Source organism: Podarcis cretensis (genome assembly GCF_951804945.1).
Source record: "Podarcis cretensis genome assembly, chromosome: 2".
In the NCBI taxonomy this organism is placed as follows: Eukaryota; Metazoa; Chordata; class Lepidosauria; order Squamata; family Lacertidae; genus Podarcis; species Podarcis cretensis.
The window spans coordinates 70,062,010-70,131,873 of record NC_137171.1 but is presented as its reverse complement, the minus strand read 5'-3'; the positions used below and the strand labels follow the sequence as shown (position 1 = coordinate 70,131,873).

The window sequence follows — 69,864 nt, the reverse complement described above, 5'->3', positions numbered from 1 at the left end:
TGTGCTGGTGGGACCCATGGAATTGCTGTGTCTCCTCTGCCTGCCCCCTTTGTTCAGCAATCACATGTTTTAGTTTTGGGATGTCTGCCTCTGCCTCCGTTAGTCTGTTTTGCTGATCCGAGGGGAGCTGGGCAAAGCCAAGAGGGAGGCCGGATGCTGAATCAGCCATCTGGCTCTGGGAAACAGATATTTACCCCTGATCCCACTGCTGGTCAGATGCCAGCCACTGAAAAGTGGGTTTCCGCTGGCCAGCCACAGGGAGCAAAGCTCTGGGGATATTTGGCTTTGAGGGGGTGAAATCCCTTGTTTCCTGCATGAAATGACAGTTATTGGGTGTTTGTGTTGCTCCCCCAGCTGTGTTTCCTCCACTATTTAGAGTTGTAGACAGGAGAGGATCCAGTATTTCAGGTTGGGGAAAACGTTGTTGGTGGGGGTTTTTGTGATTCCCCTTAACTGGGTGCCTGGTGTGTATTTGAAAGTTTTACATGTGTAAATTGCTTTCCTATCAATCTGCCTCTTCCATGTTTTCAAGTGATCTTATGATTGGCTAACGTAAGAACCAAGCCTCAAATTCCCAGCAGATATGAATTAACAATGATGAACACCATACTGTTACCACACATACATACAATCAATGCGGGAATGGGACTGCATTGTTAGTCCCCCTAACTTTACCTATTATCTAACTATACAGACAAACAAATTAATAGCTCACACAAAAACATCTTCCCAGAAAACAGCAACTCAAGGGTGGTGGCAAGGCAGGAAGGTTTCCATGGAGACAGGCCCTATTAATCCTGTTAGTAATCTACCCCAGTTCCAGCAGCTTAGAAGGGGGCAGCTGGTGCCTGGCTGTATCAGCTTGGCACTTTTCCCCCTGACAGAGCCTTGGTGGGTTCTGTTCTCATGTACTGACTGCCCACTTGGGTACCACGGTGCAGAAAGGCCTAATAATAAAATGTTTGTCTCTAAAACTGCAATGTACCTGGCACCATGGGTCATCAGTTTATCTGTCGCAAGCATCTTCCATGTGCACAGATCAAAATTTCCTGATGTTTCTAGTCAGGACACAGGAGTTGATTGGAAATATCTCCCAGTTTTCATCTTTCACTTCCACCTTCCAAGCGGTGCTGAAAGGTGCCAGTGGCTCATCTTCTGTGTATATGTTGGACATGCAACGTCCCCCAAGTGTCAAAGATCTGCCCTAGATATGGGCCAAACCCATGTAGCCATACCTGAAGGATCTTCTTTCCCAATTAACCCCCCGCCCTGATTCCACAGGGTTGGAAAATGGGGATTGTTCCTTGTACTGAACATCATGGGTGATCCTTTCGAGGCATCTTGGGCATCTTCACAAGCATGTCCTATGAAGCAGGTCACACCGCAACAGAAGGCAAATAAGGTAGAGTATGATGCTGGCATTCAAAAAATTGCTTTGACTTTTTACACTGATTTTAGATTACCACCAATAAAGCAGGCAATGCAGCAGCTAAAGCTTCCCTTGACTGTTCGTACTCTAAGCAACCATCCACCACAACCACCTGCGTAGTAAGCAAAGATTCCAGGTGTGCTGCACAGCAGGTTAGTTGATGTGGGGAGACTCCCCTCTCAGACTCACTGATGTGGTCCAAAGGAAAGCACAGCAATACATTTGGCACCTGCTTGGCTGCAGGAGTTTCTGGAAGGAGGCATACAAGGCTCCATCCAACCGCCTTAGGGACTCCACTCTGAATTTGTGTAGGGTTTACTCCTCAGCCTTTCCTTCTCTTGAAGATATTCCACAAGGCAGTGGAGGTTTAGGAATTTTCCGTTTCCTAGATGGGCTGTCTTCCCAGATTGATGAGCCCCATCTGCCTCTACAGCATGTGCAGAAACCGCCTTCTTGATTGTTGTTCCCACTATTGGTCTCGTTCACTCAATTTGCTAGAGGCTGTCTTCGTATGTAGCAACTTAACTCACCAAGGTTTTGAGACCCATCGGCTACCCTCACCTGTTTTAGCTAACCAGTCAAAGCTATTTCCCAGGGTGTGATCGCTGTCACATGCTGACTGCTTCTAGGAGCCACAGTGCAGGGTGGGGACCAAAGATGGACAAACTACCCCAGAAAGAGCACAACGTGCCTCCCACCAGCAATGGCTGCCTATTCTATTTTTCCCTCTCCGAGGATATTTATGTATCTTTCTGTTGCAGGAAGTTCTGTCACTGAAGAAAAAATAGATCCAGACCAACTGCTCTGAGGGTTTTGAGTGCCCCTCAAAAGCAGTGTTTGGCCAAGATCTGCTTCCTCTTTGAAGCCTGGTGTGTTGGGAATAAATGACCCTACATCCCAGGCAATAGGGGAGGGCCTCAATGGGGTTGCATTCAAATTCTTGTGTCAGTAAGCCCCTCCCACTCTGCATCTCTGAGCGGCAGCCAGCTGCCCTAGGGGACAATAGGACTGGAAATGGCTTTGATGTCTGAATGGAGGGATGGGCCCCCAGGGAGCTGTATAGTTAATGATTGTGCAAGGAGGTAGGGAGAGCAATATGTTCTCAGGATGTTTCTTGGATGCCCCTTGACCCTCTTGTTATTCTCACACCCCCTCCTTACTCTCTGCAATCTCCCTGTAGAGGTGTCAGTTTGGAGAAAAGGATGTCCTGAGCTGAGCCTTCCTGCTGTCTCAAAGCTGGAGACAGGAAAATTTCACTGCACTAACTGAGCTCTTCTTTGGACTTCATTCCCAGGCAGAGGTGGATTTAGGGGATCGCGACTGGTTGCACTGCACTGGGCACTGAGCCTAGGGGATGCTACAGGGTACCATAAATGTGACATAGTGAATTGAGCAGAACGGAAGGCGAGAGGCAAAGGGCGCTGAATTCTGGCCTGACACAGGGTGCCACTGAAATTCGAAAGACCCAAGTCTAGCCCAGTCCTATGTTTCCGAAAGTTCTGAAAGTTTAATGCCCCCATTTGGGATGGGGGAGAAACTGGATTCAGTTTGCACTTAAAGGTGAACCTATCAGATGTGCACTTTCTGAAGCAGTTCACACACCGGAAGAAAATTCACACCTCTCCAAATTTTGCAGTGCTCTTCTTTAGCCAAGTAGTGTGTAAAGAAATGCATGTACTAGGGTGATATGTGAACAAAAAATGCTTGCATTAATGAAAATAACTTATAAAAATGCACTGTAGTAGGCAGTGTTATTTTTCTAGAAAAAGAGGTGCCAGAACTCACCACAAACTCCTTCCTCATTCCCTTAGAATGGCAATGGCGCCCACCTGAGAGGAGCAGGTCAAGTCCAGAGCAAAACTCCTTTTCAGAAGGGAAATTGCAACATCAAAGGTGGATATAGGGGAGCGCAACCTGTTTGGTCGCACTGGGTGCAGGGCTTCATGGGCGCCACAACTATGAAGTCCAACGGAAGGCGGGGGGGAGGATTTTGGTGTTGCATTTTGCTGCTGGACGTGTAAAGGGACAGGGTGTAGTACAGAGGGGAAACTTTGCTCCCCCAGATGTTACTAATCATCCTTGGCCATTCACCATGCTTGCTGGGGCTGATGGGAATTGTTGTGCAGCAACATCCGGAAGGCCAAATGTTCCGTACACCTACTGTAGCAGCTTTGCCATGGATGCGGTATGTCCCTATTTGTACAGGGGTGACAAAAGGTAACCCAAAACTGAGGGCTCATCCACATTTCCACTTTCCCTGGGGAAACCTGGTGCTTGCTGCCAAGTCAGAGCAAACATCAATCAAGTTTTCTCTGCCCTGATTTAGAGCTAAAGAGCAGTTTATGGGGGGAAAGTGGCAGGGCAAATGCAAAACCGCTCACACTTATGCCTAGAAAGCACAGGAGAAGCTGAAAACTACTTGGACCCGTGCTTTCTAGGCACAGGACCAGCGGAAGTGTGGACTCTGAGGAAGCAGGAGCTGAGCTGATACGGAACCTGTTTGTGCAAAATTTCCATCCTGGCTCAGCAGATGAATGTAACCAAGCTGCAACTAAGGCCTTGGAGATGGGGGAAGGTGGGGGGAGCTGAGAGGATTAGGGGACAGAAGAGGTTGAGTCTGCCCATGAGCTAGGATGGGAATCTCAAGCCAGGCTGGCCGGGCTGCTTGACTCAGACACGCAGAGGCCAGAGGCTGACTAATTTCCCCAGCTTTGTGGCTCAAAATAGAAAAACTTGAAACATTGACCCTTCACCCATCTAAAAACAGCTGTTGGCGCCATGGGAGCTGGATTCCACAAGGCCCAGGGCCCAGCTCCAATCTTCTGCACTCCCTTTAGCTTCCAAGCCCAGTGATGCTGTGCGATAAGGAGCCAGGCCCAGAACCATCAGGCACCAGTTCTCAAGGAGACGTTGGGCCAAACATCCATCATAGCTGTGGTCTGGCACAGGCTCGTAGGGGGTGGGGGAGCGGGTTTGATGGTCTCCACTCTCTTCCTGTGGCTCTGAATAGAATCTGCAGCCAGCATTCCTCGGTAACATTTCCAGCGCTCAGGAACAGTGATCGAGGCTGGAGGCAGGCCGCGGTTTCCCGCCCCCACCCTGACCCAAGAGTTGGAAAAGTGGCTTGAAAAATGGGTTGCTGCTGCTGATTTGTTGCCCCTGAAAATAGGTTCTGAAGGGTCCCCCCCCCCCGCCCGTTTTTAAAGCCCGTTGTATTGGAGCAGCACAGGAGTGGGGCGGATCTATCCATGGAAAACGATGCGTCTTTCATGCTGCTTCCAAATCTTTGCAGGAGGACTACAGCTCAGTATGTAGTAAAGTATGTGCAAAATTGTAAGCCCTGGCTACTCATGGTCTCCTAGCTAGTCCACCTAGGGTACCTTGAGCCACACAGGATAATGCTGGCAGTACCAGGGATTCATGGGGCAAAACAGCCACAAAGTCATAGGTGGAGAGGTATTGTCAAAGCAGCTGAGTTGATTTTAATGCTAGACAGATCCCTGGAAGGTGTTGCAAACAGACTGTCCTATCATTGTGTCTGTAAAGAGACTTTAGACCTCCTCCACATGTTTAGACAAAAGACAGCAGACTTATGCCTTGATGGGATGGCTCTGTGTGAACTTTGCTTTCACAATATTGATCTGATTTGTTGGCAAGCCCAGCATAGCCTGTCTTGGCATAGAGTAGCACTGCCACATCTTTATAGAGTTTTCATAGAATCAGAATTGTAGAGTTTGTCTAGTCGAACTCCTTGTAATGCAGGGATTTAGGATGCCTTAGGCAGAACCTGAAGACTAGGCACCCCAAATTCTATGGCACATAGTCTGGCTTTCTGTTAAAAACGTTCAGGGATTGACAGACAGATATATTCAGAGCTGGTTACCAGAGGTCTGTCTTATCACAGGCTTGAACATGCAAGATTGTGCAGGCATATCTTGTACATATAGGTTAGCATTATTTGCTAGTCAGAAATGTAAGTTTTCAGTTACTGTTGTGTCAAAGAAATACACGAGCCTCAATTAATGGTGATTTGTACACAGAGTTATGTGTAAAACATGGGTCCCTTGGCAGCCTGGTTCCTTGTAACACACACATTTCTCAAGGAGACATGAAGTCAGGGATGAGGAACCTATGGCTGTCCAGATATTGATGGACTCCAACTCCCATCAGGCCCAGCTTGCATTGCCCATGATCAAGGATGAAGAGACTTGTAGTGCAGCAACATCTGAAGTGCTACATGTCTTAACATCCCTACGTTAAGGAGAATGAGCCAGCTCATCCTGGCTGTGAGTCCTGGAAGACCTGCCCCCTGCCTTGCAGGTCTTTTTCCACCTGGCCTGGGAGGGGAGGGCCCTGACTGACCCCAGCTACAAAAGCTGAGGCTGCCAAACAGACTGTTGCACTGGGGTTTTGTTTAGAGGGTTTTGTGAGGGGGAGGGAGGTTGTTGCTGTTATTGATCTTCATTTCTTACAGTTTTATTTTAGATACAGGAATGCCAACAACAATGAAATTTTTTAGATCTTATGATTTTTGTGGAAACTTTAATTTCATTAATGCACTTTTTATTGTTTACAACTACTTTTATTATGTTTGTAATTAGGTGGGTTTTTTCCATGTTGTGAGCTGTCTTGAGCATGGTTTTAACTATGGAAAGGCAGCATACAAATAAAATGATGAGATGAGATGAGCCCTGAGACACGTGCTTTGCCATGCCCTGTATAATGCTGTGGTTCTCTGCCAGGGTATGAACATGTAGTTGAAAAGGGCACAGTGCAGTGTACTATGTACTTTCTTCTGAGAATATACCGTAAGTTCTGTAACAAACTCTTTGGTCCTTCCGCATCGTGCACATAGCACTTGCAGGTTTCTTTTTCCAGCTGGTCTCTGTCACTGTGTCCCAATTTCTGTGCTGCTTGAATCCTGGTAGGCTGGGCATACCCTTGCTTGTCATCCCACCAATCTCTGGGCTTTCCTACCTAAAGGTAAAGGTAAAGGTACCTCTGCCCGTACGGGCCAGTCTTGACAGACTCTGGGGTTGTGCGCCCATCTCACTTAAGAGGCCAGGGGCCAGCGCTGTCCGGAGACACTTCCGGGTCACGTGGCCAGCGTGACAAAGCTGCATCTGGCGAGCCAGAGCCACACACGGAAACGCCGTTTACCTTCCCGCTGGTAAGCGGTCCCTATTTATCTACTTGCACCCGGAGGTGCTTTCGAACTGCTAGCTAGTATATGTCATAAAGTGGTGATAAAAATTATGTTCAATGAGTTTCCTAGTCTCAGTCAATGCAAATTTGCCCTCCATGCTCTGGAGTCTCTTACTGGAGATAGTGTGGACATGGGCTGCCCTCTGGTGTTCAGAAATTAATAAATCTTCTCTTCCGCGCCCCCTCCCCCCCCCCCCCCCGCTTCAACACGTTTTTGTATATTTTTTCCTCTTGGGGGAGCATGCACAAGATACTAACATGCTCAAATTAGGCCTGTGATCTTGGCACTCCTTTCCTACAAGCTCTTTTTCTGAGAGCCGGTTTTGAGCGGCCATGGGCTTGGCCACAGGACAACAGCTTCCATAGCTCTGTGAGCATTCAAGAATAATGCAGAGGGTGTTGCCTGGAGCTGAAGAAGATGGGCTGTAGGGCGGGGGTGGGAGAAACATGCCAGTGTTCTGTGAGGAAGATGGAAGTGAGGAGGAGAAATGTGAGGTGTTCAGGGGAGAAGGCAAGACAAAGAACATGAAAACAGTCTTAGGGGTAATCAGCTGGACCAATCAATGTCAGGTAGCACTAAAATCCCAGGTAGCATTTCCTCAGAAATGATAGTGCCCATATTGGACAATTGACAATTTCCCTTTGTTGGAAATTTGATTTATTTTATGGTGGGTAAATGACACAGACATATCTGACTTAAAAAAAAAAAATCTCTGAAATACTCACTGTCTAGTCTAGCAGAATTGCACACACACACACACACACACACACACACACACACACATGCTTACACACATACACAGAGCAGATCAATAGCTGCAGAGAAAGACACTGTACCCCCATCCATCCCCCCACCCCCGCAAAAGGCAGCTGCAAAGGTTTTGGCTTTGTGAAACTACCATCTCAGGCTTGCTAACACATGTGGTTTTGGATCCAGTCAAGATAGTGAGTGACTCTGGTATAGACCCCAGGCTTGTTCTCCAGCGCACAGCCTGTGCCCCAGCTGATGATGCCATATAGCGTGGCCTTGCCTTGCTCATCACACACCAGGGGTCCACCAGAATCTCCCTGCAACACAGAAAGCAGGGGTGTGAATACACAGGCAGAGTCCAGAATCAAACCCATCCCCTTCCCACTTCACGTTTTGTTATTGAGATCAACACTTAGAATAATAGAATCATAGAATTGTAGAGTTAGAAGGGACCACAAGGCTCATCCGCCCAACTGTTGCGATGCAGGAATCTCAGCTGAAACATCCGTGACAGATGACCATTCATTCTCTGCTTAAAAAACTCCAAGGAAGGAGAGTCCACTACCTTCCAAGGGAAACCGTTCTTGTTACAAATGCCTCTGGCACTTCATACAGGGAAGGTACAGAGATTAATAGCAGAGAATAGGAAGAGCATGGGGGTAGGAGGAACAGAACATAAATTCAAGGTTTTAGCCTTCACACTTGCTCCTAGCCTAATGGGCCAGTATCTGCCTTCTGATGTTTGCCACCTTGAACTCCTTGGAGAAAAAGGTGGGATCAGTGGTACATGCCCCACCCTGCATAATCAATCACAGGATGCTGCACACGCACACCTTTTGAATGGCAATGCCTCCTCAAATAAAGGGACCTTGGCCCCTAGGAGTTGGCTTCTATGGGTGGGATATAAATGCAATAAATGAATGAATTTGCAAACATGAATGCTTGTCTCCACCACAAAGCCTGCTCTGTTCTGTGTGCCAGAGATCTCCCTGTGCTGCCGGTAATTCAAAATAGTCTCACCTGACAAGCATCAGCTCTTCCATCCATGTACCCAGCACACAACATGTCTTCTGCAATGTGGGTCCCATGGACCTCTTCAGAACGACACTGCTCATGAGGAATGATAGGCATATCTGCCTCCTGCAGGTACACAGAGAGTTTGTTGGCTCCTGCAGGGAAAGAAGAGGAACCCAGTGAACCAATCCATCCAAACGCACAATCCAAGTTTGGCCTTGTGGCCATTGAAAAAACTGGGCATCCTGAGACCTCACGAGTCCGCTGACAATCCCAAACAATCCGCTGACAATCCCAAACAATCCCTCTTGTAAGGAAGAGTTTAGCTGTGGGCTGTCTTTGCTGATCAGTGAAAAAAACCCTGCTCAATATGGTAGATCAAGATGCAAAAGATGCTAAGGAATTGTAGGCACCATCTGGCACCTTGTTTATCCTCCTCCAGCATGAGTGGGGATTTCAAAAATGGCTGATAAGGGAGGGGCAGGGAAGAATATGAGACAGCATCATGCCCTCCCTCTCTGTGGGAACAGGTGGCCAGCCAGCAGGCGTGGATGTTTAAGGGAAGGATAATAAGGCCTGCTTAAACTTCATGTCTTCATCTGACCACTCCCTTCTCACCTTCGTACATATGTCCCCATCCTGCGATCTGGCATGGCTTGCTGGTGTCAAATGTCTCTGTTGAATTTGGTAGGCACACTGGCAAGATGGAGTGTGACAACTCAGCACAGTGTCCTGGCGTCTTCTCCTTCAATCGCACCAGTGCTGGGGAGAGTACAAGAGAGCAGGTTAGAATTGGGGCTCAGGGATGAGGTTTGCATGGGTGGGCGGGCAGACAGGTAGGAGTGGATGAAAGCCTTGTCTTCCTTGATCGACTTTGGACTGGGGCTGGGAAAAGAAACTTAGAATGAAGACTCCCACCAGCAGGGCAGGTGAGCAGACTTCTGGCCCACCATAATCCAATACAGTATCACATTTTCCACTCCCTCCTGGGGCAGCATGGCATGGATCATGGCAGAAATGGTCAACCTGTGGCCTTTCAAATATTGCTGGGCTCCCAACTCCCACCAGCTTCAGCCAATGGTCAGGGATGATGGGAGATGGAGTCTAACAACATTTGGAGGGCCTCAGATCCCCCAGCACCAGATTAGGGCCTTGCAGTTCATGTCCTTGAGAGATACACACAAGTCTGGAAAGACTAACTAGGGGCTCTTCTGGGTTGGTCTTGGTGAGGTTGAATGCCGTATAGAGCCCCCAAAATGTTTCATGAGCCACTTGGGCTAAGGAGATTGGACTGGTTGTTGTAGCCAATGAGGGCTCAGGCAAATCCGGCTACCTTGTGGTGGTGAGGGGGTGCAGGACATAAAAAAGAGGCTCTCACCAATGTCATGGCGTTTGGTGATCTCAGAATAATGCTCATGCAGTAGATAATTCTGTACTTGGAACTTCACGGAGCCATCTGTGCTTCTGTTGTATTGGGTCTGGCCCAGCACCACTGAAATCTTGGAAACATCTGGCCTATGGTAAAAGATCTGTGGTCAGCATAGTCTTTCATGGCTCAGAACAGGATTCTCCAGATTTTGGTGTAGCCAACATGGTTTTCTCCAGATGTTGTTGGACTCCCAATTCCTATCAGCTCCAGCCAGCATGTCCAACGGCCAGGGAGGATGAAAGTGGTGGTCAAACAACATGTGGAGGGACGCAGGTTTCCCAACAATCCTATGCACATTAACTTGGTAGTATATCTCACTGAACTTAGTGAGGCATGTCTCATTGAACAGGCATAGGATTGGGCCACATAACATGGGATGCAGTGGGGGGAGAGAGCTTTAACGAGTGACCATCAATAAATTAACACGTCTGTCATCTCCATCAAGCTGATAAGGATTTCTACCATCATTCCAAACTCTGGCCTAATGTACCTCAGTGGGGCAAGCTAGCCACAACCTAACTTTCACTGATTTCATTGCGCACTATGTTCAAGTAGCCTGGATGCAGCCCAGTGTCAGTGGACTTTGGGATGGATGGTAAGACTTACCTGAACTCTAGGCAGTGTGCAGCTGTCAGCACCCAGCAGGAAGCAATGAGGCTTCCTCCACAGAATTGATCCCCTATGTAGATGGCAGCCATGTAGGGGTGGGAGCCACGAAGTGCCACCATGCCTCTCACTACACGACTGCGTGAGGAGGTGGTGGTCTTGGGAAAGCGCAGCCCACACACTGGAGCTGGGATGGGGACACTTTGGCTTGGTCCAGCTGTTGGCCTGACGCTCTCGGGCTTCTTCGGAGCCATTGACTCTCTTTCCAAAGATGCCAGAGGTACTGCTGCCGTTGGTGCCATGGTTTCTGGGGAGAAAACAGTTTAGCTCTCATTCATGTCAGGTTCAGCCACACACGCCATTTCTTCCAGAGCAAATGGTATGCCTCACCTGTATATTGGGGATGGCAGCTGGTGATATTGCAGAATTCCCAGCTGAGCTGCATATTGCGCAGCACATAACACCATGGGCGGCTGTCACCATCTGGGTTTCTGCACAAAGAAAAGGCCCAGTCCTCTCTTAAGCAAGGGCAATGCTCAGCAATCTTGCTTTAATAATAATAATAATAATAATAATAATAATAATAATAATTTTATTGCATGTATCTCCCATCTGTCCCCTGTCCATGTGCCAGCTGCATTCCTTTACCTCACCTCACCCCATAGCATTTCAATTTCCTTTCATCTGCTCTACTCCTTGGATGTTAGTTGTGGCCCTTTCCATACCTGGACACTTTCCCCCAGATGCCCTCTGAACCAGTGCCAGACCAAGGCATTTTGCTGCCTGAGGCAAAAGCCAATATGGTGCTCCTCTCCCACTTCCAAAAGCCATCTGGAATCACAGCTGCTGAATTATACTTCAGCGCTTACAACAGGACAGTATCTGCTGCTGCACCTAAGGGGTTCAGCATAGTGTAGGAGGCACAGGGCAGACTGTATGTGGCACAGACTACTCTGTCCTTCAATCCCATGCCACCACTCCCTGACTCCCACCCCCAACATCTGCTGCCTGAGGCAGCTGCCTTACTTTGTCAATTGATAGAGCCGGTGCTGCCTCTCACTAACATTTCCTGTGTTCTGTCACAAGCATCCCCATTTCCCATGCTAAAATATATCTCACCTGCAAAAGGCGTGTGGCCCCAGGCCAAAGATGGATGAGTTGTTCATACTGCTGGAGAACTCATTTAACAGGAGTGGGGAGTCCCAGGGGAGGCACGGTGCCCCTGAGACAGTGTAGTGGGCCATGCCTCGGTATAGCCGCCCATTCTCTCTGTAGCAGGTCTGAGTGTGCTCTAGGGAATAAAAAGACCAGGGACCCTCAGGTGCTTTGGAAAAAGGGTTAGGCCTTGAATAAGGTAATATTTTTATGCCCCTGTCTACCCTCTCCAAAGAGAACAGCCCCTTCTCACTATTGCATCAGGGGTGAGGAATCTATGCTTCAGTTCAGGGGCCACATACAATGTTCAGAATTGAAGAATAGGACATTAACTATGTGACTGAAGTAACTTTAACTGGTGTACATCTTTTTATTATTTTTTTGCCAACAGCAGCAGTTCCCATTTTCCATTTCATTAGTCAACACTGGTTTTCAAAGCTGGGCAGTTTTAAACATGCATACATGCAAACTGATATATTTTCCTACTTTACTATTTTTAATATGGTATTCATGGTGCATTTTATTCTGTTGTAAACCACTTACAACTGTAAGATTTGTAAGTGTAATTCTTAAATATTTTAAAAATAGAAACATACCTATATCGCACAGTGGGCCAGAAAACCCTTCAGGGCAGCTACACACCGAGCCGTGCTTCACTTCTAGACAGCGGCCTCCATTCATACAAGTGTTTGTTTTGCATGCTGTGGGTCAGAGAAAGTGATATAGATCACAGGAAGTTGCCTTGTATGAGGTCAGACTGTTTTGCCCCATGTAGCCCAATATTGCCTTACTCTGCTCTGACTGGCAGCAGCACCAGTCTAGGCTCTTTAAGCAGGGATCTTTTATATCAGACAGGAGTGCCTGGTGTGCTCTGGTCCATGGGGTCACAAAGAGTCGGACCAAACTAAACGACTGAACAACAACAACGCCAGGGACTGAACCTGGAACCCTCTGCATACAATGCATCTGCTCTGCCAATGAGCTATTGACCCTCAGAGACAACTGAGAGCAAGGTCTGGCTCAAAAATTTACAGTGCAGTTGAGACTCCATCAATCTAGTATCTGCTTAACAGCCTACTCCTTCCCTTCCCTGCTATGATGTTTTTGACCTGCTGACCCATCAACTAAGGAATAATCCTATCTCTCCTCGTTCCATATACAGTGTGACAGCTGCATTCCTTGTGCTCTGTCATGACAAGATTACCTCTCTATGCCCATCTTTCATCTTTGCCTTGTGCATTATGAGACAAGTCCACCACCTATAATGCAGGCACCAGCATTGCTGGGTCCCCAGAAGACATTCTTCCTAATTCCAGGTGCATGGGAGTTGGCTTTGGTTTGGGCCACTCATACGGCACATTTGTTTTAGTTTTAACGTTCCAGGTCTAATGACTGGCCTCTGCTTCTGTCAATGCCTTTAAAAGTTGTTTCATCTGCAGATGTTAGCATGAGACACTGCTTATTTCCAAGCTGTGAAAGGATTCAGTGGTAGAGATATGAATATCAAGCAGCTTTTATAGTCACAGAGGCAGGAGGGAACATGTTTTTCTAAAGAGTGGAATTTTGGGGGGAGGGAAGTAGCAGGACAAGAGGAAGCATGGATGAGCCCTCAGACTCAAGTCTCGCATTGAAAACAGTCTCTGGTGTAAATTCCCTGTGAGCCATGGCTCTAATGTGTTATGATTTCTTTAAAATTGTGTTTTGATTAAAATAATACATATTGTGTTGGGCTTAAAATGCAGGACTATGATCTTTATGGGCTGGAGCCAGAACATGTTAGTTGAACTTAGTTCCCATTGAAATCCATTGGCAAATAGTCAACCGTCATTCATTCTATTGATTTCAATGGAACCTAAGTTCAACCAAGGTTGCAGTCCTGTACCAACTTTCCTGGGAAGTAAGCCTCACTGGAAATCAATGAAAATTACAACTGTGTAGGCATATATAGGAATGCACTCTTAACATAGACTGGATCCATCTCATGTACCATTACTATATTACAGGCTCTAGGGATGATGAGGATATTGGAGTAAGAACCTTCATTACAACAGTACAAAGATACCTGCTTGGAGGAGTTTATATTTTGTTTTGATGAGGTTCAAAAGATTATAGGAGTTCTAATCATTTTAGAATTACAGTGGCTGCAGCCAAGGATGGGCATGAAAAGACTTCTTCTCAAGCCTTTTAGATGCAGCATCACTGGAATACAAAGGACCTAACTAAACATTACATACAGATGCATGTAACAAAATGCTAGCAGCCTTTTTTTTTATTTTTCTAAAGAAAAAGGTGCTCCCGGAGCCCCTGGGACAGAAAAATAACAGGCAGGCAAAGAAAGGTTTATGCATCTCCCTGCAACACCCCCCCCCCACTCCAAATCAAAGTTTCCACAAGCAGCTTTTCTGGTTTCATTTGGTTTTTAATTATTGAAGATTTGTTACATGCACTTGTGTGCAATGCTTAATTTTATCCAGTGAAAAATCAGAAATCTAGATATGATATAATGAGCGATACTCAGTGATTACACTTTGTGTTGTCTTTGTCAGGGAAGTGAATTAGAAACTATTACCTTTGTTAATAGTTATTTCAAATGAAGCCCAGGCAATGTAGTGACCACACAGGGTAGTCTTATCCCACCTGTCTGCCTTGTTTTGCCCCACCCACCCATCCCCACTTTATGTCAACTTCTGCTCAGCTCTGACCCTTTGCATGCATGGGCTTGCAGACAAGCTTCTTCCTTGCGCAATGGCACTCCTCTGGTCCAGTAGGCCGGTGCCGCACCCAGGTGTCCTTCCTGCCAATGTGCAGCAGTCCTTTAGTTCCAAAGCAGTTTTCTGAAAAATAAAGTGATGGGATGTTATGGACCAGAGCACAGTTGACTGGGACTGATAGGAGCTGTGGTTCAAAACATCTGAAGGGCATCAAGTTGGCAAAGGTTGATTCATGGGGTGTGAAAACAGCCAGGTCACCATATGTGCCAATATGATGTCATGGTCCTTAATAATCTCCATACTGAGTTTTTATGTACCAGGAATAAAAAGAGCTACCCAACCTAACACTGTGAGGTTCTGGAGGTCCACCAGCCCCTTTCGTAATGGAGGCATGGCTATCAGCCATGTTGATTGATGTGCTGCCGGTTCTCAGTCTCAGGCAGGAGACATAAGATCAGGTTTGCCCCATAGTAAAGACCTTTTTAAGTTGACCAGGGTGCCTGGCAGATATCCAAGGCCAGGTCTCCATGTGCTATAGTTCCAGGAACCAGCCTCAGATACCTTTCTCACAGTGTTTCCCATGGAAGCCAGCTGCACAGATACAATGGAATCCCGTTCGCCTAGCTTCACAGTCCCCACCGTTCTGGCATGGGTTAGGGTCACAGTGTCCTGCCAAAAAATAAATAAATCCAATAGTCAGTAATGGCTGGAAGTCTCAGGCTTTGGGCTATGTCGGGGATAGATAATTTTTTTCAGTCCAAGAGTTATGTTCTCTTCAGAGGGTTGAACTAGATGATCCTCAGGGTCCCTGCCAATTCTATAATTCTGTGAAGGTCACATGCCAATGGTGAGTGGGAAAAGTGGCTGGAACAAATGAATTTTGCCCTTAGTATAGTAGGTTGGTTTCTACACACATTCACACACCGCTCGCTATCCTCCATCCAGACAAGCAAGAGGCGTTCTTGGAGTTCAAGGGCACATTTAAGCCAGGCAAAAACACAAGAGTGTGAAGGCGGGATCGTGAGGGGTTTGACTTCGGGAGAGCAGGTGTGGCTTAGCCCAGGAAGAGCCCTGAGGCCTGAGGATAATTCTGTGTTTGGCCAGTGGGCCTGAGCTTTTCAACCTGTGAGCTACATGGATACCGGAGTAAGGCCTGGGTGCTGCATGCTGCTGGTCGTAAAGACTGGCAGCGCTGGAGGCTGTACAAATTTATTTCTTGCTTTCTTGATGACCAGCATCACTTTAGGCTAAACAACCGGGGGTGGGGGCGCTTGCACACCCTGGTGAAGCTTCTCCCCTCACTGCCTGCTGTGGTTCAAACGGATTCTTTCATTCCCACTTCCCCCTACCGACTCACCTCTTGGCCTCTCCCCTTTCCCACAGTACCTCCATTTCCCATCTCGGTCGTAGTTCTCTGTGGTGGCACACCTGATGGAGAAGCGTTTTGAGTCATGGAAGGAAAACCTAGAAGCTGGGCCTAATCCAAAGCGGGAAGCTGCAGGCCATCATGCCTTTCCCCACATACCACCTCAAAGTCCGCCGTCCCCATTTCCCTAGCGTGTTCTACTGTTTGTACTCCCCATATGACTCTTTCTCGTGAAGAAGAGAAGCTTACCAGTGCTTATGAAATATGGAATGACTCGTGATGCAAGAATGGTGCATTTCACGTTGGAAGCGGAAAGGGAAATGGCAGGGCTCGTGCTCACTGAGTTCTGTCTCTGCAAGGCAAAAAATAAATGGGCTGCTTCCACTGAGGATACAGGCTCAGAAATATTGTTATGAAATCTTTGTCTTGATCAAGGCCCCAGAATTCTTCAAATTCCTGTGTCATAACAGGAACCAGCAATTGTTAAATTATAAGTCAGGCTGACTTCCTGTGTTGAGGTGATTACCTGGGTGGACCATTAAGAGAACAAAGGAAAAGCGTGTCTGTGTAAGATGGCAAGGTGGCCAAAGGCTGAGTTTTGCAGCGATGTGACTGAGAGGTAAAGCATAAGTTGGAGAGAAAGTCAGAGGAATGCTTCAGAGCCATGTTTACTTTCTGTTTGAATCCAAGGCTGCGGCTATGGGAGAAACAAGACCCTTTTGGGCGTTGATGTTATGAACCCCTCCATTGTAGGCTCAGGTTGTATATATGTGTAAATAAACCATGTATCATAAAGGCGGCACTGTCCCTGCTGTGCCTCACTCCCCAAAGGAAACACAAACCCTGGGATCCCTGAGCTCTTGCACCGCTTGGAGAATGAGGTGGTGTGCAATAATATAAATGCTGGCAAATCACACTTCTGTCCTGCCTGGCCACCTGGCGGGAGTTGCCCCTGCTTCTGGTCACATCCATGTGCCTTCTAAGCTGATAGAAGACACCTACGCTTTTCATGCAATTGTGCCATGGACATAGGCTTCTTTCCTCAAATGAGCACTTCTGTTGCAGGGAAATAACCAATTCTCTTCCATCCTAGGCATGGTTATTAATCCTGAAACCAGCCTCCCATTCCTTCACTTCTATTGCGAGGTGAAAGACTATTGAACTACTTTGCACTTAAGTAGTGCAATAGTCTTTCACCTCGCAATAGAAGGCAGGGAGAGAGGGGGTGATGCCTCCTTTCTTTGGTGATCTGGGTAGGACCGTAGGATCCCAATCTTGGAATCCTAGGCTGTGTACACAGCATACTTTTACAGCACATTCAAAACACATAAAAACAGTGCTTTTTCTGGGGGGATGCAGGGGGGACACATATCCCTAAACATTTTGTGAATCTTTGTACTTTTGTCCATTTACTGTATTTATTTCCCCCAATTTGAACTATAAAATGGTGATTTTCTTGAGTCAAAATGAGAGTACCCCTAAACATTTTTAAAGAAAAAAAACCACATAAAATTAATCCTGGGATCTCACAGAGCTACAACCAAGTGTCCTTAACATACTAAAGTTCCCACTATTCTTGGGGGCAGGGAATGCTTTGAATGTGCTTGGAAGGTATAGCTCATGTTGTGGCTACTGTTCCTTTCACTGGCACAAGCACAAAGTTGAAACTCACCTTCATGCATCTTCCTAAATGGCCGGCCATGCAGATCCTACCCGGAAAAGAAAACAGATGTGTTGCAGCATAGTTTAAACATACCATTTTCTGTTCTGGGACATAAACACCTCAAAGGCCCTTTTGGGGCTTGCATTCAACTGGCCCCAGAAGGCTCAAGTGAGCCTCTCTATTCTACATATACATATATTCTGTATAGCATATGCATCCTTGAAAGCTTTTAGACCATTTTTGAAAGTAATATAAATAATTTATAAATTATCTGTCCTTTTCCATTCTACAACACCTCTAAAATGTAAAGGGATAGTGTGAGAGGCAGGCTACCCTTTTAATGAATTTTATTTGTGATTTGTAATTTTTGTAATTTTCGGTCCCAGCTCCTGCCCACCTAGCAGTTCGAAAGCACTCTTAAGTGCAAGTAGATAAATAGGTACCGCTTTATAGTGGGAAGGTAAACGGCGTTTCCGTGTGCTGCGCTGGTGCTGGCTCGCCAGCTGCAGCTTCGTCACGGTGGCCACGTGACCCGGAAGTGTCTTCGGACGGCGCTGGCTCACGGCCTCTAGAGTGAGATGAGCACGCAACCCTAGAGTCGGACACGACTGGCCCGTACGGGCAGGGGTACCTTTACCTTTAATTTTTGTTTGTTTAATCAGAGCAGTCATCTGATTAAAGAAATCTCTGTTTATTCATCATAATTTTGGGTTAGTTGATTAATCAATTAACAGTGAGGTGCTTGATAGGTCTATTCAGAAGTAAGCCCCAGAGGTCAGTGCAACTTAATCCCAGCTAAGGGTTTATAGCCTAAATTTATATATGAATCATGGCTCTGAAGCCAAAAGCTTCCGCTTTTTTGTTTTTAGATTATATTCATGTGTTTTGTACGAAGCATCGTCTTAGGAAAGGTACCGTATTTTTCACTCCATTGGATGCACCCGATCATAGGGCGCATCTAGTTTTTAGAGGAGGAAAACAAGGAAAAAATATTCTGAATCAAATGTTGTATAAACTACTGTATTTAATAAACAACCGGTATATCAGTATCACATTACAGCCATGTAAAGTGAACAGCAGTCAACAATGGCATTAAGAACCATCATCACTGTCATTAACAAATGAAGAGAGACTTTAAGATTTGAGTACTCATCTAGTCTTCTGGAACCCCAAGAACTCATCACTGCTAAAGTCAGAATTTATGAAGCTCAGTTGCTCACAGTCACTGATATCACTTTCTTCGCTATCTTCATGTAAAATACCATCTTCGTATCCATCCAAAGCATTGCTAATGCCACATTTTTCCTCTCAATCCTCTTCCTCCCCTCTCTCAGCGAACAGCCTGCCAGCTGCTCGCAAACATTCCCTTTACTTGAATTACAGTCAAGAAACAGCCAAGCAGAGCTTCTCAGCGGCAGGCTTGGGAGGCTTTCATTTTCCCCACTTTTTTCTCCCCCCCCCCAAGCAGAACAGTCCCCTTTTCCAGCCTCCTCCTCTCCATCCCTTTCACCCAAACTCCTCAAGTGACGTCTACAATTTCTCCCCTTCACTGCTCCCTCTCCTTTGCCCTCTACCATGACTCTCCACTCACGGCAACATATGGTACCTCATCTCCCTTCATCCAGCTTCTTGGTCCCCCTCCTCTCCGTCCTCTTCCTCCCCTCTCTCAGTGAACAGCCTGCCTGCTGCTCCAAACCTTGAGGGGAAGGGCAGGCTGCTGGCAGAGCAGCACCCCCCAACCCCATTCAGCAGCCCTGGAGCGTGGGGCATGGGTGCACAGCCTTACCGTTGCTCCAAAGCTTCCCGCCACCTCCCCCATTCAACAGCCCAGAAGCGTGGGGGATGGGCGCACAGCCCTCCCATTGCTCCAAAGCTTCCCGGGGCTGCAGGGGGAAGCCAAGGCTGCCGGTAGATGAGCGCGGCTCCACCACCACTACCAAAGACCAGTCCATGAGTGTGCCGCACTCCGGCAATTTGGCTCCAGGGACCACACATTCGCTTCATAGGACGCATAGACATTTCCCCTTACTTTTTAAGAGTAAAAAAGTGTGTCCAACGGTGCGAAAAATACGGGTATCTTCTCCTGTGTATGAAAGGTGGGGTGCTTGCCATATGCAGCTTTTATAAGTACTTGTGCTTAGAAAATAATTTGTTTTATTTTTAAAAAGTTATTTAATCAGTTAATCAATTCAAATGAAGCCCTAGTTTTCATACTTATTCTGCATTTTTTTATTTTCAGTGTGTTTTTTGACTGATTGTGTCATTGTTTTGGAAGCCGTCATGCCTTAGCAAATAAGTAAAATCTGTCTTAAAATCCTTAGGGATGCCTGTAAACTGTAGGTATAAAAGTTGAGTGTGAGAGAGAGGGTCGGGGAGGGAATTTAAAACTCGTGCACAACCAATTGTAATATTACAAGGTGGTAGGAAATTTCCTCTTCCTTCCAGCTGAGGGCCGAGACCCATGATGAAATGGTAACTTGAAGGTGGAATAGGAATGAAGGCAAAAGGAATAGCTTCTATTCTTACATAATGTATGCATCTGGGTTGCCAGCATGTTGCTTGCAGGTACAATTCCCAGCATCCCTAACCATTTGCCTCGCTTGCTAGGAATGCTGGGAGGTGGAATCAGCATTGGTTACCCTGATGTATTGATACACACACAGCCCACAGGAGGGATGACAGGAGTGAGTGGGAGCCCTCTCACTCTTATGAGTATGCACCATAAAGCATGTGTGAGATGGGGGGTTGTAGCAACCCTGAAGGACGGCTTGTCAGCTGCTTTCTGTTTTAAATGGCACAATAGACATGTTTCCTGTGTAGAAGGAAACACATACCCTATGTATACATTTTTGGGGGAGGAGGTAGTGCAAAAATGGCTGAGGCAGTTCCAGTGGAGTAGCGTGGGTTGTCAGCACCCGGGGCAAGGCAAGTAATTTGCACCCCCTAACCCGTGGATTTGCGCCCCCTAACCCTAACCCCCAGATGTTGCGCCCGGTGCGGCCGGCCCCCCCTGCACCCCCCACGCTATGCCACTGGGCAGTTCTTTGAGGGAGGAAGCAGCCTTGCACAAGTTTCCCAGATTTTAGGGGTTGGGGTTGGGGGGGCGCATAGGGGAGATTTCCCTCTCCCCCTGAAGGAGCATATTACAATATAATTGTTCTATTATTGAAGGGCATGCTTAAATGTTACATTGCAAATGGGCCCCTCGTTAGAATGTCTAGCCTGGGCAGATAGAGATAAAGAACAAGGATTTATTGTCACACCAGGATGAGGGAGGTTGCAGGAAGCAGGGAGAGAAGACCAAGACCTTATATGGTAATATAGGAACTTATTATAAGTTTCGATTTCCCAGAAATCAGGTGACTTACAAGAAATCAGGTGACTTACAAGAGATCAGGTGGTATTCTATTTTGCAAATCTATATAAAGGGGCGCACCCTGACTACTGTGTACAGGTTGCGTACTGATCACCCTGTGCCTTTGTTCTGCATATGCACTTCAAATAAAGATCCTGTTAATAACCTGCAAGAGCGTTTTGCCGCTTTGTGTGACTCTGTGCTTCAGGGACCCAAATAGCAGATATGTGTGGTCCTTCACCCCCATGGCTACACTGGGACTCCCTTGGGAGCAGTAAAGGGGGACTGCTCGTCCTCTAAAGCCAGAAAAATAAACATGAAGCTCTTAAAATCTTTCACATCATTTTGCGCAGGCATTGGGAAGGGAATGGAATATGTTGCTTGCCGCTAACCCACAGAGCTCCCATGGTTTCGCAAATTGACTTCAAGCGGTGGGTGGGTGAACCACATATCCCACTCAACAAAATACAATGGTCTGAGTGCTGAGGAAGCAGAGTTCCTACCCGGTGGGCATTTGGGGTTCCCTGGAACAATTGAGAAGCAGCTATGCACTCGTTGTGTAATAAAGCAATACACCAGAAAAGCCACTGAAATGAATCAGGCATCACAGTTCCTTCCCCACACCGTGCTTGAGTTGCCTAGGCCTTTGCATCTTAGTCCAGACAGTGGCAACTCACAAGCCCCACAAATGCAGAGGGTTAGGCCCAAACTATTAGGATGGGTCTGAGGTGGTGGTGGGGTGCTAGCACTGCACATTGGCCTCCATGACTCTGGGACCTTCCTGAAGCCTATCTCACCCTGAATAGTTTACCAACCAAGCCTACCTCCTGCTTCGCTTCCTTGCTGGAGGCCCTCACATACCCTCCAACATTTCTCTGATGAAAATTGGGACGTCCTATTCCATCATCATTTTACTATTTATACCCCCATCCCTCTGACTGAATTACCCCAGCCATTCTGTGTGGCTTCCAACATATATAAAAACATAATGCAACATTAGATTTTTAAAAACTTCCCTATACAGGACTGCCTTCTGATGGCTCTGGTGTTGGATAACTCCATACCCTCCAACATTTTGCTAATGAAAAAAGAGACACCCTACCATACCCTCCAGAATTTTTCTGATGAAAATAAGGACATCCTAAGGAAAAGTGGGACATTATGAGATCAAATCAGAAACCGGGGTGGCCTCTGTAAATCCGGGACTGTCCCTGGAAAATAGGGACACAGGGACAAATGTATTATCACTCTTATTGGGCAAGCTGTAGAAATGATAAAATGGGAATGAGATTTTGGGGATAAATTATCATGGGCCTAGGAGGGAGACCTAAGCAAAAAGCCAGGGGGTGGGGAGGAAAGAGAAATCAAATGGGTGTTAAATGGATGCCCCAGGAGTCTCACCCAGAATGGTTGCCCTGGAATAAGAACCACAAAGATCAGCAGCAGCAACAGGAGCAGCAGGGATGTCATGGCGGCATCTAGGGAAGGACAAAATTGTGATCTTTGTTCCTTTGCTTCAGGCAAAGCAAACAGCCCCAGATCGATGCAGCTCAAAGCAAAGGTCTTTGGGTGGGATTTAGTCAGCAGCGTAGGGATTGTAGCATGGAAACAAACACTAGACTAGACTAGACTAGACTAAAATAGAAGGATAGGGCTGGGAGCCACAAAATTAAAAAATGGTTTGACTCCCCCCAACGGACCCATGTGTCTGTTTTCTGTGTCCACATCTCTTCAGCCAGCACAAAAACCAGATGTCAAGTATGGTGAGAATATTAATTGATTGCCTTTTTTTCTAGGGGTGGGGTGGAGAAAAACATACTATTGCAAAGGAAAGCTTGCAAGTGGGTCTGCTGAAATTTCAGTTACTGAAGGGGACATCACTGTGGAAGTTACATTGGCCAAAGATTTTATCTGGCTCACTCTCTCCTTGGCCTTTACCCCATCTAGCCATATCATGCCTGAATGTGTTTCCTCCTCTGTGGCTAATTAGTTTAGTAGATTTATATATCACTTCACAGAACCAGAAGGAATCCCAAAGCGGTTTACAAGAACAATTAAATACAAAAGTACCATATATAATAGAATATCTATTAAAAGAAGAGCAGTACCAGTTGGTGGTGTTGCATCAGGAAGGCAAAGAGGAATGGCCCTGAACCCATTAAAAGAGCATTTGGGGACATTCTTCAGTTCTTATTAAACCCCCACTTGAACAGCAAGAGCCTCTCTCTCTTGCAATCTTTGCACCTCTACAGATCTCTCCAAAGTAACACATGCAGGGCTTGTTGGTGAGAACTGAGCATTATTGAGGATACTAGAGGTTGATTGGCCTTTTCATATAAAAGATGCTCAATAGCTACTTGTTTGTTGTGGTGATCTTTCATTCACATCATGCTTTTGTAGGGACAGTGAGCATTTTGTGGGGAGTGGGGCACATTTGGGGGGAAAGAACAGGAACTCGCCATACTTCCCCATCTTCCAAGCATAATGGGCTTTTAGCTACCTTTCAGACTTGATGGGCCTTTAATACAAAATAAGCAGTGCAATGAGAACAGGTCTGACAGGTTCACTCTGGCTGCAGCTGTTTTGGATACAAACAGTGGTGCTGCAATCAGTTAGCAAGGGCTCCAGCCTCTGAGCTCTTTCCACTAAACATCACAGATGCCTTGTTTGCAGCAGCAACATCTTCCCACTGGGGTCTTGCTCTCAGCTGATCGCCTGGTTTTGTAACTTAGCAAAACAGCCAGCTTCATCCAGCATATTTCAAGGGTATATAGTCAGGAACATGTGATCCTTTGATCCTTCCTTTTGCCCTGCTCATGCAAAATCTGTAGTGACTCGAAAGCTGTGAGCTTTCTGTGGGTGATTCTTCATTATTTACTCAATCTGGCTGGAGCTGCATATTTGTTTTGAAAGTACCCAGTCCCTGGGGATGAGGGGATGCTTAGCGATAACCTTATAAAAGCATACAGAACTATCCATTAAACTCACTGAGGTTTACTTCTAAGTAGACATACATAGGGACACCACCATCTATTGTATAGCCGTCTATCATGGAGCGTGCAAGGGTGCAGGAACCTCCTTAGAGCATCACAGCTACTAAACATGGGATGAATCACCCTCATGGACTGCACAGAATGGGATGCAAGCTTTTTTTTTTAAAAAAAAAGTTTAAATTATATGGCATGTTTCCATTGCTGTGTAGGAGTTTATTGTCTTTAATTTTTCTTGTTCAGTGGTTCCCATACTTTTCTCTTCCTCCAATGGGCCACTTAGAAATTGCTGAGGTTCTGGGCAGTCCACTTAATTATTTTTCTGCCTACTGAAGCAATTGTAATTCTGTATTTATCTAACAGTGGAATTTACTTCTCAGTAATTGCACACAGGATCTTAATTGCACATAGGATTTGCAGGTATACCTGTTCAGAACTGTAGCCTTTGAGATGTTATGTATGGAAAGGTGAGAATGAATGAATGAATGAAAGACAGACTATTTTGTGTGCAAAACAAGAAGAGGGCACATGCAAAAGTGGAAGTGGTAGTATGCAGGTTCAAAGTAAGGGTGTGTCTTTGGGGCTCCTGTTGGTATCATTATCATCTCCCCACTTTCCGAAGTAGTGAGAAGCCCCCAGAACCACGCAGAAAGCACTGGAATCTTTTATTGTCGTTGTAATATTTGCTTTATTTACTAATACAAAAGTGGCGCATATGTGGAGACAAACAGGCACTCACATAAGGAAGAAGTTTCCCTATCCACATCAGAGAGTTTCTGGTGTTTGCCAGGCCACCACTCCCTCTGTCTCCCCAGCTTCAAATCTGCTGTTTCTCATACTTACACAAAATCTGCCAACCCCTCCTCATAACAGACCTGCAGGTGAACTGTTGATTCAAGAAACATCCAGTCATCAGGTTCATTTGCTCAAAGCCCAATTCCTACCCCGATGGTACAATCTTAAAACCGTCTACCAAAAACTAAGTCTATTAATTTCAATGGGGCTTACTCTTCAGTGAATACAGGATCACAGCCTAAGTAACTTTTGGCAAAACAAAGTGCTGTAGATCCATTCACAGTAATCACAGAGAAAACTTAGAAGTTTTCTAACTTAACACAGTCAGGACAAACCCTATAGGTTGCAGAGGTGGACAATTCCATTTGGGCCAGGTATACCACAGTGGTTTCTGAGAGCCAAGCTGTTGCTACTTGTTTACAGCGTTTCAAGGAAAGCTGGGAACCATGGGGTGAGTGACTTCCTATGGCTCCCAGCTTCTTTGAATGTACCACATATGTACAGCAGTGCCCAGGGATTAAGGTTTGCACTAAGGTTCTTCATGTCCCAGTGGACAATCCAGCAAATTGTACCTCAATATAATTTCCAGACCAGCCTCGGAAGGGCTTACCTATTTCTACCTCAGGTCCTCCTGATTTTGAGCAGGAATTTATTCCGCTTAGCCAAACAAATATTGCAAGGACCTGATGAACTCCATTACATGCTGTTTCATCTGAAGGCAGCCCTGTTTAGGGAAGTTATTGATGTCTGATGTTTTATCATGTTTTTAATATTCTGTTAGGAGCCGCCCAGAGTGGGCAGGGTATAAGTAATAAATATTATTATTATTACATTATTATTATTATTATTATTATTATTATTATTATTATTATTTCCCTTGATTTCGGATTCCTGCCTGCCAAACACCTCTTTTACCCTTTATCTCTTCAACAAGCACACTTCTGCGTTGCTTCCCAAATCACACCGCAGTCTGGGCTCCCAGTCTGCTTGCACTTCTTTCTAGAGCTGTTCCTGCTTCCATTGCCTTTGGATTGTCTCTCTGGCTACAAACCTGATTCAGTCTTTGAACTATGCTAATATTCTAACTCATTCCCCCATAACTTGGCTTGGAACAGCCACATCCAAATTACAGGCATACCATCTGCCACTGAACCCCCCCCCCCAAAAAAAAAAACCCAACCAGCTTAGGGTGTCTTGTCATTAAGATTATTCTATCCTTTTGCCTTATTCAAACCAGGAGGCCATTCTATTAGTTGATGTTCTTCAAAAGGCAATGGGCAATATCATCCGATGGTGCTGGTGTTGAGCACTCCACAAGAAATTGGACAATGCTGTGGATCCTAGGTAGGACCTCCAGCTAGCTCATGCTCCTGAGGCCCTCTACCGCAAGATTGCCTGAATCCACGAGGTTCTGTCTGCTTGCGCCACAGCAGGGCAGCCTCCAGTTGACAGGCTTCATGTTGAAGTAGTAAACGAGAGGGTCAAGAGCACTGTTGATGCTAGCCAGGGCCATGGCAGCCCGCTGGGCTGAACAAGTGAAGCGCAGCAGCTGCGGAGCAGGCAGAACCCCAATCCGGCCCAGTGTGTGCAGAATGTGGATGATATGGAAGGGCAGGAAGCAGACGGTGAGCAGGGCGGTCACCATCAGGAGGGTATGCAGCGGGTTCCTCCGCAGCAAAGAACCTTGGGCTGAGCCACGTCTCAGGTTCACGATGCGCCGGGCAATCACGACGGAGCAGATGACGATGGTGAGGAAAGGCAGGAAGAAGCCCAGCACTGAGGAGGCCAAAACCATGGCGGCCAGGCCTCCGCTCCAGACACGAGCTGGGAAGTGCTCCATGCAGGCTGTATTCCCGTTGGGGAAGCGACGGGTCACGGTGCTCTTGGAGAAGAGGGTCAGCAGCCCAATCCCTACCACGGACCAGATAGCCATAGAGATCAGCACACGGTAGAGGGGCCACCGCAGGCGCAGGTAGAGGATGGGGTGGATGACGGCCAGGTAGCGCTCCAGGCAAATGCAGGCCAGGAAAAGCGTACAGCTGAACATGTTGGCCAGAAAGAGGGCGTTGGTGGCCTTGCACAGGCCTTCGCCAAAGGGCCAGTCGTTGCGCCTGGCGTGGTACACAGCCTGTAATGGCAGCGACAGGGCAAACAGCAGGTCGATGACAATGAGGTTGTAGGTGAAAATCATGATCGGGGGTGCCTGGGCCCGGGTGGCCCAGCTGCTCCACAAGGCTACACCGTTGGAGGCCAAGCTCAGGGCGCAAACCAGGCTGTACGTGATGGGCAGGAGCAGGTGCTGGAACTGGGCTTCGGCAGCACACTGCAAAGAGGCTGAATGGTTAGGGAAGGCCTCACCTAGGGGGTTTGTGCCATTTGCCCACATCTGCAAAGTGAAGAGAAGATCCACGGGTCAGATTAATCCTGCATGTCTCAGCTATTCTTGGAACCCTTTCAGGAAGCCCCTAGGTTTACATCTTGGAGAACACTCAGACATGTGGCAGTGCTGTCCCAAGGGAAAGGTGATGGGATCAGCTATTTGATAAGGGCACCATTTGCCCCTGTGTGCAGCACTACACCCTCAATGACTGACATTCTAAGGAATCTGCACAGCCCAAGGATTCAAAAGGGAATCACCTGATCCATTGGGGGACTTAGATGTCCTCCTCAAGGATATCTTCTGGCTGCTCTCATCCTTAGCCTTCCATCTCATCCAGCAAACTATATTCCAGCCCTCCTTCCTACACAACCCATTGACATCCTACTTCTGGGTAGGTACTTTAGGCCTTTGCAGAGTTCAGTATCCCTTTGTGCTGAGTGCTAGGGAATCTTTTTTGCTGGTGCTATTGCTCCCATGCTGCTCATCAGCCCCAGGAACTCTGGCTCAATATATTTTGCTGCCTGGAGCAAAGGCCAAGAATATACACCCAATATTCCATGTTTGGAAGTCAGCTGGGCTAGTGATTAAGTCTTATTTCAGTACGGGCAATGGGTTAGTATCCTGCACTGTACTTGAGGGCAACAGGCTAGTTCTGGGGGCTCAGGACAGACCAAATGGCAAACACAGCTCCAACAGAAGGGTATGATCAGGAGGCTGAGGAGAAACAAATGTAGGGTGCCCCCCACTCCCTCCCAGTATTTGCCACCCAAAACACTTACCTCACTCCTCCTAATGGTAGGGCCGGTCCTGTTATTTGCTGTTCAGAACACCAAAAATCCAAATATGGCTAGCCCCAGAAATCCATGTCATTCATACCTTCTGTGTGTCAGACATCCAGAGACATGCTTGCTCCTCTGGTGGTTCTGTGGAACTTGAGAGAGATGCAGTTGAAATTGCTCAGGAAGGAAAGTGTGGGTGCCCCTATCAGCCTGTCCTTTTTTCCTGTTCTTGGCCTAGACTTGCACAGTTTAAGAATTAATTTTTATTTTGGGTGCCCATGGTTATGAGGCTCATGACGTCAGGGGTGGCAGTATGCTCCTGGTCTAGCCCTTGAATACTGTTGCCTCTGCTGTCTTAAGACTCAGCTTGGAGCCTTGGACCTTCATTTTTTAGAGTTCATTCTAATGTTCACACTCAGCTTCACCCATATTTACACAGAGTAAGGCCTCTGATCTTCTGGATTCAGCAAATTAGATCAGAAAGAATATCCACAAGACTGAGCAGTGTGCAAGATACTAGTGCAATGTTTGCATTTTGTTTGTTTTATTTATAAATTAAATTTATTGGTTGCTTTTTTATCAAAGTGACAGTATATGCATGGGTTCCTGTGCTGGCCAGTTGTGGGTGGGCTTTTTGAGGAAAGAATTGTGTAGTTAACAGGGCTGGCCCAAGACATTTTGGCACCTGAAGCAGAACCCAAAATGGCTCCCCTTCTCCCTGCCAGGGAAGAAGGGGTGTGGGAAGATCTACATCAGGAACAAGGGGGGAAGAAATATCAACATTGGGATTTGCTGCCCCAGTGAATCCTGCCGCCCAAAACAATCACCTCACATCACCTCATGGGTGGGCCTGCCCTGGTGGTTAGCTGTTCTGTTGAATTCTGTTCTTATAAAACCATGCTTGTACACATGACTTGGGTGTGTGACTTCTGGCTATGTTGAAGCCAAGTGACAAGTCCTGCTAGGCAAGTCCCTGGAAAAGCACCACTTCCCAGAGTGCTCTGCCCAGACCCTAGCATGCTATCAGTGTGACAAGCACTTCCGTAAGCAAGAGCATGGCCTCTTCACCCCTTTCCTGGCTGGCCCACATTTCCTCCAGCCCTCAGATCAGATACCAGAATGTATAATCAACGTGAGAATCTCTCAAGGAGGAGGGGAATGTGAGTCCAAGGCAAAAAGTCCCTTTTTGCTTCCTGCTCCACCCATGCTAACACCCATGCTAGAGAGAAATATAGTTTGGGTTCAGCACTGTAACATCGTTTTGGTTTCCCTAGTAGTATAATATACTTCATCATATTGCCTTGCCTCACCCTGTACTCCTGTTCAGTGATGCCTTTTGTTTAAGAATTAAAATAATCACATATCATCTTCCTTTTTGCCAGCACCTCTGTAAAAAAAGTTTTTATCTCTCAAGAGAAACCTTTGTCTGAAAAGGAAATACTTCCTGTTCCTGCCACATCAGCCCTTCTGCAAGGCCTCTGATAAGCCATGACCAATAATGCTGAGCATATAGTTAGCAAACAGCTGATCCCAGCTGCATACATGGGAACTAAACATAGAGAAGGCAGGAGGCTCTGGAGTTCCAAGAAAAGAATACGCCAAACACTTGGAGCAGCCTTTTTTGTTTTCCTGCAGTGCCACCTGCTGCTCTGGCTATGCCAGAGCATGAAACAACACCATAGTTCATTGACTTTTATCCCTGGGAAGTCTCATTCTCTGAAGCTCATGACTCTACATGGCGTGACCATGCAGATACTTGGATGCATCTCAGTCTTTAAAATAAGGTTACCAGATTATTTTTTTCAATTAATCCGGGGACACTTTTCAACTTCAGTAGATTTTGTATGGGGACTGATTTGTAAATCCGGGGACTGTCCCCGGGAAACAGGGATGTCTGTTAACCTTACTTTAAAAACATTGTGCAAGTAGCAGCTGTGGTTGAGAGAACCCATATTACAACAGTGGTGGTGGTATGCTTAGCCCTTTCCCATTGCACTATTGTGCTCCCTGCCCCCAAAGATAAATTTTCCTCCTAAAGTTGCTGTTTACTCAAGCAGGAAAAACATATTTGTACACCCCCCCTCCCTAAACTGGGGGTAAATAGCAGACCTAGAGGTCTGATTTTCATTGAAAAAAAGGGTTAACCCCACACCTCTGTCCTGAATCCAGATCCAACATATTCAGTTTTAAAATATGGAGAGTCGTTCACACATCTCCATTATCACATCTAGATTCATCTGGAGATATGAGACCAAGCCTACTGTTAAGGCTTTATGCAATTATAAGTGGGAATATAGGTATGTGCACCGATTCACCCAGTATAAAGCAGATGCGGGTAGCAAAACCACTTCCCACGTGTGGCCTGTTAACAACAGCCATGTCCCATATTTATACTTATGGCTTATCAACGTATACTTTTTGCCCTGTGCTTTCTAGGCACAGGTCTGCACTTTCCCAGTGTGTGTCCACACACTTTTTTCTCTTTTTTTGCCCTGGAAAACCCAATCTTTACCATTGTATTGGAGCAAATGGCAATTTGAGTTTTCTGCAGATTGCCATTTGTTCTGATTCAGTGGTAAAGAGCAGGTTTTCATGGGATGGGGAAAAGGGAGAAAAGGTGATACTGACCCGGAAAGCCTGGATATGTGCCTAGAAATGCTGAGCAAGGTAAGTGTGGATAAGCCCTAAGTTGCATCTCATGGCCAGGGCTCAGACGTGGAGTTCAGTGCTTTGCTTAACTGTCCAGTGAATTTACTGGACAGGTTTTTGCAGAGAATTATGGCCAAATGAGAGGAAACAAATGTGTGGTCCAATCCTAGTAGTGATGGATCAATTCAAATGACAATTGACTCATCCATTTCTTGCACTGCACGGGGTTGGACAACATGATCCTCAGGATCTCTTCCAACTCTACCATCCTAGAATTCTATGATTCTAATTACAAGTGTAGCCTGAGAATGCTTAGGAAAATCTCTCTTTCTCCAAGAGCTCACAATCAGTCTGCATATTGGTTTGTGTGTATTCGTGTGCTGATGCTCAAGTGTTGCAGTGAGGGCAGGGAAAGAAACATGTTTCCTAGGCAATTGTGCAAAGCCCCCTTCCATTCCACTTGCACTGTCACTTGTGCCATGATTGGCTGCTGGTACTTGCTACATGTCCATAGGCATGAGGATGCAGTGGATCCACAGGTGGCAGAGACGTGATTGGCAGCAGTGTCACCAGCCTTATGGGTAGTGGGTGCCACTGAGAAGTGGTTGCTGTGACACCATTCCTTTGCTGCACTTCTCCACGAGTTCTCTTCCCAACCAGAAGTGGAGCCAGAACTTATAGGCAAGGCGGGTTTCCAGAAGCACAGGAGTTATATGGGTGGGATACCTGATTTGAAATCCCTTGAGATCTGTACTGTGGGTGGGCTGTGACTAGAATAAATTGATGGCTATGGTGCACAGCTGTTGCAAGGAACTCCTGGCACACTCCAATTGCAATATGGCAATAACAAAAATACCGGACCGTACTGCAGATTGATGATATGGTAAGCCCCACCTTTCAGCCCCACCTTCACCTGCAAGGTGCACTTAAGTCAGAAAATCCAAGGACCGAGAATGAGCACACACAGCTTTGGCACTGTGTAAATTCCCCCCCCCCCAAAAAAAAACAACAACAGTGGAATACAAGTGTGCAATTGTGGCAATGATCTCGGAGCTGCAGTCAATCACTAACTGAACACAAGTCAGCAGAGGGATGCAGCTGCAAAAATGGCTAATGTGCTTTTAGGCTGAATTGTTAGATCCATGGTTCCAAGTCATGGAGTGTAATAATTGCTCTTTAATCCTACACAGTTCAGATCTCATGAATCCAGTTGTAAATACACTTGAAGAAGGATACTGTAGACAAATTGGAACAGGTTCAGAGGAGGGTAATGGAGATGGTGAGGAATATGGAAAACAAGTCCTTTGAGAGGAGAAATGATTTGGTATGGCAAGCATAGGGAGGACATGCTGGCACTCTTCAAATACCCAAAGGGCTGCCGCATACAGGAGGGCAAAGTCTTGTTCTCTCCTGTTCCAGAAGGAATGACTAGATCTAATAGGCTTAAGTTACAAGAAGGTAGATTTCAGCTGAACATTAGGAGACACATATTGATGCTAATAACGGGTTTAATAACAGGCTCAATTACCTAGAGGGGTGAGGGCTCTTCTTCACTTGGAGGTCTTTAAGCAGGAGCTGGACAAAGATGCTCTAGCATGATTTTCTACCTCAATCAGAGATAGAGACTAAATGTCTACTTTACAAAGCCCCTTCCAACTCTTTATCATTCTATGATGCAAGATTTTGAAATTTGTCAGCTTGCTCTATGTATATTTAGCCTGGTAGAGAGGCCACTAAGAGGTCATATGATAGCCATCCTCAAACATCTCAAGGGCTGTCCTGTTTATTCCTGCTCCGGAGGCTAGGACCTGAACCAATGGATTCAAGTTACAAGAAAGGAGATTACACTAAACATCAGAAATAACTTTCTGATAGTAAGAGCTGTGGAACAGACTCCCAACTACAGGCGGTGGACTCTCCTTCCTTGGAGGTTCTAAAGCAGAGATTGGATGGCCATCTGTCATGTATGATCTAGTTGAGATTCCTGCATTGCAGGGGATTGGACTAGATGACTCTCTGGGATTCCTTCCAACTCCACAGTTTGATTGTATGATCCCGCACTTGGTTGCATGTCACCTATACCAATTGGAATGCAAACCTTTTTATCTGTTTGTCTTGCTTTAAAAAAAACACGTTGGTAGATTTATTGTTAATTAGGCAAGTTTCCCCTCTCATCCAAATGGTAAGACTCAGAGGTCTGTTTCCACAACAATTGGACTTGTGATTTGCTTTTGTAAATGTAACATTTACATGATGCATGCCCTGCCCTTTGGGGCATAACAATTGCTCAAGTCCAGAACTCAGAAGCCAAAGTATTGTTTTGCAAATTACATACGCATTTTAAAGAAGTTCACGTCGGTTTCAGTCATCAAGGAACCTGTGCCAATCACCAGCACAGCAACTGCCTTATTGAGCAACTAGTCCTGGCAATACAGATTGCGCAGGCACATAAAACTCGTCACATGCTGATAAAATTATGATCAGAACACCCTTTTCAGGGACAAAGGAGCTTGCCTAGTAACATATTTCTGCATTATGCATTGGGTAAATTCACATTGTGATGGGAGCCCATTATTTCCCAAAACGTCTGTGGCAACTGCCTACTTAAAATATGTCCCACTGAATTCAGTTGAATACAACAGAGAAGTTAATGATGTGGGATTAGAATGGACTTGCCTGCTCTTGATGTGGGGCAGTGGTTTTTGTGTGTGTTACATTTTCCCTTTTTATCTTGAGGGTACTTCTCGTTCTGAGTTTGCTCCTGGATACCCAGGTGGAGACCCAGTTTCCTACTTATGTACTTGTATTTCTTGTACACACACATTACATTTTTGCATATGTAAAATGTTTTTCATCTGTCAAAATCAATGTATGAATCAGCCCTCATGCTGAAAGGTCTGTTCAATGCAAGGTCAATGGAATCCCAGAACTCCTTATGTCTCTATCCACATCATTCAACCATCTGTGATCATTCTTCCTTTCCTTCACCTTTTCATCATGCCCTGATTCTTCCTTTTTGTTGTTGTTTAGTCGTTTAGTTGTGTCCAACTCTTCATGACCCCATGGACTTGAGCATGCCAGGCACTTCTGTCTTCCACTGCCTCCCACAGTTCGGTCAAACTCATGCTGGTAGCTTCTAGAACACTGTCCAACCATCTCGTCCTCTGTCGTCTCCTTCGTCTTGTGCCCTCAATCTTTCCCAACATCAAGGTCTTTTCCAGGGAGTCTTCTCTTCTCATGAGGTGGCCAAAGTATTGGAGCCTCAGCTTCACAATCTGTCCTTCCACTGAGCACTCAGGGCTGATTTCAGGGGACTCTCATTTAGTGAAAGCTTCTCCAATTCCTGAATTTTTACCCACAGGATTTCTGGCATCCTCATCTCTTGCCATTATATATGTCAAGTCAGAAAGTGTTCACCTGTAGGTGATTTATGTATTAGCATTCCACACTAACACTTTCTTCATCCACATGCCAACTGTTAGCTGTCCCTACAATTCACAGACAACTCAGAACGAAAGCTCACTAAATTCAATAGGGTTTACTCCCAGGTAAGCAGGTGTAGGACTGCAGCCTCCATAAGTCAACTGAACCCCAGAATGTGTCCTAGCCCTCACTGCTGGATGAAGAGTTCCCATATTGGTTTCTGCCAAAGGTTTTAATGCATAATTCAGAACTGTTCATGGGCAAGGTTACACAGTGCAGCAAGTATATAAGAGGCATAAATACATGGCTAAGCACAAAATAAGAAGTTGATCCAACAAAAGCTATGCCCTCTGGGCCTCCTTTTTGAAGAGTGGAGTGGGCACAGCATTAGTGTGGCAATTGGCTGGAGTTCTGGGACTGGGCAAAAAATAATGGGCAGTCCTTCAGGAGGGTTGTGAGGTCTGTTCACAAAAACTCTGAGAGGTAGGTTGAGAGGCAGCCACTGGCCCAACTTCACCCAAGTTCATGGCTGCGTAGGGATTTGAACACTGATCTCCCAGGTTCTTGTTTGACACTTTACCCACTACACCACACTGGATCTCGTTTACTTTACTTTTTATTTTTTGTTAATGTATTCTGTTTTACTATGATGGCATGGTGAAGTATTATCTAAATAATTAAATTAAATAGCCTGCCCTGTGAGAATGCTAATGCCTAGCTATAATGAGGACTAGTTAATGAAGATTGGTTTAGAGTTCAAGGAGGTGTGAGAGATAGTTTTTCCATTCCTTCTCTTTGGAAGACTTAAATACACATCCATTCTGGTTTAAGTAATTCTCACTGGATTCAATGAGGCTTTTACTTCCAAGGAACGTATAAAGCATCGGGCCGTTCCTGGCCTACCTATACGTTTCACCTGCAACCTTATTCCTAACGGCAACCCAAAGGAGCCCATCCTTGTTCCTCTGCACTCTGCACGCTCACCACATGTAGGACTTCACGCCCTCCGAAAGCGCCCGTGGCACCTCCCACCATAACTGACGAACAGCTTCTCGCCCAATCACACATTTGCACGGGCAACGCTTCCAGCCGAGGGAGGGCGGGCGAGCGCGTGGAGCCGAGCGCCCCACACGAGCCCGTCCAATTCCTCCCTGCAAGCGACCCGATTGGCCGCTCCTTTTTTCAAGACTCCCCCCGCCCCCGCGCCACACCCCACCTCCAAAAAGGCCGTTGGAGCCAATCGCCCCGCGAGGGAGGGTCTCCGCGCTCCCGGCCCGCCCCTCCTGCCCCTCCAATGAAAAAGAAGGGCAGAGAGGAGGCGGAGGGGGGCCCGCCCGGCCAACCGGGAGCCGATGCGGGCCGTGCTGGAGCGGGGATTGGCCGGGGCCTGCAGGCAGTGGGCGGAGCTATGCTGGAGGTAGGCGTTGGAGGTTGCTGAGGTGCCGGACCCAGCGGGCGGAGCGAGGGGTGGGAACGGGGGGGATCCGAGCCTGAGTGGTAAGAGGTGACGGCGGCGGCGGCGGCAGCAGCAGGAGCGGCTGAGGCGCCGCGGGCGGGCCCCGATGGAGCTCGAGAATATCGTGGCCAATACGGTGCTGCTCAAGGCGCGAGAGGGTGAGGCGCCGGCCTGGGGTCGCAGGGGGCGAGCGCGTGAGGGAAACTGAGGGAAGAAGGAACCCAGGAAGCCCCCCGGTGCCATTGGGCGAGCGAGGGCATGGCGGCGCCCTCCCGGCCCGGGCATCTCCCCTCCTGCTTGGGGTCACCCCTTTCGCACGAGCAGCCGAGCTGCGGCGCCTGAGGCAGCGAGAGAGGTTCGCGGGCTGGGCGAGGCGAGAAGCGCGCTGCCCTTGCTGAAAGAGAGCCCTTCGGAGCCCGGCGCTGAGTGCCCGCCCGGCAGCGGTGGGGTGGGGATGGGTGGCCGCTGTCAAAGGCGCGGGAGGGAGGCGGAGAGGCGGCGTTGCGTGTTCTGACCCGGCCCGCCGGCTCTTTCTCCTTCTTCTTCCTCCCCCCGCCACCCCACCCCTCTTTCCTCCCTCCCTGTGTGCTGGTGGGGGGGGTGTATATCCGAAAGTAGAAAAACTGCGGAGCTTTGGAGTTAAGGACCAGCCAGCACATGCTTATAGAGGCCTCACAAAAGACCGAGGAACGTAGTGACGTGGGTTGTGGCCGAACGATGCTTTCTGCAGACACGGTTCGTTGCTTTTATCTGGCAGCTTCCTCTTGATAAAGGCTTTGAACTGTTCTTGTTCTCCGGAACCGATGTAGAGATCAGTGAAAGTTTGCACTCTTCTCCAAAAACGCTCATAAGAAGCACTCGCCCAAATATAGGGCTGCCATCTCACCTCCCTAGACTGAGAGGAGCTGATAAATTGACAAGATTTGGAAGTCTTCAGGATTCTGGATGCTAGTAGAGTCAGAGGCATGCTACGCATGGTACTACTTAACTCTAGGTGGAGCATCAGAAGTTGTTGGGTTTTTAAAAAATATTGTAGTAGTAGTGCGTCTCTTGAATGGATTGTTCTCACAGGAACAATGTTCTCTTGCCATAGAGCAGCAGAGATGTTCTAGAATTGGCTTCTGACTTGGCATATGTGCATGAGATTCCATAAGGGACTGCTGCATTAAAAAAACACAGGTCTGAGTGCTGGAATCTTCCCCCGCTTTCTTTAGCAGACTTTGGCAATGCTTTTTATTGGGATACTCTGCTACCAGATATTTTCCTCTGTGTCAAAATTGTAAGCCTTAAATTTAAGGGAACAATTTGGCTTTGTAGTAGTGAGTCATTTTTGTGTATAACCAGACACAGGCTTATATTTAAGAGTCTGAAAAACAGAGGGTTCACAGCTCACTAATGAGGTAATGTAAAATGTGAAAGCAACTTTTATCAGGGTCTTTCTTTTGATCATCTGCACATGGAGAAGAAAATGAATGAGGAAGAAGATGAAGCAACCTTTTCCCTTACTGCAGAATACATTCTTTCCACAGCCTTAGATACCATCCTGGAGCAGAAGTGTCAGTTTAGTTTGCTCCTCAACTCTGATTTCTTTACTCTTGTTTCCACTATTTTATTTAGAAAAGTTGCAGATCTTAGCAAGTAGAACCACACTTGACAATTTCCAGAGGGACAACCACCTGTTGCAACAAAAAAATAAAGTATTGTAGCACCTTAAAAACCACGTGTTATGGCATAAGCTTCTGTGGACTATATTCTAGTCCCCAAAAGCTTGTTCCATAGTAAAAATGATAGTCTTTAAGGCAGCTTTCCCAACTTTGGGTCTTCAGATGTTGTTGGACTACAGCTTTCATAATCTGTGACTATTGGCTATACTGGCTGAGGGTGAAGGGAGCTGTAGATCAACAGGATCTGGGGACTCACAGGGGTGGCGCTGTGGTCTAATCCACTGAGCCACTTGGGCTAAACAGCGTTTCTGTGCGCTGCTCTGGTTTTGGTGTTCTGTTGCGCCAGAAGCGGCTTAGTCATGCTGGCCACACGACCCAGAAAAACTGCAGACAAATGCCAGCTCCCATGGCCCGTAAAGCGAGATGAGCGCCTCAACCCCAGAGTCGCCTGCGACTGGACTTAACTGTCAGGGGTCCTTTACCTTTACAGCAGGACTTGGTAGAACTGTCTTTGTAGCTGCATATGAATCTCTATAGAGCCACTTATTTTGAATTACAGTGGTACCTCGGGTTAAGAATTAATTCGTTTTGGAGGTCCATTCTTAACCTGAAACTGTTCTTAACCTGAGGTACCACTTTGGCTAATGGGGCCTCCCACTGCCGCCGCACGATTTCTGTTCTCATCCTGAAGCAAAGTTCTTAACCTGAGGTACTATTTCTGGGTTAGCGGAGTCTAACCTGAAGCGTCTGTAACCCGAGGTACCATTGTATATGTCCTCTTTTTGCTAGTCAGTAAGAAGGGGCGTGAGAATACTGAAGTCACACCACCTGAATGTGGAAGTCCTATCCCCCTCTGGTTTAGTTCTTGAGACTTCCAAGCACTTATGTCTTGTAAATGAAAACTGGGTGCCTTCAGTTGCTCAGTTCTCAACTCAGAACCAAATTCTGTGTAATGTTATGGCAGCACAGTAGATTATACCTACCCCATAGTTTTCAATTAGCCTACTTCACAGTATGCTATAAACACACTGCCTAATTAATATCTTCATTCCAGCCAGACGATACTCAGCCTTAATGCAAAATTATTGCTAGCTGAGGTTGTGTTGCTGAAGGTTTTGGCTGCCTAAGTTGTCCTGGCATTTATTTCACTCTAAAGACAGTGAATATTAAAACCATCACCGTCCATTCTTAGCTTGCCACCCTAGCTTTTTCAGCCATACATGCCATTCTCCTAAAAGCTTTTTCATTATACAGGTATATACCGTACATCCCCACACCAGACATCTAAATGCATACAGTGGTACCTCACAAGACGAATGCGTCGCAAGACGAAAGAGTTTTCCATTTTTTGAGTTGTTCTGCAAGACGAATTTCCCTATGGGTTTTGTCTTGCGAGGCACCACTGTAATTTGTGTGAAATGAAAGTAAATCGACCAAACTGTCGTGCGAGTCTTAAATGTAGAACGTTTTATAGTGGAAGTGGCCCAAGCATGAAAGAGCTACAACATAATGCTAATCAAAAGAGATTTTAAGAGCTTTGTACTCTCTGGCAATGAATCTGGGTTCCTTTCATCCAGAGAAACAGGTGTTTCTTGATCATTTGGTAACTTCAACAGACAGAAGCTCTATAAACTTAGAATTTCTAAAAACTGGTCTTGTTAAAGGCCTTGTTAAAAAAAGAAACAAACCCTAAACCTTAGAATTACAGCAAATGTACGTTCCATCGGTAGGCAAACTAAGGCCCAGGGGCTGGATCCGGCCCAGTCGCCTTCTAAATCTGGCCCATGAACGGTCCGTGAATCAGCGTGTTTTTACATGAGTAGAATGTGTGCTTTTATTTAAAATGCATCTCTGAGTTAATTTTGGGGCATAGGAATTCATTCATTTTTGCCCCAAAATATAGTCTGCCCCCCTAAGGTCTGAGGGACAGTGGACTGGCACCCTACTGAAAAAGTTTGCTGATCCCTGGTATATTCAAAGTAGTTAATTCACAGGGTTTTGCACTGCCATGGATTAAAGCATTCATATACTGAATCATGGGAAGCCAAGAGTAAGAATATGGTGAAAGATTAAAATTGGAGTTCTTGATTTATACGAAGTTTTATGAAGTAGGTTGTGAAGCAAAAATAACATTGGCAGCTTCTTTCTCTCATCAGATTGGGATGAGAGAATTAAGGAATTTTTTTTATGAGAAATAAAAATTGAGTTCAGCATTGATAAACGTAAGGCTGTATGAAATCTGTATATGATACTGAGGCCTAAGTATTCCTTGCCATGAATTACTGACCTTTGTTTTTAAGAGAAGCTGCCAGGCCATTAGGCCTGAAAGGCTTTCTGGCAAGAGTTTAGGGTTCCCCATCGCTTCTTCTATTCAGTTTTTGTCCAAATGGAATTGAGTCCAATTTAAATATCCATTAAATGTTTCACATTTGGCTGGGCAATAGAAGATGACCAGACATTTCTGTATTGTACATGGGCTCTAAGGTCCTGAAGACATCTGCTTTAACTCTTAAAAGTAAGTTTCTATATACCTTGAAAATTTAATGGCATTAGGTCTTCAGTGTGCGAACAATAAGATATACAATTTTAGATCTTGTGAATTGGGTCTCTCTGAATCCATATAATAAGTGATGGGTTTGCTCATAATTGTGAACATATGAAGCTAAGCAGGCTGGAGTTCTTGATCGTGCTAGGTGGCTGAAAAGCTTAGCTTGTGTAAAACTTCAATTCTCTCCCTCCCCCTGACCTTTTAGCTTGTCAGGAATTATTTCTTGGGTATACAGCCTCAAGGAAGGTGAGCCTGTGAAGACTAAAATCAATAAGAAAAGTCATTTGATTTTAAGTAGGCATATAAAAGTTTGCCATGTATAGATTGTTGTTCTATCTCATCGAAGGAAATGTAACTACTCAGAAATGGCTATGGTAGCATTTGAGAAGTTGCTTTATATACAATAGCCATAAGAACTACCATTTCCATGAATTTTTAATGCACTGTTTTGTAATTGAGTTTAAGTTATGTAAATTAGATGAAGCCGTTGAGCTCATTGTACATTTCCAACATGCCCTCTTAAAGCCAAATGTGACAATTTTTCTATATAGAAAACACTTCTGTTCAGGAAAACAGAAAGGAAAGTGCCTGTACACATTCAAGATGATGATGATGATTAACCTAGCACCATATGAACACTTCACAAAAAATAGATAACAGGTCCCTAGTTGGGCTTACAATCTAAAATAAACATAGGGAAGCAATGGAGGAAGGGAAATGGAGGCATGGGTAGATGAGATCTGCTACAGAAGATGTGCTACACATGCATTTATTAGCACGCAAATATTTCAGTACATGCACTGAAACCCACTTAGCAGCTTGTGTACAAAAAGATATACACTTGGTTGTTTGCGTGGTCTTACATAGGAGTACTGTGACTAGGAACTATTCATTTGAAATAGCCTTTGATGCTGAACAAGTTGCCCAATCTTCCTTTGTTCAGAGCTACTTACAGGAGAAGCAGCACCTCACACCACAGTATATTGCCTCTTCATGTACTTCTAGCCTTGGCTTATTCCAAACTGAAATGTTCTGCAACTCAAATGTTGTGAACTGCCCTGAAATCCACGGGTATAGCAGAATACAAATTTAATAAATAACAATAATAATTATTACTGCTTGCTAAAACAACTATATTCTGGTTCAGGCTGCAGGCTCACTGCTGACTTATGGGGCTGTGACTTATGCCTCACTAACAGATTCTCATACTTTTTAGGGCAACCCTCTTATGGTAATAACAGCAGAATTAGGAGGGAACTGAATATATTATTCACTTAAATTGTACAGATCCCTATGAGATGGTAAGCTTAAGTGCAGGGCTGTATGTACTGTCATGTAAATGAACATACTGTTCTAAGCTAGCCAAAAAACTATACCAAGAAAATTCTGACTTCAACAACCTATGTCAGTAATGTATGTTTACTGATGCTACATCATTTTGCTTCTGCTAGTCAAAGGAAGAAGCAACCAGATATGACACCGAGGCAGCCCCCATGAGCAACTGGAAATCCTGCTAAGCCGCTTCTGGTTTAAAAATGACATAAAACCTTGGAAGCCAGTCTTAAACCATAAGGAATAATTCAGCATCTAACCATTTCTTTTATTTATATTTGAAATGCTGAAATTCTTAGGAGGATGAATTGTATACATAGTGGATCCCATGTTCAAATACTTGTGAAAGGGGCTGGCTATATTTACTGGTGATAAAGGAGAAGAGAAGATTCAGGAGAAGATATTGTACTCCCTCTGCCTTTTCTCTTTAAAAATGCTTTTGCTGCAGTAGCGCTGACCAGCAGAGATAAAATTGCATGGAGTGGTGGTTGAGATACTGTTTTATTTCTTTCCCTTTGTACTGAGTTGTAATTGGGGGGGGGGGGGGTGGACTTTCAGCTCTGGCCTTGTTGAGAGGTGAAGCTGGGGACTTTTTTTTTGCAGCAGAGATCTCTCAATGCCCCACCTACCTTCCTTCAGTGAGAAAGTATTGTGCAGCCCACTGCCTTGATTCACTTCCTTCCTAGATTTGTACAGTCAATAATATGGCACAACTCTTAGCTTCTTTTAGGCAATGCATCTTTTCTTATGGGGAGTAGGGGGCATAGACAAGAATTGCTATGGACCATGCATGTGTGTTCTTTCTGCCCCTATCTTCCCCACAGCAGAATGCCAATGTAAAATATTTTAGAGTAGAACTTGTCTCAAAGCCACTGTCCCTTCTGTCTTAAATGATATGCCTAATGGACAGCACTCAGGCAATTATTTCCATATAATAATGTTATGTTGGAGCCATGTTTCTTAGAAGTGCTTATCACCTCCCATTCAGCCAGTTTCTGTTGATTATAATGGAGCTGTAGTGAATATAGCCTTTATTTAATAAGTTGACTGAGGGTGGGTAACCTCAGACCCAGGTGCCAAAAGTTGCCCTCAGACCTCTATCTAGCCTTCAGGTCTGGGCCAATGCAGTGCCTCCTCCCCAGGTCACACCCCTCACTGGCCTTGCACTTCATCTTCCTATAGTGGTTTTGTGTCCTTGAACTGCAACAATACCTCTTGCTTGCTTGCTTGCTTGCTTGCTTGGATGGAGAGGGTTGTTTGTCTGACCATAGTTGCCATTCGCCACACAGGTAGGTGTCCCTTGCATTGAAAAACACCCCCTCCCCCAGTCTAGGCTATCAAGAATTCCATTCAGACGAATACAGGTCCCCCCCCCCTTACATAGGGGTTACGTAGGGGTTACGCACATAAGCATGAAAATACAGATTACTGACCCTTTAGCAGGCTAGTAACCCCTGTGGGCTGGTACAGTACCAAGATGTAGTAGGCACTATATTATATGCAGCTGGCTACTTCCCCTACCCTTATTTGAATAGTCTGTTGTAGTGGCAGTAAGTAGACACAATAAACCAGGCTGGCAACTTGTAGTTTAACCATGTTGCTGAGGGCTGGCTTGTTTTAGTTGTACTGCTGACAGGTATGTATAGATTGAACAGCTTAGCAAACTTCAGTCCTGCTCATATATGAGCAGTAATTGTAGTAAGAAGTGTGAGTCAATGCTGGAATTGTATGTGGCAAATGCAGATTTAAATCTTTCTTCAGTTAGGAAGTTAATGGGTAGTCTGGCATGTCACTATTTCTAGTCCTCTAGACCCTTTGCTCTGCAGATTTTAGAACTATGCTTGTCCAATTCAGTTTTGTTAGTGTGGGAAAGAGACCTAAGTAGTCTCATGCAGTCTGGAAGTCTTTGCTCAGGGCTGTTAAAAAGGCCTAATTATGCGACCTTGCTGGGTGGGAAGGAGGTGGCTTCCTCGTAGGCTCTCTTATTCTTCTGATGGTATGTGGTGTGTATAGAAGTAGGTGGTATGTATAGAACAAGCAGTATTTTCAATCCTTAAATCTTATCATGCACAATAGTGCCTGAAGGCAAGCTAGAAGGCCTGGGCAATTAGCCCTAATACCTCCTATTAGCATGGTAAAATCTGCAGTGCCAGTTAGCCTCCTTTGTTCAAAATGCTAATTAATTATCCCTTTATTCATTGGAAGAAAGAACTAAAGCGATAGATATCCTTATGCACTGTTTCAGACTGAAGTGGTTAACTTATGGCTAACCTTTGAATCAGTTTCAGCACTTAAGTTGAAATTTAGGAATGGCTGTGTCAATAAATTCTTCCTTCTTGGCAATTAGGTATATTTTAATTTAGTCAATTATGTAATAGGCTTATGTTACAAAATGAATATGGATTTTGAATTTGATGTTTATAATTTTGTAATTTTTTTCAGTTTTGGAATAAAGTTTTTTTTAAAAATTCTTCCTTCTTGGCATTTGGTTACTTGACTGTAATGCATACCTTTAACTGTGGTATGGAAGACACTCTGAACTATCATATTTCAGTGCATTGTATATCCAGCCAACTGAAGGTTAGTTACAGGGAGACAATCTGTGACCTTAACCAAGTTCTTAACCTGAATATTTGAACTTTTCTGAAATGGTGATGTGGACAGTGCTCAGAAAAGTCTTGGAGCAAATTTGGCCAATTATTTCCTGGCCACCTATAAAAGGAATTCTGATATGACTGAAATGTTAATTACAGAACATCAGAGGGTGAACATACCGATCAGCTTCTGTTCTTGGTTTTCCTGCTGATTCCCCCCCCCCCCCCCCAATTCTGTGTCATGCAGGTGGAGGAGGAAACCGAAAAGGCAAGAGTAAAAAATGGCGCCAAATGCTACAGTTCCCACACATCAGCCAATGTGAAGATCTTCGGCAGACTTTGGGTAAGGAGCATGCTTGCATTGGAGAGATGCTGTCTTCCCTGCTTTCCTGTGTGTGGAGTGGAAGTGGCTGGGTTACAAAGAAGCCTTGAGTGCTTGGCATAAGATCTTGTACATTCACCCTATGGTAAGCTATGCTTGTTCATATGATTGCCTGATGATGCAGGATTTTGTGGTGGTAGCATTGTCATTACCAAACACTCCTGTGCAATTATTTTGCCTTAGTATTGCATCACCATGACCCTCTGGCAGCATTGTCAGAGGTTCTAGTTCAGTAATAGAGCATCTACTTTATATGCATTAAGTCCCAGTCTTGGGTATCTGAACTGGGAACTGCCTCTGCTTGAGATGTTGTAGAGCAGCTGCTACTCAAGAGTAGGCAGTATTGGGCTAGATGGACCAGTGATCAGACTTGGTACAAGGCATCTTCATAAGTTCTCCCCGCGCTCGGCGCAACCTCTTGTAAAGTTTACCTGATCTCATTTTAAGCAGCTACTTTACTGCTCTCCTTAATTCCACTTGCTTTCCCCTGGGAACCAGTGATTTTATTCTAGCTGTGTCAAAATCCAAGCAGTCTCCTCTCCCACTTCTACTGGCTTAATCATTCCTGGGGCACTCCAGCCATGTCTTCCCTGATCCTTTTAAAGTGCTTATGAATTATTGGGGAAAACTGCATGTTAGTTTAGAACAGGGGTCAGCAACCTTTTTCAGCCATGTGCCGGTCCACCGTCCCTCAGACCATGTGGGGCGTACTATTTTTTTTGGGGGGGGGGGGGAAATGAACAAATTCCTATTCCCCACAAATAACCCAGAGATGCATTTTAAATAAAAGGGCACATTCTACTCATGTAAAAACACGCTGATTCCCGGACCATCCGTGGGCCGGATTGAGAAGGCGATTGGGCCACATCCAGCTCCCGGGCCTTAGGTTGCCTACCCCGGCTTTAGAGTCTGAATTCCTGCTCCAAGTTGGCCTGCTTGCTTCTTTTCTTCCACCTATTAACTGTACAGCTCTTCATCTCTAATTATAGTGAACAAAAAATGCGCATTGAGAAGGCTGTGAGCAGTTAGATGTGGTATAGGAAAACTTGAACTGTTGCCTGGCAAGTTGAAATCATGCAGCCTTCTAGCTTAAGCTTGGTTTCTGAATTGCAATTAAAGCAATTTCTTCTTAAATGCTAGCTGGGACCTCTTTCACTATCAGGATGCCAGCCCACAGACCTATCCAAGGGGAAAGTTGTTGACTTTCTCTGTAGAGCATCCCTTCAAATCAAGCCTGGGGCGCTTGCAACTCTCCAGATGTTTCTGCTCTTTAACTGTTGACCATGCTGACCAGGGCTAATGGAAGTTGGAGAGGCACATGTTCTCCAGACAGGCTTCAAATTATTGGTGACAAAGAAATTCTTGGGAGTGACAAAATTGTGAAAATAGCCCAAGGTGCAGAAAAGAATGCTGCACAGAGTTTCTTGTTACTGACAGGACTTGCTCAGCCTGGCTGCATTAGAAGCTCTTTGCTATCGGGTGTATGGTAGCTGTACAGATTTCCTTGCAGTTGACAACAGTGGTTCTTGTTCCCAAGATCATGTGCCTTGATACAGCAGTATCATTACTTATTTAAAAAGAGGCCTTTTATAGATGACTTGAATGCTACTCTAAATCAAGATTTATCTGTTAGATTTGGATTTCTTTTGGTGGTGATTATTTCTGGAAGCCCAGCCAGATGGGTGGGCTATAAATAAATTACAGTGGTGCCTCACAAGACGAAAAGAATCCGTTCCGCGAGTCTCTTCGTCTAGCGGTTTTTTCGTCTTGCGAAGCAAGCCCATTAGCGCTATTAGCGGCTTAGCGGCTTTTAGCGACTTAGTGGATAAGCGGCTTAGAAAAAGGGGGGGGGAGGGGGAAAAAGTTGGAAAAACTCGCAAGACATTTTCGTCTTGCGAAGCAAGCCCATAGGGAAATTCGTCTTGCGAAGCACCTCCAAAACGGAAAACCCTTTTGTCTAGCACTGTATTATTATTATTAATAATACCACTGTATTATTATTATTTTATTATGGACTAATGGTGTAAATTATTTTCTAGCACTATAGATTCTTTAAAGAAGAACTGGCAATTTGAATAGGTCTTACGTGGTACTGTTTTTTGTGGGGGTTTTTTGTAGAAGGATGTTCCTTAATTCTAATAAACATTGAATAGTAACATTGTTACTTTTCAAATTTATAACATCAGGTTATGGGTTTACCATAAAAGGTTACTGAGATGAGTGAGAGAAACTCATTCCATTAAAAACTCAATGATTTGCTTACACCCTGGTCATGCTGATTTCTGGGCTACTATTCATAAGACGCTGAATACTGATTTCTGGATCTTATTCAGACTATTGGCCCATCACACTCAGCATTGTCTAGACTACACAGACTTAGCAGCTCTTTGGGGTTTCACTTTCCCAACTCTGCCTGGAGATATCAGGGATTGAACCTGGAACCCCCTGCATGAAAAACATGTGCTTTACCGCTTCACTATGGTCCTTTCCCTGAAAGAGCTTAATGTGTCCCTTCAGATCAATGTCCTTTTCAGTTTCTCTCCCTGTATACTTCCCCTCCCCCTTGTTGATTCAAGCTGGACCATGTCAGGTTTTCCTTGTGTTGTCCACAATAATGCCCAGTTGTGAAGTGGTTTCACTTTAATATTCCATTTCCTTACAATGTTCATTATCTTGTGTTCGATTGAAGATAAAAATCACTGCTGGTTTTCTGCCAGTATTCTAGTGCTGACTCTTGAAACTTGCATTCTTCCTTTATAGCCTAGCCATTTGTCCACTTTGAACTCAGTTGGCCTGGCTTTGTTTGGATAACATTTTTCTCTTTCACTATCTTTGCTCTGGGAAAAGTCTGTTATTTCCCTGTCCTCCTTCTATCTCCTTATAGTGTCTAGTTTGCAGCTTGCCAGAACGTTCTTCTGTCATAGTTTGAACAAAATAACTTTGGACATGGTACATTGACTAGGGAGCTGCTGGTTGTCTGGTGTATTTTGTGTGTCTGTAGAAACTGGCTGTTCTTAGTAACTGTATGAAGAAGTCCTATTCCAGGGGAGTCTATGGCCCTCTAGATGCTATTAAACGATGGTTTCCATCAACCCTGGCCATTTGTGTTGCTGACTTGTGCTTCTGGGAGTTAAAGTACAATATTAAGGGACGCAGGTGGCGCTGTGGGTTAAAGCCTCAGCGCCTAGGACTTGCCGATCGAAGGGTCGGCGGTTCGAATCCCTGCGGCGGGGTGCGCTCCCGCTGCTCGGTCCCAGCGCCTGCCAACCTAGCAGTTCGAAAGCACCTCCAGGTGCAAGTAGATAAATAGGGACCGCTTACCAGCGGGAAGGTAAACGGCGTTTCCGTGTGCGGCTCTGGCTCGCCAGAGCAGCGATGTCACGCTGGCCACGTGACCCGGAAGTGTCTCCGGACAGCGCTGGCCCCTGGCCTCTTAAGTGAGATGGGAGCACAACCCCAGAGTCTGTCAAGACTGGCCCGTACGGGCAGGGGTACCTTTACCTTTATTAATTGGATGGTAGATTCTCCATCCCTGCCTATGGACTTTCTTTCCCTTTGAAAGAATGGGGGAAACTTGAGATTCCCTACTCTTTTATACTTCTTGTGTGTTAATTTCCTTTCCTCCCTCCCATTATGGAAACATTGGACCAGGTTGGTTTAACACAGAGCTGCCTGCCTAGAGCAAAGCTCTTGCCTCTATGTGGCCTGGGTAGAAAATATTTTTTCTGCAAAAAGTGTCCATTATCCAACAGAGCTATGAAGAATCCTCTAATCCTGCCAGGCTCTGACCCCTTCACCTTCCTTCATTCAATACACTCATTTCCTGCAAGAGAAGGAAATGGTGCAGTTTGCATATGGCCCCTTCCCCCCCTCTCCACACTTTCTGCATTGGCTTTGTTTTCTTCGACTGTATTCTTACATCAGGAAACCACAGCTTCCTTAGAGCAACTGCTGCACAGAAGAGAACACTTACAACATGCTCCGTAAGAGAGTTGGGGTGGGGTGATTTACAGAAGAACGGCTTCCTGGGAAGTGATGATTAAACTAATTCCACCACAGTGAGTGGGGCCGTGGGCATAGCCGGGGGGGGGCAGTGAGGGGCAGTTGCCCCCCATCAATAAAAATCAATAAAAATACATAGCTGAGGTTCTGCCCCCCTAACAAAAGGCCTGCCCCCCCGAAATCCTGGCTACACCTATGGGTGGAGCTACTAAGTACTGCCAGGTTCATTCAAAATATTGCCAGCTGTGGAAGATAAACAAACCCATAAACTGCAAGAAGCATCATCACAGTTCAGAGACATCAATCAGCCAGGCAAAAGCACTCCAGGACGGTGTGGAGCAGCGATGGGGAAGGGGCATGACACGGGGAGAATCTTGAGGGCAGGGTAGACGCTTGGTAGGCTGTATTGGCACCTGGGCTTGAGGTTCCTCACCTCCAACATAGGGATGGAAGCATAGCTGGCCTGTTTCTTTCTTGCAAAGTTACAAGTTCCTGGATTTCTGCACACGCCTCTTGATCTGAGCATGAATCTTGATTGGAAGGCGAATTGGGGGCCCTGGAAAGGGATCATTAGCTACACTAGTCAGCCTGTACCCCACAGCCATAACCTACCTCTCCATAACTATTGTGGTTTTTCTGTGTGCTTCAAGAAATTAATAATTAAAGGATTCTGCGAACCCAAAGCACTTGCCTACAGATGGAGACTGCCTACTGCTTCTCCGCATGATATTGCTGTTCTGGCCTCGCTGCCTTCTATTAGCCTCTGCTCATTAATTCTGCCATAGCTCTGCATCTTGTGTGAACTAATCATTCAGTTATACCTAATACAGCTGAATTAAGTTACCCTGAGGAGGCTGACCTGTTGCTTTGCTGTTGACGTCACTTCTCTAGCTTTGTCCCCTTCAGATTAGAAGACATGCCCAGATCAGGGGAAGAGGGCGGAATCCTTTTAACATGATTTAATAATGTTGTTCCTCCTGTGGTGAGAAAGAGAGAGTAAAATTGTTGATCATTGTCTTTCTGTATGAATAATTGAAAGCAATAAAATGTAAATTTCAAAAATAATGTCACTCCTCTTCTCCCTACTCCCTCCAATTATGTCAGCAATGTGAAGGAGAGGGAACAACACCTCTGGTATATAGACTTCAGGTTGAGAGCATAAAATCAAGCCATGAAAAATTAACCTAAATTTGGGGACTTGATATGTCTGACTTGTGGTTGTGCCAAGTAACTCCTCTGGTGGACAAGTTGACCTGTCTTTATTGTTATAGCCAAAATGGGGGGACACACACACCCTCATCCACTCAAACAAACCTATGATGCCCCAAAACGCAAAAACATGAAAAGAAGCAAGCCTTAAGCTGGCGCCTGATAAGATCTCCCCTCCTCTTCTGAACAAGTGTTAAATAGTCTGTACTTTGATTTAAAATACCAGCAGCACTTTCCTAGGGAGCAATGAGTTGTGGTGATTCTGTCACATAGAAAAAGAAAAAAAAGGTTTATTGATATCCTGCTAGAGAAGATATGCGTCCGTGGATGTTTCCATCCTGCTTCAAAGAGATTTAATATTCCCTTGTATAGTTGTGGGGAACCTGTGGCTCTCCAGATGTTGCTGGGCCACAACTTCCATAATTTCTGGTACTGGCCATGCTGGCTGTGGCGGATAGGGGTTTGGCGTCCGACATCATCAGGAGGGCGACAAGTTCCCCATTCCTGCCATACGAGTTACCAGATATATTGCTTGGAAATTCACTCTCTGCTCCATGATTCAGCTGTGGCCATGTAGGTTCCTAAACTTTCAGATAAACAGCTGAGTGACTTTGCAAAAATATTTCTGTGCAGTGGCCAGAAGGAAATGTCAGTTACTCAAGAGAGCACTTAAATTCTTGAAGATAAAGATTTAACATGAAGATCTTATGGCTGGGAATTAAAATGAGTCAGACACACAGGTTATCTGCTCCATTGAATAGCTTTCAGGACTTGGAATGGACCCTTCTCCTAATCTTGTTAGCCGCTCTGAGCCCGGCTTCGGCTGGGGAGGGCGGGATATAAATAAAATTTTTTATTATTATTATTATTATTATTATTATTATTATTATTATTATTATTATTATCTTTGATTGCTAAAGGGGTTGCTTCAGATCAAGTAAATTCTTTTGAAAATGGATTTAGTGTCCTCCTCTCTTAAGTGTTCCCTGATTGTGGTATGGGTTAGTAGCCGTTGACTAATGCTTCTTTTCTTTTCTTTCCAGAGCGGGACTACCACAGTTTGTGTGAGAAGCAGCCCATTGGCCGTTTGCTTTTCAGACTGTTTTGTGAAACACGGCTTGAGCTTATGCGCTGCGTCAAGTTCCTGGATGCTGTGGTAAGCACACCTATGTGAGAACCCCTTCCTGGGGGTTAAGCATGGGAGCTGATTAACTGTAAGTTTTGAAGGAAGGGATCCTGGCACGTGGCCTGTTGCAAATCCGAGTGTATGGAGGTGGTTTTATTCTTATCTCATTACTTTCACAGTACTCATATTCTGCTCATAGTGGAGTGTGGAATAGGTGGTGGTGGTTCTTGGACTATACAAGAATATGTGGTTGGTTTGCATCATTTCTGCATTTTTATTCTTGGGAGAGGTATGTAGAATAATTGAATACTGCTTTCTTATCATTCTTACATAGGCAGAGTATGAAGTAACCCCTGATGAAAAACTAAAAGAGTGTGGTCAGCTCCTGATTGAGACGTATTTGACCCCTAAGGTGAGATTTGCATTAGCTAAAAAGAGGGAAAGTTGCCTTAATGAGAGCTGCACTTGCCCTAGACTAAGCTGGGTCAAGGATATGCCTAAATATTACCAACAGGGAGTAAACATTGGTACCTAGGTCTGGCATTAGCTCCCAGCAGGTGTGGGGGGCCGAGGACCTCCTAGGACTTACACCAGGTTTAATTTTAAGTGCCTGGCACTCCAAGAGCTAATACCAAGAAGAAGAAGCATCCACCATGCCCCACAGGCTCTCCCCATAATAAAGCAATACTATGTCTGGAGCCAGAGGCATTTGGGAGGAAAAGTAGTAGTGGCAGCATCTGTCCAGCACTTGTCTTTTCACTGCCAGGTACTCGGAAGAAACAAATTACTTGTGCCAGCACTGCTGCCTCCCCAAAGTGCTAACCTGACCCCCAAGGAAGCTTGGCAATATTACAATCTTTTTAAATGTTAAGGGCCTGGTGATGAAGGAGAAGCACAAGGCCGGGCAGCTGCCATAGCCACACCATGCCACTTTCCCCTGGTGCTGTCCACCCCCGCCACTCTGTAAGCTCACGGGGGGTCACCCCAGGATGGTGCTTTGGAGGGGCCCAGAGGCACCTTGCCCAGGACCTCCTTCAAACCTGGTGCTGAATTTGACTCTACCAGTCCATTAGTAGTACCTTCTCCATGGTGATGCCCCCAATTTGGAACAGCTTCTTTCATGAGGGGCACTTGGTGCTAACTTCATTGACATTCCAGGGTCAGACTCTGGCCTTCCTGGTTTCTCCAGACATTTATGAATACTTAGTTGCTGCAATAATGAATATGTAATTATTGTGGTTGGATCTGATTATCTGTTCTCACTATTCATTGTTTTCTTGTATTGTTGGTTGGCTTAATAATGTTGTTACCTGCTCTGGGATTTATGGGAAGGGCAGGATATAAATTCATAGGTATTGAAAACAACAGAACTCTGATTTTCCTGTCTGATCCTGTCTATCCTCAGGGTGTGGATCATGTGCCTGAAGTGCCCTCAGAGCTAGTAAATCTGTGTTCTAAGCGACTGGAGCAGGAACCGGGTAAAGAGCTCTTTAAGGAATCTACCAAGTGAGTGGGGGGATTGGGAGGAATTTGTTTCATGATGTGCACATTTCCCAGGACAGTAGTCACTGATTATCTAGTAGGGGCTAACTTTGCATACAACCTGTTGCATCTGTAAGTGGGTTGTCACCAGCAAGCCTTGGAATTCATTGCTTGGAATTCATGTACTGTTTATTTCCCTGCTGTAGGAGAGCCAGTGGGTGCCATGTTGTGTATAGGTGGCTTATAAGGCTTAATAAATATTAATATTTGAGTTGCTAGATGGCTTACGCTGCTCTTGATGGTGAACGGAAAAGGAGTCACCCCAGCCTGTGATGCTCCTTTTGGCTTGTATTCTATCTCCCTTGGGAACAATGTACTTTCATTAGAAGTCCCAGGGCATAGCCTGAAGGCACATGATGCAGTAGCCTTTGCTGAAGCCAAGCAGATATTATCTGGTCAATACTTAGATGGAAGACTGGCTGCCTGAGAGCCATATGTATACCATCTTGATTCCAGTGGAAGAAAGGCAGGGTTTAAATAAGTAAGACCTACCTTGAAAACATCTCTCACTAGCTTGGCAGCAAATATCAGACCAGGCTTGGATGATTGCAGATAACATTGTGGTGGCACTTTGTACTAATGGCAGTGGTGGTGCTTGGAAGCTGTGGCAGTATCAAAAGGAATTTTCTTAAAAGTGAGCCTTGCCTAGAGTTCCCTGCCTTTGTGCTCTTCATCTTGCTGCACTTGCCCATATAATTCAGATTTCTGGCCCCAGGTCTTGCTGCTGCAGCTGTGCAAAAAGCTCTGGCAGTGACCTACGTGGCTGTGGTGTATGAACAAAGAGCCTCTGATCTGGAGCCCTGCTTTCTCTGGCAGCCATCATATTCCTTCCTGTTGCTCTCCAGATTGGATAGTATGTTGCCTGAGCCTTCTCAATGTCTGCTGTCTCTGGCAGTCTCCTCGCCTTATGATCCAAGAGCTTGTCAAATCCCTTGAAGCGTCTCAAGCTTTAAAACTTGATGTTCATTTCAGCTTTTTTCTCTCCCAGAGGTGCCTCAGGTTCTGTTCTCTTTATTTGGTGGCATAGGGAAACCTCACTGTTTCTGATGGGTTCTGCTTCCTTCCTCTAGGCTCATCCATGACTACCTTAGTGTGGCGCCTTTTGCTGACTACCTTGACAGCATCTACTTCAACCGTTTCCTGCAATGGAAATATCTGGAAAGGTAAACCTCCACTTTGCTATGGGGTCAGAGATAGGTGTAGCTTTGCTGTTCAACCTAATACCCTTTTGCACATTGTAAAGAACACATTTCATGCCCTTGATACTTTGATAAGTTTCATGCCCTTGATAAGTGAAAGAGAAAATGCTAGCCGGTGACTCCTGGTCATATAGTGAGAACAAGTCCTCTTCAAGATCAGTTTTTGCTTTTCATTTTGTCAGCCTTGAAACTTACTGACCATGTAGTCTTAATCCATGCTGTACTCTAGTTTGTCAAGCTTGTGTGTATGCTATGCCTTGCATAAACTGCAGAAAAACGGGCTGAATCCAGCACTTTCCATGTGTGAGCGAAACATGTATGCTTGTGTACTGAGAATTCACTTTCCTCTGCTCTTTCTTGACTCCTCTCCTTTGCAGGCCCCCAGAATCTGCTCCAGAGGGTTGACAGAAGTCTGCTCAACATTGGATTCTGCCCAAAAGCAGTTTTACACTGAGTGCATGGGGGAACAGGATAACCATTTTACTGTTTTTAGTGGACTACTTTCAGTTCATTCTCGTTTCCTCTGTTCCCTTCTTAGGCGGCATGTGACCAAGAACACTTTCCGCCAGTATCGCGTACTAGGAAAGGGCGGCTTTGGAGAGGTATGTAGTCTGAGCAATGCGAAGAAGGTAGCCCCACGTCTGCTTTCAAGAATCTATAGAGCATGGCATATTTTTCTCTCACAGAATGAGTCCTATAAGAAGGGACTCTTGGTCACCTAAGATGCTGATATCTAGAAATATTAGCTGAATGTTGGGTGGCATATTGCTCACTGCTGTGTTAAGTATGTTTTATGCTCCTAAGTTTTACATGCAGCGCTTCACAAGCAGGAGAATACTAGGTGTGACTTGGGAGTGATTCAACAGGACTGAGTCCTTCAACCATTCATTTTGGATTTGATTCTGAGCTCTGAGTTTGTCACCTTCTTGTTACAGCAACATGACTGTGAACCAATTTTTCCAGTGAAAGTTGGGCCTTTCATGGTGTGCCGCAATAAACCATTTACTTAATCTCTATGGTACCACATCACTTTTGCTTTCAGTATCTCAAAGTGAGAGTAATGATTTCGGGATCCAATAACCCCCTTATCAGAACTTATATACTCCAAAAGTTACCTGCCCTATTGTCATTTATTTGTTTTTTTTTCCTTCCCTCAAGGTTTGTGCTTGCCAGGTGCGGGCCACTGGGAAGATGTACGCCTGCAAGAAGCTTGAGAAAAAGCGGATAAAAAAGCGGAAGGGGGAAGCCATGGCCTTGAATGAGAAGCAAATACTGGAGAAAGTGAACAGTAGGTTTGTAGTAAGTACATAGGAACTGCTTTACTTCTGCACTGAGGCTGAGACAGAACGTGGCCATGTCTTTGACTCTCTCACCCTGGTGAAGCAATCTTGACTAATTCAGGAGAGGACTGCAGTATGTGGAATCTTACCCAGATGGCAAGAAAAGCATAAAGCTGTTGGACTTAAATTTCTGGACCCTAAGTCTGCATTAATAATAATAAATAATAATAAATTTTATTTATATCCCGCCCTCCCCAGCCGAAGCCGGGCTCAGGGCGGCTAACAACACTAAAACAGTATGACATTATAAAACATTATAAAAATGAATTAAAATCAAAATTGATGGCAACCATAAACTAAAGTTTTGTAAAGATTGCCAGAGGAGGGGGTCAGGCTGCGCCCTGACCAAATGCCAGGTGGAACAGCTCTGTCTTGCAGGCCCTGCGGAAAGATGTCAAGTCCTGCAGGGCCCTTGTCTCTTGTGACAGAGCGTTCCACCAGGTTGGAGCCGCAGCCGAAAAAGCCCTGGCTCTAGTTGAGGCCAGCCTAACCTCTCTGAGGCCTGGGACCCTCAAGGTGTTTTTATTTGAAGATCGTAAGTTCCTCTGTGGGGCATACCAGGAGAGGCGGTCCCGTAGGTACGAGGGCCCTAGGCCGTATAGGGCTTTGAAGGTTAAAACCAGCACCTTAAACCTGATCCTGTACTCCACCGGGAGCCAGTGCAGCTGGTATAGCACCGGATGAATGTGATCTCTAAGCGAAGACCCCGTAAGGAGTCTTGCTGCGGCATTCTGCACCCGCTGGAGTTTCTGGGTCAGTCTCAAGGGCAGCCTCACGTAGAGCGAGTTACAATAATCCAATCTGGAGGTGACCGTCGCATGGATCACAGTGGCTAGGTCAGGGCGAGAGAGGTAAGGAGCCAACTGCTTAGCTTGGCGGAGATGAAAAAATGCCGCCTTTGTTATAGCTGCAATCTGCGCCTCCATGGAGAGGGAGGTATCGAAGATTACACCCAAACTCTTAACGGACGGTGCTGGCACTAATTGCACCCCTGCAAGAGATGGAAGTTGCCCCCTCAGTCCCATGTCGTCCTGTCCCAGCCAGAGGACCTCTGTCTTCGAAGGATTTAACTTCAACCGGCTCCCACGTAACCATCCAGCCACAGCCTCCAAGCATCTGATCAGTGTGTCTGGGGCCGAGTCCGGGTGGCCGTCCATCAACAAATAGAGTTGGGTGTCATCAGCATACTGATGGCAGCCCAGCCCAAAACTCTGGACAAGCTGGGCGAGGGGGCGCATAAAGATGCATTTGCAGACTAGGATCTGGCTGTATGGAGATCCCTTTAGTAATAACCAGCTCATGCAGGTTCTTCACTTACCAGGGATGTTGTGGGGAAGATCCAGGGAATCTTTCTTTTTCATACAATATTATGCAGAAAACTTTCTCTCCCTTTTAAGCTTTGATGCATGACCACAAATATGCCATAGCTGCTTTTCCATGGCTTTGTCTCACACTGCCCCTGCAACACTTGAAGATTATGGTCATATGAGCAGGGTCAGTTTTGTGGACCTTTCCCACTCAGTTGTCTGCCTCTTCTAGCCAGGCAGCTATCAGGAGGGAGGAACCTACACAGTTGGCTTTGCTCACATAATGCTGGGCTGTCAAAATACAGTGGTGCCTTGCAAGACGAAAAGAATCCGTTCCGCGAGTCTCTTCGTCTAGCGGTTTTTTCGTCTTGCGAAGCAAGCCCATTGACGGCTTAGCGGATTAGCGCTATTAGCGGTTTAGCGGCTTTTAGCGGCTTAGCGGATAAGCGACTTAGCGGCTTAGAAAGGGGGGGGGAGGGAAAAAAACCCGCAGGAACTCGCAATACATTTTCGTCTTGCGAAGCAAGGCCATAGGAAATTCGTTTTGCGAAGCACCTCCAAAACAGAAAACTCTTTCGTCTAGCAAGTTTTCAGTCTTGCGAGGCATTCGTCTTGCGGGGCACCACTGTATTCCTATTGTATGGCATGAAACAATGGGAAACCCGTCTATGAAAGGATTGAGATGATATAATAAAAGTACATTACTCTGGGGTCTGGCTGGATTTGTCTGTCTCACTGAAGGGGACGAGAGTAATAAGGGAATAGTGCTTCATTTAGTGCATATCCCCCCAGCCTGGTGGCCTCCATATTTTTTCAGCTACAACTCCCATCAGCCCTTTGCTAATCAGGAATGCTGGGAATTGTAGCCCAAAATATTTGACGGTTACTGAGTCGGGGAAGGCTGCTCCAATGGCTGAAAAGTGCCCTGGCAGCAGTTGTAGCTCTGCCATTCTTTGTTCTCTCCATCTGCAACTCACTATCATGTCGAGTCCCATCGCTATTAACCCTACTCCCTCCATACTTTTCAGCTCCTCCTCACCTCTTACCCAAAAAGCTTCATGCAAAGTTAACTCTTCCTGTACAGGATACAGAAATTATCCTGCATCTTGCTTTGAACATCTATTTTGTTGTGTATAGCTGGTGCAGAATTGTGCCAGGTGTGTGTAGGTGCTGCACTGTGCGAGGCTGTTCTGCTTTTCTAGTGGTTGACTTGGCTTGCTTGTGTTGTAGGTGAGTCTGGCCTATGCATATGAAACAAAAGACGCCTTGTGCTTGGTCCTGACTCTCATGAATGGAGGGGACCTGAAGTTCCACATTTACCACATGGGAGAAGCCGGTTTTGAGGAGCCACGGGCTGTTTTCTACGCTGCTGAAATCTGCTGTGGCTTGGAAGACCTCCACCATGAGAGGATAGTGTACAGGTGAGAACAGTCTTTTCTCCCAGGTGTAGCTGGGGTTCACACTGGGGTTTTATATTAACAAGGATTTGTGTAGTATCTTAAGCACTGCTACTATATTGTAAAAGCAGTTGTTCAGAATTTAGCAAGGAAACCTGAGGCAGGACTAGTTTCCAAGAACTCTCCAGCACAGGTTTTCATTCTCCTTCCAAGCTGAGAATCCAAAACATATCAGATTCTCATTAATGCCCAAGTGGAAGAAAGAAGGGGAAAAATTGGTACTGGGAAAGTGGCCCTGTCTCACAAATTTCCCATATGCGAAAGGTATGGCTATATAGTTCATATTTTCCTGTGATATTGGCATCACTAATTCTTGCTTATATGTTTTATGGTGCTTCTCCTCTGCTAGTCCTGGAGAAGCAACCCATTGAGGTTTATGTCTTACACAATCTATTTTCCTCCATCAGGGACCTGAAGCCAGAAAATATATTGTTGGATGACCATGGTGAGTAGATGTCTGTTCTAAACACTCTGGCTTCACTGCTATCTGCAGTTTTTATATCAGATTTTGTTCTGGGTTGAGGGAAATCTGCAAACTGCACACTTGCATGACTCACTTTCCTTTGATAAGGTCACATCCGCATTTCTGACCTGGGCCTCGCAGTTTATGTTCCGGAGGGACAGACGATAAAAGGTCGGGTGGGAACAGTTGGCTACATGGGTGAGTATGCAAGAAATGTCCTGTTGAATTGACTGGGTTCAACATGGAGACCATGAAACGCAGCAGCCAAGGACACTGGGTAAAAGCAATATCTTGTCAAAGTTTGCAGTTCAGAACAATGGTGGGTGCTATTGTAGTATGTTGGAAATCCAGTGAAACTTAAACCCTAAGTTTGACATTCTGGTAAGATATTAGTCTCCTAAGAAGTTAAATTATCAGTTAAATCTTTAAGTTTGACTCAGAAAGTGCATTTGTCTTCATTGCTATGTAATCCATTTCACTACTTCTATTTTGGCAATACCTTACTTGATCCTAAGCTTTCCTTCTCTTCAATTACATTTGGGCCCTAAGTTTTGTAGGAAATTAGATGGAGGTGAATTTACAGTGCTTATAAAACAAACAAGCTCCTATTGTTTCTGCAAAGCTGTAATTTTGTACTCTTTGGGACTAACATTTTCCTGGTGTCCAAAGAGCAGCAGTCTAGATAACAAAATTGTGCAAGAATTGGCACCCCTTTCAAGGTGTCAGAACAAGGATGCTTTAGATTGGGTAGAACTGGCAAAGCAAGCAGAGTTCAGTGTTGCTGTTGACTTGTGGTGCCATGTTCTGTTCAAATTATTTCCTGTTACTGCAAGCCAAAAACCTGGTGGTGGTTAAAGTACAGTATTGGTATGGTGCCAGTTAGCCTACGTTCACTTAATTAGTATATCTTGGTAGATGTTCTACAGACATTGACTCTTCCTTGCATTGTTTGGGGGGGGAAAGGATGGTATTTGAGACATTGTTGGGCAGTGTGGAAGGATGAAGGGAGGAATTAAACATCATGCTCTGTTGAACTTTCCATCTGCACAACCTTTTAAGTTTGCCAGATGGAACAACCTCCTCTGTTCTGGGGGTTCTCCCATCTCCTCCTCCCACCAAGTTTGAAGAGTGCCTGGGCAGGGATAAAACTAGGCTTTATTTCACCCAGGTCAAAGACCCAGTTTGGCACACCTACATGCATTTGCGCGCGTGCGTGAACACACACACACACACACACACACACACACACAAAACACAACACTGGAAGCCTCAGTGGCGCCTCTCTGGAGGCTTCACCTGGGGCAAAAACCTGGCTAGCCACCGCCGCCACGCCATAGCTACGACTCTTGATTCTTTTTTTTTGGGGGGGGAGCACTTTTACCCAGTGGAAGACCTTGCACAGGGCTTCTGCTTATGGGGAATCATTAGGTGAATCCTGCCAAAGACTAAAGTATATTACAAAGGTGTACATGATGAGATGGCTCCTCTTTGTGGCACATCACTGAACCCTAGCTTGGGTACTGTTAAGCATTCCCTTTCCTGCCTGCTGCTTCTTCTTAAAGCAGTTGCAAGTACTGTACTTTACACTGCCACTATATTAAACATTAGATTTGGAATTGCACTTGGCAACACAAGCATAAGTCTGACCAGTTCTATTGAGCTCATAGCTAGCTGCCTGAACGTTGGTCCACCTAGCTCAATATTATCTATGTTGACGGGCAGTGGCTCACTAGAGTTAGATTTTTCCAGCTGTACTTGGAGATACTAGGATCTGAATCTGGGACCTGTTGTTGCAAATTGTGTTCGCCTTCACTGAGCTACAAACTTTCCCTTAACACTCAGCACCATGCATTTGAAGAATATCCACAGGCCTGTTCAAATGGTTCTTACTTTTGCAGCTCCTGAAGTTGTGAAGAATGAGCGGTACACATTCAGCCCTGACTGGTGGGCCTTAGGATGCTTGCTATATGAGATGATTGAGGGCCAGTCTCCATTTCAGCAGCGCAGGAAGAAGATAAAGCGCGAAGAAGTAGAACGCCTGGTGAAGGATGTGCAGGAAGAGTACTCTGAGAAGTTCTCACCTGCTTCCCGTTCTCTCTGTTCTATGGTACATATATTGTCTCATCCTTAAGCTAGTTACCCTCCTTTTAGCATTTAAAAGGGGTGCCTGCTCACTTCTAAGTGGGCTCTGTGTACGTTGAGAAAGCTGTACCTGCTCACTGGAAACTAACTTCAGAGTAGTGCAGTACACCATAACTTTTGTTTTGCTACTAGATCTCATTTTGTGTGTATGACTTCTCCAGAGCCAGGTGCAGCCAGGAAATCAAGGCAGTGTACCTTTGTGAAATGAATGAAAATTGTAAAAAATACTTCTCTTCAGGGCAGTTGTAGCTTGGTAGCAGTTTAGTGTCAGACTCAGAAAACATCGTCTCATCTGTACTCACTAGTTCTTCATTCCTCTTCAACCTGGCTCCTGGAACATTTGTATTTGCAATAAGAGTAGGGTATGGTGCAGTATGGCCTAGCTGCAACTGTGACATGATCCTAGATCCCTTCCTAGATTTTACCTACCTGGCATCAAGCAGTTTAATATTTTAAGCTTTTCCTTGTCCTATCCTGCTAATTTATTCTCTCAGTTAGCTTATTGAAGCTTAAGCAACTGAAGGAAACCTCAATCATAACCAGTGCAGAGGGTTTCATTCAAGCAGGAGGTCTCTGAAGGTCTCATTAAATACACATCAATAGTTTCAAAAACCCCTTCTTGTTTTTGAGTAAATGTAAAGAGATTGGTAGAAGAACTAAGGGTGGGGTATGAAATCATGTGAGTGCTGTGTCCCAGTCATCAATCTTGTTGCATACATAACAGTCTCAGATGTTTGGAAGAATTAGCAAGCCTTATTTACTTCTTTCCTCCACACTATAACTCACTTTACATAGCTAAGAGTTTTTGCATCTTGCAAGAGGCTTGAATAAGCAATGGTTGGGAGGGAGGTTGCTTGCTCATTTAAGAAACTTTTATGTTCTTCAATATGCAGATTGATGTTTAAAATAATCCATGCTTCCTGTGATTATCCAGGATACCCTAGAATGCAGCTGTTGGACTAGACCCTTCCCCTCCAGCGGCCTTCTTTTGTCTATCAGTGTACAAGATACATTATTTCTGTATTGTAATTTCTGTGGATTGTTGTCTTAAAGCCATGGGATTTCTGACAGGCTAGTGGAAAACGGGGTATTAGTCTCAGAAATAAAGCAACAGGGATCCTTCTTGCTGTTTACTGCCTTTGAAAGGGCTGAGAAACCTGAGCATAATATTAAAACAAATCCTCCCAGATTATTTTGATGTCTTTTTACTTTAGAGTTGTCATATGTGGGGATTTAGAAGGCCATAGTGCAGTCAAGAGCTGATGTCCTATCAGCTTTTATTCAGTTATTCATAACCAGTAACTTAAGCTGTGTTTCGGGTTCAGTTGAAAAGAACCCCATTCTACCAATAACGGTTCAAGTTCTGCTCCAGAATATTGTTCAAAAGTAACATTTTAAGCAATTTTCAGCTTAGGTTTTGTTTCATCTTCCTGGAGGCTGGGTCTGTTGCCCTTTGTAGCTTAAGCCTTCTGGCAGTACAGAGGCTTTGGTGTGACACCCTGTGCTATGTTACAGCTCCTGTGTAAAGACCCACTGGAACGGCTGGGATGTCGAGGTGCTGGTGCTCAGGAAGTGAAAGAGCACCCTCTCTTTAAACACTTGAATTTCAAGCGGTTGGAAGCAGGGATGCTCGACCCACCATTCAAACCCGATGTGAGTTCAGAATGCACGTGTGTAGCAGAGTCTTCCTCGTACCATCTGTTGGTTGTGTTCAGGTGTAGGAGAATAGCCCTTTCATTGCTCTCCTTTTTCTGCATTCTTAGCCCCAGGCTATTTATTGCAAGGATGTATTGGACATTGAACAATTCTCTACAGTCAAGGGGGTAGAGCTGGAGCCCACCGACCATGACTTCTACCATAAGTTTGCAACAGGAAGCGTCCCTATTCCCTGGCAGAATGAGGTAGGTGCTCTTCTACTCTTCAGGAGAATTTCTGCTTCTGATGGGAAGACACGCTGAGTCATCTGCACTTGCTGGGGGTGGGTTGCAAAGCTGTTCCATAACTGACTGGCTGAGGTATTGTATAAGTAGCTAATTTGGGACAAGTGTCATGGAGACACCCTGTCAATGAGGACCTGAGCAGGGAAGACCAATAGTGAGCTCGTCATCTTTTTATTCTCCCCTAGATGATAGACACAGAGTGTTTCAAAGAGCTGAATGTTTTTGGTTCAGATGGAGCCATACCGCCTGATCTGGACTGGAAGGGACAGCAACCCATCCAGCCCAAAAAGGGTCTCCTCCAACGTCTCTTCAGCAGACAGGTAACTTGCCTGAAATGTGGGAAGCAGGTTTGTCTTGACATGGGGATCGGAAACCAGTTCTGGGATGCTCTCTGCCCTCTCTTTGCACTGCACAGGGCTGGCCCATCCATGGGGCAAAATGAAGGAATTTTCTCGGGAAGCATTGTCTGATGATGGGGCAGTAAATGAGTGCCTCCTGCTTGCTTCACCTGCCCTTCTTTCTCTGCCCCCACTTCCCAGGCTTTCCATGTTTTGCTGTTCCTTACATGGTGGCAGCATGCTCAGCATCTCCCTCCTCTCTGCTTTGCATTTAGGAAGGGTAGGGGAGTCCTTCCTCTGAGCAACCCAGGAGAGTGCCTGCACCACTGCCACTTTCCTGGGGTGGTCTTTTAACATTATTTAAAAGTTTAAGCACCGCAGTGGTACAGGCACTTTCCTATGCCACCTCTCTCAGTATGTCTTGCTCTGAGGAAGGGCCTCCTTGTTTTCCTGAGGCAGAGAGGAGGTGGAGGCATGCTGCTGCTGCTGCTGTATTACCACCAGCAAAACATTAAAAGAGAGAGAAGAGGAGAAGAGGTGGTGGAGGAGGAGGGGTGAAGGTGTGAGAGGAGAGGGTAGCAGCTTTCCTCAGGTGGTACCATGTCTTATGCCAGTCCTAGCACCACAGATCTTTCTGTACCTCTACACCTCAGACCCATTAGCAGGCCAGCTCCTGTAGTGGCACTCGAGCTCAGCTAGTTCGGTTTACTAACATAAGCTCCATAAACTATCCAGATGTAACTTCCCACTTCCAGGGCAACTTTCTTTCTGAATAACCAGAAGGACGTCTTGGGGTTTGGTACCCAAGAGTCCCTAGCTTTGTATGTGTGATACTTGACATGGATTTGTGGGTGGCTGGAAGCAAAGTCTAATAATTCTTGGCTTTAGACAGCCTTGCTGCTTTTGGCTCTGGACAAATAGTTGGAAAGCAATGTAGTCCCCCATGTACCCAAATGCCTCTTGTCATGGCCAGTCCGGCCTGGCTGTTTCCCATCCCAAAACTTCTAAGACAGCTGTGGGAGAGAAAGACTTGATAAAGTGTCATTTGTTCTTCTCAGAAACTAGTCCCTGAACCCCCTTATGTCTTCATGATTTAGAAATATAGCTTCTTGCACAGCACATGTGTTTGCGGTGCTTTTTGCTTAGAAAAAAGTGTTCACTCCCAGTGCTAGGAGCTTGACCTTATTGTGGTGTGGTGTGTGAATGAGAGCCCATTTGAATTGGCATCTTCCCTCCTTTCTGTGGGCTCATCATTTTTCAGTATCCCTCACCTTGGCAGTTCCTCTGGGTCTTGCTCTGGCTTCTGTGTTTGGTGGTAGTTATCCCTGTAGGCCGGGAGAGGCCTTAGGAGAGGGCATGGCTATTTCTGGCCGGGCTCTCACAGCATGTTTTCTCTTTCCAGAGGTGAGCAACCTCTTCTCTGCTGCTCTGCTCAGGAAAATGACTACCTGGTGCCCCAAACTCCCTTGGCGGACATGACAAGACAAGGAGATGAGGACTCTACCTCTTCAGTGCCTCCCTCTCCTTACCCCTCTCCCCCCTCTCCAAAATATGCTGTTTGTTCATTAATAGTTCTTCAAGCCACTAATCCTGCTTCCTGCAAAGCATCATGAATGTCTTGCCTTGTTCCCTTGCCATGGAAGCAGCTGGATTATTATTTAAACATCCCTTTTCTCCACCTCCCATGCCTTCTTTATGTGGCCTTGCTATTAAGAATTGAAGTTTTCTCTCTCTCCCTCACGTACCCAAGAATCCTGCACACTTTTTGAGAGCTTGCTGATGTTCTAGACATGTCCTGCTTTCTACAGTTAGGCCATGCTCCTATCTTATTGCAGTTGTTCCATTGAAGTAATGGTTCATCTTTCTGTGTTTATCTGTTTCCTGCTGTGGTTTTACTAGGCCTACGTAAGACCCCACTGTTGTCCTGGGCTCACTAACATAGAATAATTTCCGTTCCTGCTTCTGTGCTTGGCCATGGCCAAGTACAATTAGATTCCTCACAGCCCATAAATAGGCATGGAAAGGGTATGGAAAAGGCACAGTCTGGTTGTGAATAAGGGAGTGTGGTAGGAGGTCCAGCATGATATTCTCTCTCTCCCTCTCTAGTCCTGCAGGTTGGCTGCCAGAGAGCACTGACTGCAAGCAGCTCCACCAGCAGATTTGGTTTGGGTGCTGAGCCCCAAAGTTCTTTTCTAAGCGATGGTTTCTTTTTCTGTGGGGACTGGGAATAGAATCCTGTGGCATGTCTGCGTGTTGAATAATAACTGTACTCACTCTGTGCTTGCTGTGTGCTCTCCCTTTTCCCCTTGCTTTCCCCCACCCTTCCCCCCCTCCTCCTGCCGCCTCCTCCTTCCTTTATTCTCCAGGACTGTTGTGGGAACTGCAGTGAAAGTGAAGAGGAACCCACTCGCCTATAGGTCCCGCCAGCCTATTATTTCTATGAGCCTGGCCAAGCAGCGAGCTGACTCAACAAAAGAGATGGTACTGGCTTAGCACTGGCTTGACTTACAACCCAGCGCACATGCTAGCTGTATGAGTGTGGGAATCATGGTTTCAGGGTGGCAGCAGACTCCACCCTACAGAGGAAATGCTCCAGGACGGGGAAAAGAAGACACCTCTGCAAAGGTCTTCAGTGTACTGCCGAGGGATCATCCTGCCACACCTTTTCCATAGCGGAGAGATGATGGCAGGAACTAGTGAAACATTCCAGGGCTGGCCCTGATCCTGGTCTTTGGCCTCCCATCTGCTCACCTGCTGGAGTTTGTTTTATATATTTATATTGATATATCTATGAATGTATGTATATAGCATATGTACATTTTTAATTGTTGGGGATGGAGGTCCTTCTGTATCTCTCTCTCTTCCTTACCCCAGCGTCCTTGCTTCACCCTCGTGAACACTGTGCACCAGTAACTTCTAAGAAACAAGTAAGCAGCTCTGTTCCCCAAGCAATGGATCCTTTTAATGTTCCCTGTGGAATATCCACCAATCTGTTCTGCTGGTGGAAATGGGTAGTAGGAGAAGCTCAGGAATGGCAGCTGCAATGCAAGAGCAGCCTCCACTGGCATATCTAGTCTGCAGGGACACAATTGGGATAACCTGTGTGTGTCCAGACTTCCCCCAGATGCCTTGCTTTGTTCCCATAATGCACAATGAGAGTGATGGAGAGTTGCTAAGGCTTGTAGACATCTCAAGATAATACCTGCAGGTTTTTCTGAGATGACAGGCTGTGGGTTTTTGGTTGGTTTGTTTTTAACATGGCTTAATTGAAGTAAGGAAGTTTTCAAACACTAGAGTAGCATTACAGTTGACTCTCAACTTACACAGGGGTTTCATTCTGGGGATATTGCATAAAGCCAAAATAATGTATAATCAAAACAACCCTTTAAAAACAGTAAAAGGCATGTCCCAGCACTCTCCAACCACCTCTACATTCTATCTAAAGCCTGCACACACTCTCCCAAGGTTGCTATAGACTCTCCCTGCACCTCCAAACAATCTCCCAGGGTGGGTGCAATGGTTGGTAGGATTGCCAGTGTTTCCTCTCCACCACCTTCTGACATTTATCCCTGCTGCCCCCTTTTCTTTGGCCAAGCACATAAAGCTGTGATCACACAAGTTAAATGGAAGCTGGTGGCAGCATACTGGTTTCTAGCTTTAATTTCTTTCTTGAAACTCCAATAAGGCCAGTATGAGTTGACAAGGAAAGCTGGGGAGGGTTTGTCATTTACCTTGGGAACCTATAAAAGTTGAGTCTGTATTATTATTTATTTTATTTTCTGGACCACTGTGCCCTATTTCTCTCCCCCAAGAAATGATGTGATTCTGTTGTTTGTCCTAGTAATGTTTTCTAAAGAGTTCACCTGCCAACTGTGCCAATGTGGGAGCATGCATGGATTCGAGCCTAGAATCTTGAGCCCTCTGCACTTTTTTCAAAGGGTTAAACTTCATGAAAAGTGAGAGGTCTCTAATAAAACCTCCTGGTGTCTTCATTTTTAATGTAAAGCAGGTGCTAGTTCTCTGATTTTGGAACAGCAGCATTGAAAGTGTAGGGTTCACCTTTTTCCCTTGCACAATTTTCCTAATCACATCGTACCTCAAAGCTGCTTGTTAGCCTTAGAGTAGAAAAAAAGCAGCTTTGTCCAGGTAAAGCTTGGCTCTTTTGGTGAAGAGCTCAGAAAACATTAGGAGATTCAAGTATAGATGTTTTCTGTCTGGTGTAACTGGGCTGAAAGTCCTAGTCATCTTTCTCCATAGGAATCTCTTCCACAGTCTTCCATGGCTGGGAGCCCAAGGCACCCACAGAGCTGCATTTGTGCCTTCATGAAGCTCTGATAAGTAGACCTATTTATTGCCTGGACTAAAGATTTCCAATCTCAAATAATTCCCCTTATTCTATATCTAGTGTGCACTTCTTCAGTCTCCCAGCAGTTATTTCTAACCTGGAGATTGTGGGTGAGTGGTGTGTGTGTGTGTGTGTGTGTGTGTGTGTGTGTGTGATCTGCCTTGCTCCTGGGCAGTTAACCTCATCTGCCAGTTTATATTGGAACTATTTTGAACTTGTTTGCTAACTGTATGTCCTGATGATTCACTGCTGTGGTACAGAAGTGGATGCAGTGAACACATTGCCAGGTGCTGGGCAGTTTCATGCTGATGCTCCTGAATGTGGAGCATTAGTCAGCATGTCCCTGAATTAGAAAAGAGCAGCTTCTCTTCATTGTTTTCTGTGTGGCAAATAGATCTTTTGTTACTGCCTTCCATCCTTGTCTGCTCTACACACTCTCACGTGCCTCTTGCAGCCTGTCAGTTAACATCCAGCTAGCAATTCAGTGAGCCTTTCTCATTCCTTTCCTTAGAAACTCCAGTTGAACGTAATATTTTATTTACAGACTTCTTCATTGTGTCTTTCTCCTGTCTTCCCTATCTTTTGATTGTATTCTGCCTCTTTCAAATACTTTTGAAAAATATTTCTGATCATCTGAAAATTTGTCTGAGAATATCATTAGTCACTTCATCCCACATAATATCTTAGAGCTGATGTACATTTGTAGACGCAACCTGAAAGGCAGAGTTTAAAAATGGAAAGTGGACTGCAACTGTAAATAGAACATGGGCAGGTTTCAGTGCAATAAATATGGATGTCAGTCCCAGTTCCAGATGTTACTGCAGGGAGTCCATGTTTTTTAAACTCCTGTGCGCTGTTCACAATTGACAGGGAAACCTGTAGTTCTGTCATTTAAACTTGAGTCCTTTTTGTAATGTTTAAGCATGACATCCCTAAGACTTGTTATAGGTACATAATGCAAAAGACTAATAAAAAGGACAGTTTCCCTTAGGTGTAAGATTATATGATTTAATAAAATCTGCTACTTATTGCCAGTAGAAAATGTCATCTTAAATATAGAATATTCTCTCCTTAACAAAAAAACAAAAACCCCACCCTTTTAAAAAGAAGAAGTAAAAGTTCATGGTCCATCAGTGTTATAAATATATATTTAAGTGTAGTTATTGTTAAAACACAGTGGCAAATTTTGTGTTCTGGTTTTTGAATTGAAGTAGTGGAGAGAAAGAAATGTAAGTTTCAAGTATCTTTTCTTCATCAAATCTGGAAGAAGGAGTTAATTGTCTCCAGTTATCTGTATGGTGGTAGGTGCCTGTTAGGAAGTTACCTTGCATCAGGTCAGATTATGGTCCATCTAGACCAGTATTGTCTACTCTGATTGGCTAGTGACTTTCTTAGGTTCTCAGGCAGAGAAAGGTGTCCCTGAACTTCCCAGCACCTGCTACTCAGTTGTTTTTAATAAGACCTGCTAGATAATGGGCCTGGGACTTCCAGCATACCAATTAGAAACAGATCTTCCCTTGTTGGCAACTAATCTAATTAAGAATCACTCTCCCCCCCCCCCCCGTATTTTAAAAGCTTGCTTGATTAGCAGTGCAATTCTAATCATGTCTACTCAGAAGTAAGTCCTATTTCATGGAGCTTATTCCCAGGTAAGTAGGGTGAAGATTGCAGCCTAAATCAAGGCCTAGGGTAGAATTCAGGGTTGCACTATGGTGAATGTCTCATCAGTGCAAGTATTGTAGCTTGTGAGACAGAACAATTCCACCTCTTGTCCCACACACCAGTGCTGCTGTGGGGGTTCTCCCAACTCCCAAGCCAATTTTGAGGAGCATGGGAGGAAGGCAGAGGGGAAAGCCCTGTTATGCAAACCAGAACCCTCATGCAGGACTTATGCTTATGGGACTCATTAGGTGACTTTCATCCCTAGTTTTATGTGTAAGAACTGAGTGTTCCTCCTTTTATTCTGGCTTCAAATTCAAAACTATGGCTGTAGCAATATACTTCTAAGGTCAGGAGCATCTGGGCTCAGTTCTATGAGCACTTCAGAATTGTCCTTTGTGTCTGCCAAAACCCTGGTCTGACTTGTTGGCCTGGGTCTGTTCTCCATTCTCCCTGCCTCTTGAGGATAGGCTTCTGCCTTGACTCTTTCTTCCACCCCATCCCTGTTAAATTGTAAGTTTGTGCCTTTGCTTGTTTCTCTTCTGTCTTAACAGGTCTGTGCTACAGTCTGTTAGCAATTCTTCTCTAGCCTAATTCCTGTCTGATTTGTTTTTCCATAGCGGCAGTGAACTTATGTATGAAAGATATAAAATTGTGATATTATAAAATGTATATGCTGGAGATGCGCCCACTAAAAGAGTTGAAAATTGGACATGCTACTATGTACTGTCGTTGCCTAGGCAAGAGTGTTTCTGGAATTGTTTTTTTAGGGGGGTGTCTCTGTCTCCCCTTACCCTATGGAAATCCAGGAATAAAAGGACCTCCTTCAAAATTACTGCTGTGTGCCTCATTCATAACTGCAATAGCACTCAGAAACATGATTTGTGAATATGGCTCAAAATGTACTATTGCAACTTTCATCCCACAGTATTTGTGGTAGAAATGCATCACCTCCAGGGTCTTCTAGTGTACATGCCATCTTAACTGAGATGTAGCTGTATCAGGGGGTCTGATATCTTTCCTTCATCTGTAAGATATAACTTCACAGATATGTATGTGTGAAATGCACAAGAGTTCAACTGCCACATTTTATGCGACCTCACATATTTTAGAAGCTGTAGATTAAAGATAGCACTGAATGTGCTTGGCATTGCTGAAGCCTATAGAACACATTAGAACAGTTTTACACAGTGTTGTGATTCCAGTGCAAGTTGGCATCTGCACTACCCCCTGCCCCCCCCTCAAATATTTAGCCTTGTAGGACTTCATGAGCCCTGGGCCTCTTCAGTAAGCACACTATTGCATTTCCTATGAAAAATGGCAGGGTGGAAGTAGTTTTGCTAATGGCAGTGGACCAGGAAGAGAAGTCATAGTGCTTGTGGAGGAATAACTTATTGCTGGCCTTCCCTCATCTTTTAAACAACAGATGTGCTGGAGAAGAGCAGTGTATACTATTCAGAAAATTGTGGCGGGGAGGGGGGAAATGACAGGCTATTATTGAGGGGATAGCCTAGTAATTTATTTATTTTTAACCTTCCCCTCTTTTTAAGGCACTGAATGGAGTAAATTTGATAGAGTGTCAATTTATTGTGTATTAAAATTAGGGCTGGCTTAACTTTCCTTAAAACCCTAATGCCTTAAAATTCAATAAATAGTATGGATAGAAGAAAGCATCCCTGCTGTTCGTGAAGCACTTAACCCAGAGGCTTCTGAATGTCTCAGATTCACATAAAATACTTAAACAGTAAAAATATAAAAGGATATACTCTAGAATATGTAAATTAGAAAACCCAAATCAAGCTGGTTTAAAAAGAGTGTGCCATTTGTTTCTACGATTCAAAGGCCTTCCTAAGAAAGACGGTATCTCTGGAGATTTGAATAGTTAAAGAGACAAGAGGGATGCATATTTAAGATCAGGGATTCCTTCAATTACTATGGGACCCAGACCCTTTGATTTGGGACTTGAACCAGAAGACACAGACACCCAGGGCAAATATTACAAAATATATGCAGCCTTCTCTCTGCTGACAACAGCTATTGGGAACAGTCACAGTTTGCACTAGTGAAAACTTTTCAGATGCAGCCCTATGTAGAACACATTTCAGTAACCTAATCCAGA

The 69,864-nt window shown here is 45.3% G+C and overlaps 3 protein-coding genes and 1 long non-coding RNA gene across 7 annotated transcripts; 2 read left to right on the top strand and 2 right to left on the bottom strand.

Annotated features, from left to right (window-relative positions):
* The first annotated feature begins 4,042 nt into the window (after positions 1–4,042).
* On the top strand, positions 4,043–6,816 carry LOC307209754. Its single transcript, XR_013835748.1, has 2 exons — positions 4,043–6,424; positions 6,671–6,816. It is a non-coding gene; the product is annotated as an uncharacterized lncRNA (long non-coding RNA).
* A 459-nt stretch (positions 6,817–7,275) lies between these two features.
* F12 (coagulation factor XII) lies at positions 7,276–22,211 on the bottom strand. 2 transcript variants are annotated; one of them, XM_079967729.1, is made up of 14 exons: positions 22,086–22,211; positions 17,339–17,375; positions 15,916–16,018; positions 15,658–15,728; positions 14,862–14,969; positions 14,292–14,423; positions 12,186–12,290; positions 11,554–11,725; positions 10,825–10,925; positions 10,435–10,741; positions 9,778–9,914; positions 9,018–9,161; positions 8,406–8,554; positions 7,276–7,702 (listed from the first exon to the last, which is right to left on the bottom strand). In XM_079967729.1, the coding sequence occupies exons 1-14, from the start codon at positions 22,152–22,154 to the stop codon at positions 7,547–7,549; spliced, it is 1,791 nt and encodes a 596-aa protein (XP_079823855.1). In that variant the 5' UTR covers positions 22,155–22,211; the 3' UTR covers positions 7,276–7,546. The 2 variants fall into 2 exon arrangements, with proteins under 2 accessions (XP_079823855.1, XP_079823856.1); XM_079967730.1 differs by lacking the exon at positions 12,186–12,290.
* Positions 22,212–25,321: 3,110 nt separating this feature from the next.
* On the bottom strand, positions 25,322–28,757 carry LOC307211364 (lysophosphatidic acid receptor 6-like). Of its 2 annotated transcripts, none has more exons than XM_079967908.1 (2): positions 27,629–28,757; positions 25,322–26,855 (listed from the first exon to the last, which is right to left on the bottom strand). In XM_079967908.1, the coding sequence occupies exon 2, from the start codon at positions 26,853–26,855 to the stop codon at positions 25,827–25,829; it is 1,029 nt and encodes a 342-aa protein (XP_079824034.1). In that variant the 5' UTR covers positions 27,629–28,757; the 3' UTR covers positions 25,322–25,826. The 2 variants fall into 2 exon arrangements, with proteins under 2 accessions (XP_079824034.1, XP_079824033.1); XM_079967907.1 differs by having other exon boundaries at positions 27,726–28,757.
* A 6,402-nt stretch (positions 28,758–35,159) lies between these two features.
* On the top strand, positions 35,160–68,580 carry GRK6 (G protein-coupled receptor kinase 6). 2 transcript variants are annotated; one of them, XM_079967044.1, is made up of 16 exons: positions 35,160–35,314; positions 43,542–43,637; positions 49,931–50,043; positions 50,348–50,425; positions 51,419–51,519; positions 52,626–52,718; positions 53,293–53,356; positions 53,913–54,053; positions 56,632–56,822; positions 57,266–57,303; positions 57,430–57,519; positions 59,220–59,428; positions 60,979–61,116; positions 61,227–61,364; positions 61,589–61,723; positions 64,108–68,580. In XM_079967044.1, the coding sequence occupies exons 1-16, from the start codon at positions 35,263–35,265 to the stop codon at positions 64,156–64,158; spliced, it is 1,728 nt and encodes a 575-aa protein (XP_079823170.1). In that variant the 5' UTR covers positions 35,160–35,262; the 3' UTR covers positions 64,159–68,580. The 2 variants fall into 2 exon arrangements, with proteins under 2 accessions (XP_079823170.1, XP_079823171.1); XM_079967045.1 differs by lacking the exon at positions 64,108–68,580 and adding an exon at positions 63,144–64,096.
* Positions 68,581–69,864: the final 1,284 nt, after the last annotated feature.

Bases quoted from the DNA above. Each gene is read 5' to 3' on its own strand.
- F12 (XM_079967729.1), bottom strand. From the start codon at position 22,154: ATGACATCCCTGCTGCTCCTGTTGCTGCTGCTGATCTTTGTGGTTCTT. The intron at 14,970-15,657 runs GTGAGTCGGTAG...ATTTTTTGGCAG, and splicing joins GAAAGGGGAGAGGCCAAGAG to GACACTGTGACCCTAACCCA. The intron at 11,726-12,185 runs GTATGTTTCTAT...TTTATTCCCTAG, and splicing joins TGGCCCACTGTGCGATATAG to AGCACACTCAGACCTGCTAC.
- GRK6 (XM_079967044.1), top strand. From the start codon at position 35,263: ATGGAGCTCGAGAATATCGTGGCCAATACGGTGCTGCTCAAGGCGCGA. The intron at 43,638-49,930 runs GTAAGGAGCATG...TTTTCTTTCCAG, and splicing joins AGATCTTCGGCAGACTTTGG to AGCGGGACTACCACAGTTTG. The intron at 57,520-59,219 runs GTGAGTATGCAA...TTACTTTTGCAG, and splicing joins GGGAACAGTTGGCTACATGG to CTCCTGAAGTTGTGAAGAAT.